Here is a 72,089-nt window from a genome sequence, read left to right as displayed (position 1 = left end):
GAGGTGAAAAGGTGAATAAAAGCATTTCTACCACAATAATCTATGTTCTAATGATGACTCCTATAATGGTGCGTGCTCTTCTACATGGGAGAGACATTCATATTGACCAAAATAACTCGGGGCGCATGGAAAGTCAAAATGTTCCTAAGACACCTCTCTCTCACTGAGAAAAGCGTTCTTCAGGCATGGAAACACAAGAGGTGAAAAGGTGAATAAAAGCATTTCTACCACAATAATCTATGTTCTAATGATGACTCCTATAATGGTGCGTGCTCTTCTACATGGGAGAGACATTCATATTGACCAATATAACTCGGGGAGCATGGAAAGTCAAAATGTTCCTAAGACACCTCTCTCTCACTGAGAAAAGCGTTCTTCAGGCATGGAAACACAAGAGGTGAAAAGGTGAATAAAAGCATTTCTACCACAATAATCTATGTTCTAATGATGACTCCTATAATGGTGCGTGCTCTTCTACATGGGAGAGACATTCATATTGACCAATATAACTCGGGGCGCATGGAAAGTCAAAATGTTCCTAAAACACCTCTCTCTCACTGAGAAAAGCGTTCTTCAGGCATGGAAACACAAGAGGTGAAAAGGTGAATAAAAGCATTTCTACCACAATAATCTATGTTCTAATGATGACTCCTATAATGGTCCGTGCTCTTCTACATGGGAGAGACATTCATATTGACCAATATAACTCGGGGCGCATGGAAAGTCAAAATGTTCCTAAGACACCTCTCTCTCACTGAGAAAAGCGTTCTTCAGGCATGGAAACACAAGAGGTGAAAAGGTGAATAAAAGCATTTCTACCACAATAATCTATGTTCTAATGATGACTCCTATAATGGTGCGTGCTCTTCTACATGGGAGAGACATTCATATTGACCAATATAACTCGGGGAGCATGGAAAGTCAAAATGTTCCTAAGACACCTCTCTCTCACTGAGAAAAGCGTTCTTCAGGCATGGAAACACAAGAGGTGAAAAGGTGAATAAAAGCATTTCTACCACAATAATCTATGTTCTAATGATGACTCCTATAATGGTGCGTGCTCTTCTACATGGGAGAGACATTCATATTGACCAATATAACTCGGGGCGCATGGAAAGTCAAAATGTTCCTAAGACACCTCTCTCTCACTGAGAAAAGCGTTCTTCAGGCATGGAAACACAAGAGGTGAAAAGGTGAATAAAAGCATTTCTACCACAATAATCTATGTTCTAATGATGACTCCTATAATGGTCCGTGCTCTTCTACATGGGAGAGACATTCATATTGACCAATATAACTCGGGGCGCATGGAAAGTCAAAATGTTCCTAAGACACCTCTCTCTCACTGAGAAAAGCGTTTTTCAGGCATGGAACACAAGAGGTGAAAAGGTGAATAAAAGCATTTCTACCACAATAATCTATGTTCTAATGATGAGTCCTATAATGGTGCGTGCTCTTCTACATGGGAGAGACATTCATATTGACCAATATAACTCGGGGCGCATGGAAAGTCAAAATGTTCCTAAGACACCTCTCTCTCACTGAGAAAAGCGTTCTTCAGGCATGGAAACACAAGAGGTGAAAAGGTGAATAAAAGCATTTCTACCACAATAATCTATGTTCTAATGATGACTCCTATAATGGTGCGTGCTCTTCTACATGGGAGAGACATTCATATTGACCAATATAACTCGGGGCGCATGGAAAGTCAAAATGTTCCTAAGACACCTCTCTCTCACTGAGAAAAGCGTTATTCAGGCATGGAAACACAAGAGGTGAAAAGGTGAATAAAAGCATTTCTACCACAATAATCTATGTTCTAATGATGACTCCTATAATGGTGCGTGCTCTTCTACATGGGAGAGACATTCATATTGACCAATATAACTCGGGGCGCATGGAAAGTCAAAATGTTCCTAAGACACCTCTCTCTCACTGAGAAAAGCGTTTTTCAGGCATGGAACACAAGAGGTGAAAAGGTGAATAAAAGCATCTCTACCACAATAATCTATGTTCTAATGATGACTCCTATAATGGTGCGTGCTCTTCTACATGGGAGAGACATTCATATTGACCAATATAACTCGGGGCGCATGGAAAGTCAAAATGTTCCTAAGACACCTCTCTCTCACTGAGAAAAGCGTTCTTCAGGCATGGAAACACAAGAGGTGAAAAGGTGAATAAAAGCATTTCTACCACAATAATCTATGTTCTAATGATGACTCCTATAATGGTGCGTGCTCTTCTACATGGGAGAGACATTCATATTGACCAATATAACTCGGGGCGCATGGAAAGTCAAAATGTTCCTAAGACACCTCTCTCTCACTGAGAAAAGCGTTCTTCAGGCATGGAAACACAAGAGGTGAAAAGGTGAATAAAAGCATTTCTACCACAATAATCTATGTTCTAATGATGACTCCTATAATGGTGCGTGCTCTTCTACATGGGAGAGACATTCATATTGACCAATATAACTCGGGGCGCATGGAAAGTCAAAATGTTCCTAAGACACCTCTCTCTCACTGAGAAAAGCGTTTTTCAGGCATGGAACACAAGAGGTGAAAAGGTGAATAAAAGCAATTCTACCACAATAATCTATGTTCTAATGATGACTCCTATAATGGTGCGTGCTCTTCTACATGGGAGAGACATTCATATTGACCAAAATAACTCGGGGCGCATGGAAAGTCAAAATGTTCCTAAGACACCTCTCTCTCACTGAGAAAAGCGTTTTTCTGGCATGGAACACAAGAGGTGAAAAGGTGAATAAAAGCAATTCTACCACAATAATCTATGTTCTAATGATGACTCCTATAATGGTGCGTGCTCTTCTACATGGGAGAGACATTCATATTGACCAATATAACTCGGGGCGCATGGAAAGTCAAAATGTTCCTAAGACACCTCTCTCTCACTGAGAAAAGCGTTCTTCAGGCATGGAAACACAAGAGGTGAAAAGGTGAATAAAAGCATCTCTACCACAATAATCTATGTTCTAATGATGACTCCTATAATGGTGCGTGCTCTTCTACATGGGAGAGACATTCATATTGACCAATATAACTCGGGGCGCATGGAAAGTCAAAATGTTCCTAAGACACCTCTCTCTCACTGAGAAAAGCGTTCTTCAGGCATGGAAACACAAGAGGTGAAAAGGTGAATAAAAGCATTTCTACCACAATAATCTATGTTCTAATGATGACTCCTATAATGGTGCGTGCTCTTCTACATGGGAGAGACATTCATATTGACCAATATAACTCGGGGCGCATGGAAAGTCAAAATGTTCCTAAGACACCTCTCTCTCACTGAGAAAAGCGTTTTTCAGGCATGGAACACAAGAGGTGAAAAGGTGAATAAAAGCAATTCTACCACAATAATCTATGTTCTAATGATGACTCCTATAATGGTGCGTGCTCTTCTACATGGGAGAGACATTCATATTGACCAAAATAACTCGGGGCGCATGGAAAGTCAAAATGTTCCTAAGACACCTCTCTCTCACTGAGAAAAGCGTTTTTCTGGCATGGAACACAAGAGGTGAAAAGGTGAATAAAAGCAATTCTACCACAATAATCTATGTTCTAATGATGACTCCTATAATGGTGCGTGCTCTTCTACATGGGAGAGACATTCATATTGACCAATATAACTCGGGGCGCATGGAAAGTCAAAATGTTCCTAAGACACCTCTCTCTCACTGAGAAAAGCGTTCTTCAGGCATGGAAACACAAGAGGTGAAAAGGTGAATAAAAGCATTTCTACCACAATAATCTATGTTCTAATGATGACTCCTATAATGGTGCGTGCTCTTCTACATGGGAGAGACATTCATATTGACCAATATAACTCGGGGCGCATGGAAAGTCAAAATGTTCCTAAGACACCTCTCTCTCACTGAGAAAAGCGTTCTTCAGGCATGGAAACACAAGAGGTGAAAAGGTGAATAAAAGCATTTCTACCACAATAATCTATGTTCTAATGATGAGTCCTATAATGGTGCGTGCTCTTCTACATGGGAGAGACATTCATATTGACCAATATAACTCGGGGCGCATGGAAAGTCAAAATGTTCCTAAGACACCTCTCTCTCACTGAGAAAAGCGTTCTTCAGGCATGGAAACACAAGAGGTGAAAAGGTGAATAAAAGCATTTCTACCACAATAATCTATGTTCTAATGATGACTCCTATAATGGTGCGTGCTCTTCTACATGGGAGAGACATTCATATTGACCAATATAACTCGGGGCGCATGGAAAGTCAAAATGTTCCTAAGACACCTCTCTCTCACTGAGAAAAGCGTTCTTCAGGCATGGAAACACAAGAGGTGAAAAGGTGAATAAAAGCATTTCTACCACAATAATCTATGTTCTAATGATGACTCCTATAATGGTGCGTGCTCTTCTACATGGGAGAGACATTCATATTGACCAATATAACTCGGGGCGCATGGAAAGTCAAAATGTTCCTAAGACACCTCTCTCTCACTGAGAAAAGCGTTCTTCAGGCATGGAAACACAAGAGGTGAAAAGGTGAATAAAAGCATTTCTACCACAATAATCTATGTTCTAATGATGACTCCTATAATGGTGCGTGCTCTTCTACATGGGAGAGACATTCATATTGACCAATATAACTCGGGGAGCATGGAAAGTCAAAATGTTCCTAAGACACCTCTCTCTCACTGAGAAAAGCGTTCTTCAGGCATGGAAACACAAGAGGTGAAAAGGTGAATAAAAGCATTTCTACCACAATAATCTATGTTCTAATGATGACTCCTATAATGGTGCGTGCTCTTCTACATGGGAGAGACATTCATATTGACCAATATAACTCGGGGCGCATGGAAAGTCAAAATGTTCCTAAGACACCTCTCTCTCACTGAGAAAAGCGTTCTTCAGGCATGGAAACACAAGAGGTGAAAAGGTGAATAAAAGCATTTCTACCACAATAATCTATGTTCTAATGATGACTCCTATAATGGTGCGTGCTCTTCTACATGGGAGAGACATTCATATTGACCAATATAACTCGGGGCGCATGGAAAGTCAAAATGTTCCTAAGACACCTCTCTCTCACTGAGAAAAGCGTTTTTCAGGCATGGAACACAAGAGGTGAAAAGGTGAATAAAAGCATTTCTACCACAATAATCTATGTTCTAATGATGAGTCCTATAATGGTGCGTGCTCTTCTACATGGGAGAGACATTCATATTGACCAATATAACTCGGGGCGCATGGAAAGTCAAAATGTTCCTAAGACACCTCTCTCTCACTGAGAAAAGCGTTCTTCAGGCATGGAAACACAAGAGGTGAAAAGGTGAATAAAAGCATTTCTACCACAATAATCTATGTTCTAATGATGACTCCTATAATGGTGCGTGCTCTTCTACATGGGAGAGACATTCATATTGACCAATATAACTCGGGGCGCATGGAAAGTCAAAATGTTCCTAAGACACCTCTCTCTCACTGAGAAAAGCGTTCTTCAGGCATGGAAACACAAGAGGTGAAAAGGTGAATAAAAGCATTTCTACCACAATAATCTATGTTCTAATGATGACTCCTATAATGGTGCGTGCTCTTCTACATGGGAGAGACATTCATATTGACCAAAATAACGCGGGGCGCATGGAAAGTCAAAATGTTCCTAAGACACCTCTCTCTCACTGAGAAAAGCGTTCTTCAGGCATGGAAACACAAGAGGTGAAAAGGTGAATAAAAGCAATTCTACCACAATAATCTATGTTCTAATGATGATTCCTATAATGGTGCGTGCTCTTCTACATGGGAGAGACATTCATATTGACCAATATAACTCGGGGCGCATGGAAAGTCAAAATGTTCCTAAGACACCTCTCTCTCACTGAGAAAAGCGTTTTTCTGGCATGGAACACAAGAGGTGAAAAGGTGAATAAAAGCAATTCTACCACAATAATCTATGTTCTAATGATGACTCCTATAATGGTGCGTGCTCTTCTACATGGGAGAGACATTCATATTGACCAAAATAATTCGGGGCGCATGGAAAGTCAAAATGTTCCTAAGACACCTCTCTCTCACTGAGAAAAGCGTTCTTCAGGCATGGAAACACAAGAGGTGAAAAGGTGAATAAAAGCATTTCTACCACAATAATCTATGTTCTAATGATGACTCCTATAATGGTGCGTGCTCTTCTACATGGGAGAGACATTCATATTGACCAATATAACTCGGGGCGCATGGAAAGTCAAAATGTTCCTAAGACACCTCTCTCTCACTGAGAAAAGCGTTCTTCAGGCATGGAAACACAAGAGGTGAAAAGGTGAATAAAAGCATTTCTACCACAATAATCTATGTTCTAATGATGACTCCTATAATGGTGCGTGCTCTTCTACATGGGAGAGACATTCATATTGACCAAAATTTCTCGGGGCGCATGGAAAGTCAAAATGTTCCTAAGACACCTCTCTCTCACTGAGAAAAGCGTTTTTCAGGCATGGAACACAAGAGGTGAAAAGGTGAATAAAAGCATTTCTACCACAATAATCTATGTTCTAATGATGACTCCTATAATGGTGCGTGCTCTTCTACATGGGAGAGACATTCATATTGACCAATATAACTCGGGGCGCATGGAAAGTCAAAATGTTCCTAAGACACCTCTCTCTCACTGAGAAAAGCGTTCTTCAGGCATGGAAACACAAGAGGTGAAAAGGTGAATAAAAGCAATTCTACCACAATAATCTATGTTCTAATGATGATTCCTATAATGGTGCGTGCTCTTCTACATGGGAGAGACATTCATATTGACCAATATAACTCGGGGCGCATGGAAAGTCAAAATGTTCCTAAGACACCTCTCTCTCACTGAGAAAAGCGTTTTTCTGGCATGGAACACAAGAGGTGAAAAGGTGAATAAAAGCAATTCTACCACAATAATCTATGTTCTAATGATGACTCCTATAATGGTGCGTGCTCTTCTACATGGGAGAGACATTCATATTGACCAAAATAATTCGGGGCGCATGGAAAGTCAAAATGTTCCTAAGACACCTCTCTCTCACTGAGAAAAGCGTTCTTCAGGCATGGAAACACAAGAGGTGAAAAGGTGAATAAAAGCATTTCTACCACAATAATCTATGTTCTAATGATGACTCCTATAATGGTGCGTGCTCTTCTACATGGGAGAGACATTCATATTGACCAATATAACTCGGGGCGCATGGAAAGTCAAAATGTTCCTAAGACACCTCTCTCTCACTGAGAAAAGCGTTCTTCAGGCATGGAAACACAAGAGGTGAAAAGGTGAATAAAAGCATTTCTACCACAATAATCTATGTTCTAATGATGACTCCTATAATGGTGCGTGCTCTTCTACATGGGAGAGACATTCATATTGACCAAAATAACTCGGGGCGCATGGAAAGTCAAAATGTTCCTAAGACACCTCTCTCTCACTGAGAAAAGCGTTCTTCAGGCATGGAAACACAAGAGGTGAAAAGGTGAATAAAAGCATTTCTACCACAATAATCTATGTTCTAATGATGACTCCTATAATGGTGCGTGCTCTTCTACATGGGAGAGACATTCATATTGACCAATATAACTCGGGGCGCATGGAAAGTCAAAATGTTCCTAAGACACCTCTCTCTCACTGAGAAAAGCGTTCTTCAGGCATGGAAACACAAGAGGTGAAAAGGTGAATAAAAGCATTTCTACCACAATAATCTATGTTCTAATGATGACTCCTATAATGGTGCGTGCTCTTCTACATGGGAGAGACATTCATATTGACCAAAATAACGCGGGGCGCATGGAAAGTCAAAATGTTCCTAAGACACCTCTCTCTCACTGAGAAAAGCGTTCTTCAGGCATGGAAACACAAGAGGTGAAAAGGTGAATAAAAGCAATTCTACCACAATAATCTATGTTCTAATGATGATTCCTATAATGGTGCGTGCTCTTCTACATGGGAGAGACATTCATATTGACCAATATAACTCGGGGCGCATGGAAAGTCAAAATGTTCCTAAGACACCTCTCTCTCACTGAGAAAAGCGTTTTTCTGGCATGGAACACAAGAGGTGAAAAGGTGAATAAAAGCAATTCTACCACAATAATCTATGTTCTAATGATGACTCCTATAATGGTGCGTGCTCTTCTACATGGGAGAGACATTCATATTGACCAAAATAATTCGGGGCGCATGGAAAGTCAAAATGTTCCTAAGACACCTCTCTCTCACTGAGAAAAGCGTTCTTCAGGCATGGAAACACAAGAGGTGAAAAGGTGAATAAAAGCATTTCTACCACAATAATCTATGTTCTAATGATGACTCCTATAATGGTGCGTGCTCTTCTACATGGGAGAGACATTCATATTGACCAATATAACTCGGGGCGCATGGAAAGTCAAAATGTTCCTAAGACACCTCTCTCTCACTGAGAAAAGCGTTCTTCAGGCATGGAAACACAAGAGGTGAAAAGGTGAATAAAAGCATTTCTACCACAATAATCTATGTTCTAATGATGACTCCTATAATGGTGCGTGCTCTTCTACATGGGAGAGACATTCATATTGACCAAAATAACTCGGGGCGCATGGAAAGTCAAAATGTTCCTAAGACACCTCTCTCTCACTGAGAAAAGCGTTTTTCTGGCATGGAACACAAGAGGTGAAAAGGTGAATAAAAGCAATTCTACCACAATAATCTATGTTCTAATGATGACTCCTATAATGGTGCGTACTCTTCTACATGGGAGAGACATTCATATTGACCAATATAACTCGGGGCGCATGGAAAGTCAAAATGTTCCTAAGACACCTCTCTCTCACTGAGAAAAGCGTTCTTCAGGCATGGAAACACAAGAGGTGAAAAGGTGAATAAAAGCATTTCTACCACAATAATCTATGTTCTAATGATGACTCCTATAATGGTGCGTGCTCTTCTACATGGGAGAGACATTCATATTGACCAAAATTTCTCGGGGCGCATGGAAAGTCAAAATGTTCCTAAGACACCTCTCTCTCACTGAGAAAAGCGTTCTTCAGGCATGGAAACACAAGAGGTGAAAAGGTGAATAAAAGCATTTCTACCACAATAATCTATGTTCTAATGATGACTCCTATAATGGTGCGTGCTCTTCTACATGGGAGAGACATTCATATTGACCAATATAACTCGGGGCGCATGGAAAGTCAAAATGTTCCTAAGACACCTCTCTCTCACTGAGAAAAGCGTTCTTCAGGCATGGAAACACAAGAGGTGAAAAGGTGAATAAAAGCATTTCTACCACAATAATCTATGTTCTAATGATGACTCCTATAATGGTGCGTGCTCTTCTACATGGGAGAGACATTCATATTGACCAATATAACTCGGGGCGCATGGAAAGTCAAAATGTTCCTAAGACACCTCTCTCTCACTGAGAAAAGCGTTTTTCTGGCATGGAACACAAGAGGTGAAAAGGTGAATAAAAGCAATTCTACCACAATAATCTATGTTCTAATGATGACTCCTATAATGGTGCGTGCTCTTCTACATGGGAGAGACATTCATATTGACCAAAATAATTCGGGGCGCATGGAAAGTCAAAATGTTCCTAAGACACCTCTCTCTCACTGAGAAAAGCGTTCTTCAGGCATGGAAACACAAGAGGTGAAAAGGTGAATAAAAGCATTTCTACCACAATAATCTATGTTCTAATGATGACTCCTATAATGGTGCGTGCTCTTCTACATGGGAGAGACATTCATATTGACCAATATAACTCGGGGCGCATGGAAAGTCAAAATGTTCCTAAGACACCTCTCTCTCACTGAGAAAAGCGTTCTTCAGGCATGGAAACACAAGAGGTGAAAAGGTGAATAAAAGCATTTCTACCACAATAATCTATGTTCTAATGATGACTCCTATAATGGTGCGTGCTCTTCTACATGGGAGAGACATTCATATTGACCAAAATAACTCGGGGCGCATGGAAAGTCAAAATGTTCCTAAGACACCTCTCTCTCACTGAGAAAAGCGTTTTTCTGGCATGGAACACAAGAGGTGAAAAGGTGAATAAAAGCAATTCTACCACAATAATCTATGTTCTAATGATGACTCCTATAATGGTGCGTACTCTTCTACATGGGAGAGACATTCATATTGACCAATATAACTCGGGGCGCATGGAAAGTCAAAATGTTCCTAAGACACCTCTCTCTCACTGAGAAAAGCGTTCTTCAGGCATGGAAACACAAGAGGTGAAAAGGTGAATAAAAGCATTTCTACCACAATAATCTATGTTCTAATGATGACTCCTATAATGGTGCGTGCTCTTCTACATGGGAGAGACATTCATATTGACCAAAATTTCTCGGGGCGCATGGAAAGTCAAAATGTTCCTAAGACACCTCTCTCTCACTGAGAAAAGCGTTCTTCAGGCATGGAAACACAAGAGGTGAAAAGGTGAATAAAAGCATTTCTACCACAATAATCTATGTTCTAATGATGACTCCTATAATGGTGCGTGCTCTTCTACATGGGAGAGACATTCATATTGACCAATATAACTCGGGTTGCATGGAAAGTCAAAATGTTCCTAAGACACCTCTCTCTCACTGAGAAAAGCGTTTTTCTGGCATGGAACACAAGAGGTGAAAAGGTGAATAAAAGCAATTCTACCACAATAATCTATGTTCTAATGATGACTCCTATAATGGTGCGTGCTCTTCTACATGGGAGAGACATTCATATTGACCAAAATTTCTCGGGGCGCATGGAAAGTCAAAATGTTCCTAAGACACCTCTCTCTCACTGAGAAAAGCGTTCTTCAGGCATGGAAACACAAGAGGTGAAAAGGTGAATAAAAGCATTTCTACCACAATAATCTATGTTCTAATGATGACTCCTATAATGGTGCGTGCTCTTCTACATGGGAGAGACATTCATATTGACCAATATAACTCGGGGCGCATGGAAAGTCAAAATGTTCCTAAGACACCTCTCTCTCACTGAGAAAAGCGTTCTTCAGGCATGGAAACACAAGAGGTGAAAAGGTGAATAAAAGCATTTCTACCACAATAATCTATGTTCTAATGATGACTCCTATAATGGTGCGTGCTCTTCTACATGGGAGAGACATTCATATTGACCAATATAACTCGGGGCGCATGGAAAGTCAAAATGTTCCTAAGACACCTCTCTCTCACTGAGAAAAGCGTTCTTCAGGCATGGAAACACGAGGTGAAAAGGTGAATAAAAGCATTTCTACCACAATAATCTATGTTCTAATGATGACTCCTATAATGGTGCGTGCTCTTCTACATGGGAGAGACATTCATATTGACCAATATAACTCGGGGCGCATGGAAAGTCAAAATGTTCCTAAGACACCTCTCTCTCACTGAGAAAAGCGTTTTTCAGGCATGGAACACAAGAGGTGAAAAGGTGAATAAAAGCAATTCTACCACAATAATCTATGTTCTAATGATGACTCCTATAATGGTGCGTGCTCTTCTACATGGGAGAGACATTCATATTGACCAAAATAACTCGGGGCGCATGGAAAGTCAAAATGTTCCTAAGACACCTCTCTCTCACTGAGAAAAGCTTTCTTCAGGCATGGAAACACAAGAGGTGAAAAGGTGAATAAAAGCATTTCTACCACAATAATCTATGTTCTAATGATGACTCCTATAATGGTGCGTGCTCTTCTACATGGGAGAGACATTCATATTGACCAATATAACTCGGGGCGCATGGAAAGTCAAAATGTTCCTAAGACACCTCTCTCTCACTGAGAAAAGCGTTCTTCAGGCATGGAAACACAAGAGGTGAAAAGGTGAATAAAAGCATTTCTACCACAATAATCTATGTTCTAATGATGACTCCTATAATGGTGCGTGCTCTTCTACATGGGAGAGACATTCATATTGACCAATATAACTCGGGGCGCATGGAAAGTCAAAATGTTCCTAAGACACCTCTCTCTCACTGAGAAAAGCGTTCTTCAGGCATGGAAACACAAGAGGTGAAAAGGTGAATAAAAGCATTTCTACCACAATAATCTAATCTATGTTCTAATGATGACTCCTATAATGGTGCGTGCTCTTCTACATGGGAGAGACATTCATATTGACCAATATAACTCGGGGCGCATGGAAAGTCAAAATGTTCCTAAGACACCTCTCTCTCACTGAGAAAAGCGTTTTTCAGGCATGGAACACAAGAGGTGAAAAGGTGAATAAAAGCAATTCTACCACAATAATCTATGTTCTAATGATGACTCCTATAATGGTGCGTGCTCTTCTACATGGGAGAGACATTCATATTGACCAAAATAACTCGGGGCGCATGGAAAGTCAAAATGTTCCTAAGACACCTCTCTCTCACTGAGAAAAGCGTTCTTCAGGCATGGAAACACAAGAGGTGAAAAGGTGAATAAAAGCATTTCTACCACAATAATCTATGTTCTAATGATGACTCCTATAATGGTACGTGCTCTTCTACATGGGAGAGACATTCATATTGACCAATATAACTCGGGGCGCATGGAAAGTTAAAATGTTCCTAAGACACCTCTCTCTCACTGAGAAGAGCGTTCTTCAGGCATGGAAACACAAGAGGTGAAAAGGTGAATAAAAGCATTTCTACCACAATAATCTATGTTCTAATGATGACTCCTATAATGGTGCGTGCTCTTCTACATGGGAGAGACATTCATATTGACCAATATAACTCGGGGCGCATGGAAAGTCAAAATGTTCCTAAGACACCTCTCTCTCACTGAGAAAAGCGTTCTTCAGGCATGGAAACACAAGAGGTGAAAAGGTGAATAAAAGCATTTCTACCACAATAATCTATGTTCTAATGATGACTCCTATAATGGTGCGTGCTCTTCTACATGGGAGAGACATTCATATTGACCAAAATAACTCGGGGCGCATGGAAAGTCAAAATGTTCCTAAGACACCTCTCTCTCACTGAGAAAAGCGTTCTTCAGGCATGGAAACACAAGAGGTGAAAAGGTGAATAAAAGCATTTCTACCACAATAATCTATGTTCTAATGATGACTCCTATAATGGTACGTGCTCTTCTACATGGGAGAGACATTCATATTGACCAATATAACTCGGGGCGCATGGAAAGTCAAAATGTTCCTAAGACACCTCTCTCTCACTGAGAAGAGCGTTCTTCAGGCATGGAAACACAAGAGGTGAAAAGGTGAATAAAAGCATTTCTACCACAATAATCTATGTTCTAATGATGACTCCTATAATGGTGCGTGCTCTTCTACATGGGAGAGACATTCATATTGACCAATATAACTCGGGGCGCATGGAAAGTCAAAATGTTCCTAAGACACCTCTCTCTCACTGAGAAAAGCGTTTTTCAGGCATGGAACACAAGAGGTGAAAAGGTGAATAAAAGCAATTCTACCACAATAATCTATGTTCTAATGATGACTCCTATAATGGTGCGTGCTCTTCTACATGGGAGAGACATTCATATTGACCAAAATAACTCGGGGCGCATGGAAAGTCAAAATGTTCCTAAGACACCTCTCTCTCACTGAGAAAAGCTTTCTTCAGGCATGGAAACACAAGAGGTGAAAAGGTGAATAAAAGCATTTCTACCACAATAATCTATGTTCTAATGATGACTCCTATAATGGTGCGTGCTCTTCTACATGGGAGAGACATTCATATTGACCAATATAACTCGGGGCGCATGGAAAGTCAAAATGTTCCTAAGACACCTCTCTCTCACTGAGAAAAGCGTTCTTCAGGCATGGAAACACAAGAGGTGAAAAGGTGAATAAAAGCATTTCTACCACAATAATCTATGTTCTAATGATGACTCCTATAATGGTGCGTGCTCTTCTACATGGGAGAGACATTCATATTGACCAATATAACTCGGGGCGCATGGAAAGTCAAAATGTTCCTAAGACACCTCTCTCTCACTGAGAAAAGCGTTCTTCAGGCATGGAAACACAAGAGGTGAAAAGGTGAATAAAAGCATTTCTACCACAATAATCTAATCTATGTTCTAATGATGACTCCTATAATGGTGCGTGCTCTTCTACATGGGAGAGACATTCATATTGACCAATATAACTCGGGGCGCATGGAAAGTCAAAATGTTCCTAAGACACCTCTCTCTCACTGAGAAAAGCGTTTTTCTGGCATGGAACACAAGAGGTGAAAAGGTGAATAAAAGCAATTCTACCACAATAATCTATGTTCTAATGATGACTCCTATAATGGTGCGTGCTCTTCTACATGGGAGAGACATTCATATTGACCAAAATTTCTCGGGGCGCATGGAAAGTCAAAATGTTCCTAAGACACCTCTCTCTCACTGAGAAAAGCGTTCTTCAGGCATGGAAACACAAGAGGTGAAAAGGTGAATAAAAGCATTTCTACCACAATAATCTATGTTCTAATGATGACTCCTATAATGGTGCGTGCTCTTCTACATGGGAGAGACATTCATATTGACCAATATAACTCGGGGCGCATGGAAAGTCAAAATGTTCCTAAGACACCTCTCTCTCACTGAGAAAAGCGTTCTTCAGGCATGGAAACACAAGAGGTGAAAAGGTGAATAAAAGCATTTCTACCACAATAATCTATGTTCTAATGATGACTCCTATAATGGTGCGTGCTCTTCTACATGGGAGAGACATTCATATTGACCAATATAACTCGGGGCGCATGGAAAGTCAAAATGTTCCTAAGACACCTCTCTCTCACTGAGAAAAGCGTTCTTCAGGCATGGAAACACGAGGTGAAAAGGTGAATAAAAGCATTTCTACCACAATAATCTATGTTCTAATGATGACTCCTATAATGGTGCGTGCTCTTCTACATGGGAGAGACATTCATATTGACCAATATAACTCGGGGCGCATGGAAAGTCAAAATGTTCCTAAGACACCTCTCTCTCACTGAGAAAAGCGTTTTTCAGGCATGGAACACAAGAGGTGAAAAGGTGAATAAAAGCAATTCTACCACAATAATCTATGTTCTAATGATGACTCCTATAATGGTGCGTGCTCTTCTACATGGGAGAGACATTCATATTGACCAAAATAACTCGGGGCGCATGGAAAGTCAAAATGTTCCTAAGACACCTCTCTCTCACTGAGAAAAGCTTTCTTCAGGCATGGAAACACAAGAGGTGAAAAGGTGAATAAAAGCATTTCTACCACAATAATCTATGTTCTAATGATGACTCCTATAATGGTGCGTGCTCTTCTACATGGGAGAGACATTCATATTGACCAATATAACTCGGGGCGCATGGAAAGTCAAAATGTTCCTAAGACACCTCTCTCTCACTGAGAAAAGCGTTCTTCAGGCATGGAAACACAAGAGGTGAAAAGGTGAATAAAAGCATTTCTACCACAATAATCTATGTTCTAATGATGACTCCTATAATGGTGCGTGCTCTTCTACATGGGAGAGACATTCATATTGACCAATATAACTCGGGGCGCATGGAAAGTCAAAATGTTCCTAAGACACCTCTCTCTCACTGAGAAAAGCGTTCTTCAGGCATGGAAACACAAGAGGTGAAAAGGTGAATAAAAGCATTTCTACCACAATAATCTAATCTATGTTCTAATGATGACTCCTATAATGGTGCGTGCTCTTCTACATGGGAGAGACATTCATATTGACCAATATAACTCGGGGCGCATGGAAAGTCAAAATGTTCCTAAGACACCTCTCTCTCACTGAGAAAAGCGTTTTTCAGGCATGGAACACAAGAGGTGAAAAGGTGAATAAAAGCAATTCTACCACAATAATCTATGTTCTAATGATGACTCCTATAATGGTGCGTGCTCTTCTACATGGGAGAGACATTCATATTGACCAAAATAACTCGGGGCGCATGGAAAGTCAAAATGTTCCTAAGACACCTCTCTCTCACTGAGAAAAGCGTTCTTCAGGCATGGAAACACAAGAGGTGAAAAGGTGAATAAAAGCATTTCTACCACAATAATCTATGTTCTAATGATGACTCCTATAATGGTACGTGCTCTTCTACATGGGAGAGACATTCATATTGACCAATATAACTCGGGGCGCATGGAAAGTTAAAATGTTCCTAAGACACCTCTCTCTCACTGAGAAGAGCGTTCTTCAGGCATGGAAACACAAGAGGTGAAAAGGTGAATAAAAGCATTTCTACCACAATAATCTATGTTCTAATGATGACTCCTATAATGGTGCGTGCTCTTCTACATGGGAGAGACATTCATATTGACCAATATAACTCGGGGCGCATGGAAAGTCAAAATGTTCCTAAGACACCTCTCTCTCACTGAGAAAAGCGTTCTTCAGGCATGGAAACACAAGAGGTGAAAAGGTGAATAAAAGCATTTCTACCACAATAATCTATGTTCTAATGATGACTCCTATAATGGTGCGTGCTCTTCTACATGGGAGAGACATTCATATTGACCAAAATAACTCGGGGCGCATGGAAAGTCAAAATGTTCCTAAGACACCTCTCTCTCACTGAGAAAAGCGTTCTTCAGGCATGGAAACACAAGAGGTGAAAAGGTGAATAAAAGCATTTCTACCACAATAATCTATGTTCTAATGATGACTCCTATAATGGTACGTGCTCTTCTACATGGGAGAGACATTCATATTGACCAATATAACTCGGGGCGCATGGAAAGTCAAAATGTTCCTAAGACACCTCTCTCTCACTGAGAAGAGCGTTCTTCAGGCATGGAAACACAAGAGGTGAAAAGGTGAATAAAAGCATTTCTACCACAATAATCTATGTTCTAATGATGACTCCTATAATGGTGCGTGCTCTTCTACATGGGAGAGACATTCATATTGACCAATATAACTCGGGGCGCATGGAAAGTCAAAATGTTCCTAAGACACCTCTCTCTCACTGAGAAAAGCGTTTTTCAGGCATGGAACACAAGAGGTGAAAAGGTGAATAAAAGCAATTCTACCACAATAATCTATGTTCTAATGATGACTCCTATAATGGTGCGTGCTCTTCTACATGGGAGAGACATTCATATTGACCAAAATAACTCGGGGCGCATGGAAAGTCAAAATGTTCCTAAGACACCTCTCTCTCACTGAGAAAAGCTTTCTTCAGGCATGGAAACACAAGAGGTGAAAAGGTGAATAAAAGCATTTCTACCACAATAATCTATGTTCTAATGATGACTCCTATAATGGTGCGTGCTCTTCTACATGGGAGAGACATTCATATTGACCAATATAACTCGGGGCGCATGGAAAGTCAAAATGTTCCTAAGACACCTCTCTCTCACTGAGAAAAGCGTTCTTCAGGCATGGAAACACAAGAGGTGAAAAGGTGAATAAAAGCATTTCTACCACAATAATCTATGTTCTAATGATGACTCCTATAATGGTGCGTGCTCTTCTACATGGGAGAGACATTCATATTGACCAATATAACTCGGGGCGCATGGAAAGTCAAAATGTTCCTAAGACACCTCTCTCTCACTGAGAAAAGCGTTCTTCAGGCATGGAAACACAAGAGGTGAAAAGGTGAATAAAAGCATTTCTACCACAATAATCTAATCTATGTTCTAATGATGACTCCTATAATGGTGCGTGCTCTTCTACATGGGAGAGACATTCATATTGACCAATATAACTCGGGGCGCATGGAAAGTCAAAATGTTCCTAAGACACCTCTCTCTCACTGAGAAAAGCGTTTTTCAGGCATGGAACACAAGAGGTGAAAAGGTGAATAAAAGCAATTCTACCACAATAATCTATGTTCTAATGATGACTCCTATAATGGTGCGTGCTCTTCTACATGGGAGAGACATTCATATTGACCAAAATAACTCGGGGCGCATGGAAAGTCAAAATGTTCCTAAGACACCTCTCTCTCACTGAGAAAAGCGTTCTTCAGGCATGGAAACACAAGAGGTGAAAAGGTGAATAAAAGCATTTCTACCACAATAATCTATGTTCTAATGATGACTCCTATAATGGTACGTGCTCTTCTACATGGGAGAGACATTCATATTGACCAATATAACTCGGGGCGCATGGAAAGTCAAAATGTTCCTAAGACACCTCTCTCTCACTGAGAAGAGCGTTCTTCAGGCATGGAAACACAAGAGGTGAAAAGGTGAATAAAAGCATTTCTACCACAATAATCTATGTTCTAATGATGACTCCTATAATGGTGCGTGCTCTTCTACATGGGAGAGACATTCATATTGACCAATATAACTCGGGGCGCATGGAAAGTCAAAATGTTCCTAAGACACCTCTCTCTCACTGAGAAAAGCGTTTTTCAGGCATGGAACACAAGAGGTGAAAAGGTGAATAAAAGCAATTCTACCACAATAATCTATGTTCTAATGATGACTCCTATAATGGTGCGTGCTCTTCTACATGGGAGAGACATTCATATTGACCAAAATAACTCGGGGCGCATGGAAAGTCAAAATGTTCCTAAGACACCTCTCTCTCACTGAGAAAAGCGTTCTTCAGGCATGGAAACACAAGAGGTGAAAAGGTGAATAAAAGCATTTCTACCACAATAATCTATGTTCTAATGATGACTCCTATAATGGTACGTGCTCTTCTACATGGGAGAGACATTCATATTGACCAATATAACTCGGGGCGCATGGAAAGTCAAAATGTTCCTAAGACACCTCTCTCTCACTGAGAAGAGCGTTCTTCAGGCATGGAAACACAAGAGGTGAAAAGGTGAATAAAAGCATTTCTACCACAATAATCTATGTTCTAATGATGACTCCTATAATGGTGCGTGCTCTTCTACATGGGAGAGACATTCATATTGACCAATATAACTCGGGGCGCATGGAAAGTCAAAATGTTCCTAAGACACCTCTCTCTCACTGAGAAAAGCGTTCTTCAGGCATGGAAACACAAGAGGTGAAAAGGTGAATAAAAGCATTTCTACCACAATAATCTATGTTCTAATGATGACTCCTATAATGGTGCGTGCTCTTCTACATGGGAGAGACATTCATATTGACCAAAATAACTCGGGGCGCATGGAAAGTCAAAATGTTCCTAAGACATCTCTCTCTCACTGAGAAAAGCGTTTTTCTGGCATGGAACACAAGAGGTGAAAAGGTGAATAAAAGCAATTCTACCACAATAATCTATGTTCTAATGATGACTCCTATAATGGTGCGTGCTCTTCTACATGGGAGAGACATTCATATTGACCAATATAACTCGGGGCGCATGGAAAGTCAAAATGTTCCTAAGACACCTCTCTCTCACTGAGAAAAGCGTTCTTCAGGCATGGAAACACAAGAGGTGAAAAGGTGAATAAAAGCATTTCACCACAATAATCTATGTTCTAATGATGACTCCTATAATGGTGCGTGCTCTTCTACATGGGAGAGACATTCATATTGACCAAAATAACTCGGGGCGCATGGAAAGTCAAAATGTTCCTAAGACACCTCTCTCTCACTGAGAAAAGCGTTCTTCAGGCATGGAAACACAAGAGGTGAAAAGGTGAATAAAAGCATTTCTACCACAATAATCTATGTTCTAATGATGACTCCTATAATGGTGCGTGCTCTTCTACATGGGAGAGACATTCATATTGACCAATATAACTCGGGGAGCATGGAAAGTAAAAAATGTTCCTAAAACACCTCTCTCTCACTGAGAAAAGCGTTCTTCAGGCATGGAAACACAAGAGGTGAAAAGGTGAATAAAAGCATTTCTACCACAATAATCTATGTTCTAATGATGACTCCTATAATGGTGCGTGCTCTTCTACATGGGAGAGACATTCATATTGACCAATATAACTCGGGGCGCATGGAAAGTCAAAATGTTCCTAAGACACCTCTCTCTCACTGAGAAAAGCGTTCTTCAGGCATGGAAACACGAGGTGAAAAGGTGAATAAAAGCATTTCTACCACAATAATCTATGTTCTAATGATGACTCCTATAATGGTGCGTGCTCTTCTACATGGGAGAGACATTCATATTGACCAATATAACTCGGGGCGCATGGAAAGTCAAAATGTTCCTAAGACACCTCTCTCTCACTGAGAAAAGCGTTTTTCAGGCATGGAACACAAGAGGTGAAAAGGTGAATAAAAGCAATTCTACCACAATAATCTATGTTCTAATGATGACTCCTATAATGGTGCGTGCTCTTCTACATGGGAGAGACATTCATATTGACCAAAATAACTCGGGGCGCATGGAAAGTCAAAATGTTCCTAAGACACCTCTCTCTCACTGAGAAAAGCTTTCTTCAGGCATGGAAACACAAGAGGTGAAAAGGTGAATAAAAGCATTTCTACCACAATAATCTATGTTCTAATGATGACTCCTATAATGGTGCGTGCTCTTCTACATGGGAGAGACATTCATATTGACCAATATAACTCGGGGCGCATGGAAAGTCAAAATGTTCCTAAGACACCTCTCTCTCACTGAGAAAAGCGTTCTTCAGGCATGGAAACACAAGAGGTGAAAAGGTGAATAAAAGCATTTCTACCACAATAATCTATGTTCTAATGATGACTCCTATAATGGTGCGTGCTCTTCTACATGGGAGAGACATTCATATTGACCAATATAACTCGGGGCGCATGGAAAGTCAAAATGTTCCTAAGACACCTCTCTCTCACTGAGAAAAGCGTTCTTCAGGCATGGAAACACAAGAGGTGAAAAGGTGAATAAAAGCATTTCTACCACAATAATCTAATCTATGTTCTAATGATGACTCCTATAATGGTGCGTGCTCTTCTACATGGGAGAGACATTCATATTGACCAATATAACTCGGGGCGCATGGAAAGTCAAAATGTTCCTAAGACACCTCTCTCTCACTGAGAAAAGCGTTTTTCAGGCATGGAACACAAGAGGTGAAAAGGTGAATAAAAGCAATTCTACCACAATAATCTATGTTCTAATGATGACTCCTATAATGGTGCGTGCTCTTCTACATGGGAGAGACATTCATATTGACCAAAATAACTCGGGGCGCATGGAAAGTCAAAATGTTCCTAAGACACCTCTCTCTCACTGAGAAAAGCGTTCTTCAGGCATGGAAACACAAGAGGTGAAAAGGTGAATAAAAGCATTTCTACCACAATAATCTATGTTCTAATGATGACTCCTATAATGATACGTGCTCTTCTACATGGGAGAGACATTCATATTGACCAATATAACTCGGGTCGCATGGAAAGTCAAAATGTTCCTAAGACACCTCTCTCTCACTGAGAAGAGCGTTCTTCAGGCATGGAAACACAAGAGGTGAAAAGGTGAATAAAAGCATTTCTACCACAATAATCTATGTTCTAATGATGACTCCTATAATGGTGCGTGCTCTTCTACATGGGAGAGACATTCATATTGACCAATATAACTCGGGGCGCATGGAAAGTCAAAATGTTCCTAAGACACCTCTCTCTCACTGAGAAAAGCGTTCTTCAGGCATGGAAACACAAGAGGTGAAAAGGTGAATAAAAGCATTTCTACCACAATAATCTATGTTCTAATGATGACTCCTATAATGGTGCGTGCTCTTCTACATGGGAGAGACATTCATATTGACCAAAATAACTCGGGGCGCATGGAAAGTCAAAATGTTCCTAAGACACCTCTCTCTCACTGAGAAAAGCGTTCTTCAGGCATGGAAACACAAGAGGTGAAAAGGTGAATAAAAGCATTTCTACCACAATAATCTATGTTCTAATGATGACTCCTATAATGGTACGTGCTCTTCTACATGGGAGAGACATTCATATTGACCAATATAACTCGGGGCGCATGGAAAGTCAAAATGTTCCTAAGACACCTCTCTCTCACTGAGAAGAGCGTTCTTCAGGCATGGAAACACAAGAGGTGAAAAGGTGAATAAAAGCATTTCTACCACAATAATCTATGTTCTAATGATGACTCCTATAATGGTGCGTGCTCTTCTACATGGGAGAGACATTCATATTGACCAATATAACTCGGGGCGCATGGAAAGTCAAAATGTTCCTAAGACACCTCTCTCTCACTGAGAAAAGCGTTCTTCAGGCATGGAAACACAAGAGGTGAAAAGGTGAATAAAAGCATTTCTACCACAATAATCTAATCTATGTTCTAATGATGACTCCTATAATGGTGCGTGCTCTTCTACATGGGAGAGACATTCATATTGACCAATATAACTCGGGGCGCATGGAAAGTCAAAATGTTCCTAAGACACCTCTCTCTCACTGAGAAAAGCGTTCTTCAGGCATGGAAACACAAGAGGTGAAAAGGTGAATAAAAGCATTTCTACCACAATAATCTATGTTCTAATGATGACTCCTATAATGGTACGTGCTCTTCTACATGGGAGAGACATTCATATTGACCAATATAACTCGGGGCGCATGGAAAGTCAAAATGTTCCTAAGACACCTCTCTCTCACTGAGAAGAGCGTTCTTCAGGCATGGAAACACAAGAGGTGAAAAGGTGAATAAAAGCATTTCTACCACAATAATCTATGTTCTAATGATGACTCCTATAATGGTGCGTGCTCTTCTACATGGGAGAGACATTCATATTGACCAATATAACTCGGGGCGCATGGAAAGTCAAAATGTTCCTAAGACACCTCTCTCTCACTGAGAAAAGCGTTCTTCAGGCATGGAAACACAAGAGGTGAAAAGGTGAATAAAAGCATTTCTACCACAATAATCTATGTTCTAATGATGACTCCTATAATGGTGCGTGCTCTTCTACATGGGAGAGACATTCATATTGACCAAAATAACTCGGGGCGCATGGAAAGTCAAAATGTTCCTAAGACACCTCTCTCTCACTGAGAAAAGCGTTTTTCTGGCATGGAACACAAGAGGTGAAAAGGTGAATAAAAGCAATTCTACCACAATAATCTATGTTCTAATGATGACTCCTATAATGGTGCGTGCTTTTCTACATGGGAGAGACATTCATATTGACCAATATAACTCGGGGCGCATGGAAAGTCAAAATGTTCCTAAGACACCTCTCTCTCACTGAGAAGAGCGTTCTTCAGGCATGGAAACACAAGAGGTGAAAAGGTGAATAAAAGCATTTCTACCACAATAATCTATGTTCTAATGATGACTCCTATAATGGTGCGTGCTCTTCTACATGGGAGAGACATTCATATTGACCAATATAACTCGGGGCGCATGGAAAGTCAAAATGTTCCTAAGACACCTCTCTCTCACTGAGAAAAGCGTTCTTCAGGCATGGAAACACAAGAGGTGAAAAGGTGAATAAAAGCATTTCTACCACAATAATCTATGTTCTAATGATGACTCCTATAATGGTGCGTGCTCTTCTACATGGGAGAGACATTCATATTGACCAATATAACTCGGGGCGCATGGAAAGTCAAAATGTTCCTAAGACACCTCTCTCTCACTGAGAAAAGCGTTCTTCAGGCATGGAAACACAAGAGGTGAAAAGGTGAATAAAAGCATTTCTACCACAATAATCTATGTTCTAATGATGACTCCTATAATGGTGCGTGCTCTTCTACATGGGAGAGACATTCATATTGACCAATATAACTCGGGGCGCATGGAAAGTCAAAATGTTCCTAAGACACCTCTCTCTCACTGAGAAAAGCGTTCTTCAGGCATGGAAACACAAGAGGTGAAAAGGTGAATAAAAGCATTTCTACCACAATAATCTATGTTCTAATGATGACTCCTATAATGGTGCGTGCTCTTCTACATGGGAGAGACATTCATATTGACCAAAATTTCTCGGGGCGCATGGAAAGTCAAAATGTTCCTAAGACACCTCTCTCTCACTGAGAAAAGCGTTCTTCAGGCATGGAAACACAAGAGGTGAAAAGGTGAATAAAAGCATTTCTACCACAATAATCTATGTTATAATGATGACTCCTATAATGGTGCGTGCTCTTCTACATGGGAGAGACATTCATATTGACCAATATAACTCGGGGCGCATGGAAAGTCAAAATGTTCCTAAGACACCTCTCTCTCTCACTGAGAAAAGCGTTTTTCAGGCATGGAACACAATAGGTGAAAAGGTGAATAAAAGCAATTCTACCACAATAATCTATGTTCTAATGATGACTCCTATAATGGTGCGTGCTCTTCTACATGGGAGAGACATTCATATTGACCAAAATAACTCGGGACGCATGGAAAGTCAAAATGTTCCTAAGACACCTCTCTCTCACTGAGAAAAGCGTTCTTCAGGCATGGAAACACAAGAGGTGAAAAGGTGAATAAAAGCATTTCTACCACAATAATCTATGTTCTAATGATGACTCCTATAATGGTACGTGCTCCTCTACATGGGAGAGACATTCATATTGACCAATATAACTCGGGGCGCATGGAAAGTCAAAATGTTCCTAAGACACCTCTCTCTCACTGAGAAAAGCGTTCTTCAGGCATGGAAACACAAGAGGTGAAAAGGTGAATAAAAGCATTTCTACCACAATAATCTATGTTCTAATGATGACTCCTATAATGGTGCGTGCTCTTCTACATGGGAGAGACATTCATATTGACCAATATAACTCGGGGCGCATGGAAAGTCAAAATGTTCCTAAGACACCTCTCTCTCACTGAGAAAAGCGTTCTTCAGGCATGGAAACACAAGAGGTGAAAAGGTGAATAAAAGCATTTCTACCACAATAATCTATGTTCTAATGATGACTCCTATAATGGTGCGTGCTCTTCTACATGGGAGAGACATTCATATTGACCAATATAACTCGGGGCGCATGGAAAGTCAAAATGTTCCTAAGACACCTCTCTCTCACTGAGAAAAGCGTTCTTCAGGCATGGAAACACAAGAGGTGAAAAGGTGAATAAAAGCATTTCTACCACAATAATCTATGTTCTAATGATGACTCCTATAATGGTGCGTGCTCTTCTACATGGGAGAGACATTCATATTGACCAATATAACTCGGGGCGCATGGAAAGTCAAAATGTTCCTAAGACACCTCTCTCTCACTGTGAAAAGCGTTCTTCAGGCATGGAAACACAAGAGGTGAAAAGGTGAATAAAAGCATTTCTACCACAATAATCTATGTTCTAATGATGACTCCTATAATGGTGCGTGCTCTTCTACATGGGAGAGACATTCATATTGACCAATATAACTCGGGGCGCATGGAAAGTCAAAATGTTCCTAAGACACCTCTCTCTCACTGAGAAAAGCGTTTTTCAGGCATGGAACACAAGAGGTGAAAAGGTGAATAAAAGCAATTCTACCACAATAATCTATGTTCTAATGATGACTCCTATAATGGTGCGTCCTCTTCTACATGGGAGAGACATTCATATTGACCAAAATAACTCGGGGCGCATGGAAAGTCAAAATGTTCCTAAGACACCTCTCTCTCACTGAGAAAAGCGTTCTTCAGGCATGGAAACACAAGAGGTGAAAAGGTGAATAAAAGCATTTCTACCACAATAATCTATGTTCTAATGATGACTCCTATAATGGTGCGTGCTCTTCTACATGGGAGAGACATTCATATTGACCAATATAACTCGGGGCGCATGGAAAGTCAAAATGTTCCTAAGACACCTCTCTCTCACTGAGAAAAGCGTTCTTCAGGCATGGAAACACAAGAGGTGAAAAGGTGAATAAAAGCATTTCTACCACAATAATCTATGTTCTAATGATGACTCCTATAATGGTGCGTGCTCTTCTACATGGGAGAGACATTCATATTGACCAATATAACTCGGGGCGCATGGAAAGTCAAAATGTTCCTAAGACACCTCTCTCTCACTGAGAAGAGCGTTCTTCAGGCATGGAAACACAAGAGGTGAAAAGGTGAATAAAAGCAATTCTACCACAATAATCTATGTTCTAATGATGACTCCTATAATGGTGCGTGCTCTTCTACATGGGAGAGACATTCATATTGACCAATATAACTCGGGGCGCATGGAAAGTCAAAATGTTCCTAAGACACCTCTCTCTCACTGAGAAAAGCGTTCTTCAGGCATGGAAACACAAGAGGTGAAAAGGTGAATAAAAGCATTTCTACCACAATAATCTATGTTCTAATGATGACTCCTATAATGGTGCGTGCTCTTCTACATGGGAGAGACATTCATATTGACCAAAATAACTCGGGGCGCATGGAAAGTCAAAATGTTCCTAAGACACCTCTCTCTCACTGAGAAAAGCGTTTTTCTGGCATGGAACACAAGAGGTGAAAAGGTGAATAAAAGCAATTCTACCACAATAATCTATGTTCTAATGATGACTCCTATAATGGTGCGTGCTCTTCTACATGGGAGAGACATTCATATTGACCAATATAACTCGGGGCGTATGGAAAGTCAAAATGTTCCTAAGACACCTCTCTCTCACTGAGAAAAGCGTTCTTCAGGCATGGAAACACAAGAGGTGAAAAGGTGAATAAAAGCATTTCACCACAATAATCTATGTTCTAATGATGACTCCTATAATGGTGCGTGCTCTTCTACATGGGAGAGACATTCATATTGACCAAAATAACTCGGGGCGCATGGAAAGTCAAAATGTTCCTAAGACACCTCTCTCTCACTGAGAAAAGCGTTCTTCAGGCATGGAAACACAAGAGGTGAAAAGGTGAATAAAAGCATTTCTACCACAATAATCTATGTTCTAATGATGACTCCTATAATGGTGCGTGCTCTTCTACATGGGAGAGACATTCATATTGACCAATATAACTCGGGGAGCATGGAAAGTAAAAAATGTTCCTAAAACACCTCTCTCTCACTGAGAAAAGCGTTCTTCAGGCATGGAAACACAAGAGGTGAAAAGGTGAATAAAAGCATTTCTACCACAATAATCTATGTTCTAATGATGACTCCTATAATGGTGCGTGCTCTTCTACATGGGAGAGACATTCATATTGACCAATATAACTCGGGGCGCATGGAAAGTCAAAATGTTCCTAAGACACCTCTCTCTCACTGAGAAAAGCGTTCTTCAGGCATGGAAACACAAGAGGTGAAAAGGTGAATAAAAGCATTTCTACCACAATAATCTATGTTCTAATGATGACTCCTATAATGGTACGTGCTCTTCTACATGGGAGAGACATTCATATTGACCAATATAACTCGGGGCGCATGGAAAGTCAAAATGTTCCTAAGACACCTCTCTCTCACTGAGAAGAGCGTTCTTCAGGCATGGAAACACAAGAGGTGAAAAGGTGAATAAAAGCATTTCTACCACAATAATCTATGTTCTAATGATGACTCCTATAATGGTGCGTGCTCTTCTACATGGGAGAGACATTCATATTGACCAATATAACTCGGGGCGCATGGAAAGTCAAAATGTTCCTAAGACACCTCTCTCTCACTGAGAAAAGCGTTCTTCAGGCATGGAAACACAAGAGGTGAAAAGGTGAATAAAAGCATTTCTACCACAATAATCTATGTTCTAATGATGACTCCTATAATGGTGCGTGCTCTTCTACATGGGAGAGACATTCATATTGACCAAAATAACTCGGGGCGCATGGAAAGTCAAAATGTTCCTAAGACACCTCTCTCTCACTGAGAAAAGCGTTTTTCTGGCATGGAACACAAGAGGTGAAAAGGTGAATAAAAGCAATTCTACCACAATAATCTATGTTCTAATGATGACTCCTATAATGGTGCGTGCTCTTCTACATGGGAGAGACATTCATATTGACCAATATAACTCGGGGCGCATGGAAAGTCAAAATGTTCCTAAGACACCTCTCTCTCACTGAGAAAAGCGTTCTTCAGGCATGGAAACACAAGAGGTGAAAAGGTGAATAAAAGCATTTCTACCACAATAATCTAATCTATGTTCTAATGATGACTCCTATAATGGTGCGTGCTCTTCTACATGGGAGAGACATTCATATTGACCAATATAACTCGGGGCGCATGGAAAGTCAAAATGTTCCTAAGACACCTCTCTCTCACTGAGAAAAGCGTTTTTCAGGCATGGAACACAAGAGGTGAAAAGGTGAATAAAAGCAATTCTACCACAATAATCTATGTTCTAATGATGACTCCTATAATGGTGCGTGCTCTTCTACATGGGAGAGACATTCATATTGACCAAAATAACTCGGGGCGCATGGAAAGTCAAAATGTTCCTAAGACACCTCTCTCTCACTGAGAAAAGCGTTCTTCAGGCATGGAAACACAAGAGGTGAAAAGGTGAATAAAAGCATTTCTACCACAATAATCTATGTTCTAATGATGACTCCTATAATGGTATGTGCTCTTCTACATGGGAGAGACATTCATATTGACCAATATAACTCGGGTCGCATGGAAAGTCAAAATGTTCCTAAGACACCTCTCTCTCACTGAGAAAAGCGTTCTTCAGGCATGGAAACACAAGAGGTGAAAAGGTGAATAAAAGCATTTCTACCACAATAATCTAATCTATGTTCTAATGATGACTCCTATAATGGTGCGTGCTCTTCTACATGGGAGAGACATTCATATTGACCAATATAACTCGGGGCGCATGGAAAGTCAAAATGTTCCTAAGACACCTCTCTCTCACTGAGAAAAGCGTTCTTCAGGCATGGAAACACAAGAGGTGAAAAGGTGAATAAAAGCATTTCTACCACAATAATCTATGTTCTAATGATGACTCCTATAATGGTGCGTGCTCTTCTACATGGGAGAGACATTCATATTGACCAAAATAACTCGGGGCGCATGGAAAGTCAAAATGTTCCTAAGACACCTCTCTCTCACTGAGAAAAGCGTTTTTCTGGCATGGAACACAAGAGGTGAAAAGGTGAATAAAAGCAATTCTACCACAATAATCTATGTTCTAATGATGACTCCTATAATGGTGCGTGCTCTTCTACATGGGAGAGACATTCATATTGACCAATATAACTCGGGGCGCATGGAAAGTCAAAATGTTCCTAAGACACCTCTCTCTCACTGAGAAAAGCGTTCTTCAGGCATGGAAACACAAGAGGTGAAAAGGTGAATAAAAGCATTTCTACCACAATAATCTATGTTCTAATGATGACTCCTATAATGGTGCGTCCTCTTCTACATGGGAGAGACATTCATATTGACCAAAATAACTCGGGGCGCATGGAAAGTCAAAATGTTCCTAAGACACCTCTCTCTCACTGAGAAAAGCGTTCTTCAGGCATGGAAACACAAGAGGTGAAAAGGTGAATAAAAGCATTTCTACCACAATAATCTATGTTCTAATGATGACTCCTATAATGGTGCGTGCTCTTCTACATGGCATTCATATTGACCAATATAACTCGGGGCGCATGGAAAGTCAAAATGTTCCTAAGACACCTCTCTCTCACTGAGAAAAGCGTTCTTCAGGCATGGAAACACAAGAGGTGAAAAGGTGAATAAAAGCATTTCTACCACAATAATCTATGTTCTAATGATGACTCCTATAATGGTGCGTGCTCTTCTACATGGGAGAGACATTCATATTGACCAATATAACTCGGGGCGCATGGAAAGTCAAAATGTTCCTAAGACACCTCTCTCTCACTGAGAAGAGCGTTCTTCAGGCATGGAAACACAAGAGGTGAAAAGGTGAATAAAAGCAATTCTACCACAATAATCTATGTTCTAATGATGACTCCTATAATGGTGCGTGCTCTTCTACATGGGAGAGACATTCATATTGACCAATATAACTCGGGGCGCATGGAAAGTCAAAATGTTCCTAAGACACCTCTCTCTCACTGAGAAAAGCGTTCTTCAGGCATGGAAACACAAGAGGTGAAAAGGTGAATAAAAGCATTTCTACCACAATAATCTATGTTCTAATGATGACTCCTATAATGGTGCGTGCTCTTCTACATGGGAGAGACATTCATATTGACCAAAATAACTCGGGGCGCATGGAAAGTCAAAATGTTCCTAAGACACCTCTCTCTCACTGAGAAAAGCGTTTTTCTGGCATGGAACACAAGAGGTGAAAAGGTGAATAAAAGCAATTCTACCACAATAATCTATGTTCTAATGATGACTCCTATAATGGTGCGTGCTCTTCTACATGGGAGAGACATTCATATTGACCAATATAACTCGGGGCGTATGGAAAGTCAAAATGTTCCTAAGACACCTCTCTCTCACTGAGAAAAGCGTTCTTCAGGCATGGAAACACAAGAGGTGAAAAGGTGAATAAAAGCATTTCACCACAATAATCTATGTTCTAATGATGACTCCTATAATGGTGCGTGCTCTTCTACATGGGAGAGACATTCATATTGACCAAAATAACTCGGGGCGCATGGAAAGTCAAAATGTTCCTAAGACACCTCTCTCTCACTGAGAAAAGCGTTCTTCAGGCATGGAAACACAAGAGGTGAAAAGGTGAATAAAAGCATTTCTACCACAATAATCTATGTTCTAATGATGACTCCTATAATGGTGCGTGCTCTTCTACATGGGAGAGACATTCATATTGACCAATATAACTCGGGGAGCATGGAAAGTAAAAAATGTTCCTAAAACACCTCTCTCTCACTGAGAGTAGGGCCCTGGCGTACACCCGGCAAAGCTTTGCATTGGGGACGAGGGATGTGCTGGGTGTACGGTGTACGTTCCTCCGCCAATTTCCGCAGGAGGGTTCTAAAAATAAGCGGGTGGGCTCAAAACGTCCGGCCCGGCCTCCTGGACGCGAGGGCGTCTTCCGCCCGCCGGTCAGGCCAAGGGGCGGGGCATGAAAATTCTGAACGCGCTCTCTCGCTTAACATGGGAGTTAGAATACTATGGTTTCTTGAAACTAGGGTTTCGTGCAGTACCTTTTTCTTCCACGGGATGGCACAATGAATGGACGCCATTTGCGGATGTACACAAAGTACACCCGACTGTGAGGCGTACAAGTGTACATCCAACACACTCCACCCAACGCAAACTCAAACATGCCTGGGCATGCCTTTCAATGGGAATCGTTCTCGGCTGTACACCATGTACACCATGCATACTTTTCATTGGGAAAACAGCATTTTTGACCATGTGTCCTCCCAGAACGCCGCTTTGGGGTGTGGCCTCGTCGGCTGTACGCCGTATACAGCGCACATTCTTTTCAATGGGAAAATTGCGTTTTTGACCATGTGACCTTCCAGAACGCCGTTTTGTGGCGTGGCCTTGCCGGGTGTACACCATGTACAGCACACATACTTTTCAATGGGAAAACAGCGTTTTTGACCATGTGACCTTTCAGAACGCCGTTTTGGGGCGTGGCCTTTCCGGCTGTACACCATGTACAGCACACATACTTTTCAATGTAATAACAGCGTTTTTGACCATGTGACCTTCCAGAACACCATTTTTGGGCATGGCCTCGCTGGCTGTACACTGTGTACAGCACGCATACTTTTCAATGGGAAAATGGCGTTTTTGACCACGTGACCTTTCTGAGCGCCGTTTTGGGGCGTGGCCTCGCCAGCTGTACACGGAATACAGCGCGCATACTTTTCAATGGGAAAAGAGCGTTTTTGACCACATGACCTTTTAGAACGCCGTTTTGGGGCGTGGCCTCGCCAGCTGTACACAGTGTACAGCGCGCATAATTTTTAATGGGAAAAATGCGTTTTTGATGACCATGTGACCCTTGAGAACGCCGTTTTTGGGCGTGGGCTCTCATAATCCGCAAATGGCGCCCCCCGCAGGTGCCCGATGCCTCCCGCTGGTCATCCAGAGCACCAAGTGCATTAAAAATTGTACGTCTCCGATCGGGCTCATATCGGGACACGGTGGTGGTTTGCCTGTGGCTGAATGGCGTGCGGGGGTTTCGGACCAATCAGAACGCTTCATTTTGAATATGCTCCGATCGGCTCGAAACTCAGTGGGGATGTAGAGGGGACTACCTCGAACACAGCCATGTGGTCGGTGAAGGCTGTCCTCGTGGTATTTACATGGTACCAGAAGGTTCTCTTAGTCCCCCAAAGAGCAACCTTCTATCTCTTTCCACTTTGGAGAAACAGCAGTGTACACCCGGCATATGTTGGTGTACACCGCGCATGTTAAACTATGCGCGCTGTACACCAATATGTGCGGGGTGTACACCACTGTTTCTCCTCAAGGATTTGAGATAGAAGGCTGTCCTTTTGGTATTAACATGGTACCAGAAGGTTCTCTTAGTCCCCCAAAGGGCAACCTTCTATCTCTTTCCACTTTGGAGAAACAGCAGTGTACACCCGGCATATGTTAGTGTACACCGCACATGTTAAACTATGCGCGCTGTACACCAATATGTGCGGGGTGTACACCACTGTTTCTCCTCAAGGATTTGAGATAGAAGGCTGTCCTTGTGGTATTTACATGGTACCAGAAGGTTCTCTTAGTCCCCCAAAGGGCAACCTTCTATCTCTTTCCACTTTGGAGAAACAGCAGTGTACACCCGGCATATGTTGGTGTACACCGCGCATGTTAAACTATGCGCGCTGTACACCAACATATGTGGGGTGTACACTGCTTTTTCTCCTCAAGGATTTGAGATAGGAGGGTGTCATTTTAGTACTTACAGGGTACTATAGTCTTCTCTTAGTCCCCCAAAGGGCAACATTCTATCTCTTTCCACTTTGGAGAAACAGCAGTGTACACCCGGCATATGTTGGTGTACACCGCGCATGTTAAACTATGCGCGCTGTACACCAATATGTGCGGGGTGTACACCACTGTTTCTCCTCAAGGATTTGAGATAGAAGGCTGTCCTTTTGGTATTTACATGGTACCAGAAGGTTCTCTTAGTCCCCCAAAGGGCAACCTTCTATCTCTTTCCACTTTGGAGAAACAGCAGTGTACACCCGGCATATGTTGGTGTACACCGCGCATGTTAAACTATGCGCGCTGTACACCAACATTTGTGGGGTGTACACTGCTTTTTCTCCTCAAGGATTTGAGATAGGAGGGTGTCATTTTAGTACTTACAGGGTACTATAGTCTTCTCTTAGTCCCCCAAAGGGCAACATTCTATCTCTTTCCACTTTGGAGACACAGCCGTGTACACCCGGCATATATAGATGTACACCGCACATGTTAAACTATGCACGGTGTACACCAACATATGCCGGGTGTACACTGCTGTTTCTCCTCAATGATTTGAGACAGGAGGCTGTTTTTGGTGTATTTACATGGTATCATAGGGTACTCTTAGTCCACCAAAGGGCAACCTTCTGTCTCCTTCCGCTTTGGAGAAACAGCAGTGTCCAATCGTGTACACCTCGCATGTGTGAGTGTAAAAGTGTAAAAGAAAAAAAAAGGAGTTCCGACCTGCCTGAAAATTAACACGCTAAGAGTAGCCCTGGTGAGATGTGCATACTGGTATATCAGCCTTTTTGCCCCTGCTAATCCAGATAAATGACCGTGTGAATGGGAGCAAGGTCCCTATTCAAACATATGCGGGGTGTACACTTGACATTTTTAAACAAAGGTCACGGGGCTTCGCGGACCTTTGAAAGTGCAGTACAGAAACAATAGTTTGGTAAGTTACACGTACTGCTCCCCCATTACAGAATGTGCAGAGTTTTCGTCTCTGCCACTTTCAGTGGGTCAATGGTCAGGGAGTTAGGGAAAAAACGTACAACCGGACACACCTGTACATGGCCGGTGTACACATGTATTTGGGCTTGGTTGAGGGTGTTCCGAAAGGTCAAGTGGCCTGAAAATCGGGTGCCTAACTTGTCAGTCAGTGCCGTTCGAGGCTGTAAAGAGCTATTTCACCAAACCCACCTGCAAACCCCCCATGCACAGACAGGCCTCACTTGGAGCCTAGCTAGAGTAATTAAGGTGGTGTACAGTGCTCTTTCTCCTAATCGCTTTGGGCTAGGATGCCATACTTTAAGTATGTTCAATTCAACATAGGAGAGTCTCAAACTTTTTCATATGAGCCTTCTAGGTCCCTCCACTGTGGCCAAAATGACCTGTTAATGTCCCTATGTTAACCTATGCTGGGTATACACAGAACCTATGCGGGGTGTGCACAGCAGTGTGTCCTCAACAATATAAGCTAGGAGGCTGTCCTTTCAGTATGTTTATGTCAACGTAGGATACTGTTCGTGTCTCGAACGCCAGCATTCTAGCTGCCTCCACTTTGGAACAGTCAACCTCCCATGTTAACGTATGCCGCGTGTACATGAACATATGTGAGGTGTACACACATATTTGTAACGTTTTAAGGGTGTTCCCAAAGTACTGGACGCGTCAAAATCGGATCACTCACTCATGAGTCGATGCCATTCCAGGCTGTGAAAAAAAAGTCAGTTATCTCCCCTAGGAAAAAAAACATTCTCACATCCTTCTGTCAAACAGGACATTGTTAGACTCATAGACTACGAGAGCATCCTGTCCAATGAGTTGATTGTTTTGATCAAAAATAAATAAATACTGTATATTGGAAGCTGAGGCTGAAATATGTTGTTCCTTGGCCCACCAAGAGCAATCTAAGCTTTGATTCATATCTGTGTGATGTTTGTAGGCTGTACAGTAGGCCCTACAGTAAAGGTGTACAGCGTGCATATGTTTATATCACAGCACTATACTCCCTTCTATTGAAATTATTTGAAGAGCTACGAGCCTGATATATTAGTATATTGAAGTCACCTTATGTCCCTCTAAAACCACCGAGTTTCAGCCTTCTAGCTTCCACCGCTTTAGACTGACCAGCCGTGTACACCTCACATTCCAGTGTACATCCCACAAAAGGTTAACCTGCGGGTGTACACTGCTGTTTCTCGCCAACGATTTGGGATAGGAGGCTGTCCTTTTAATATTTACACGGTACTATACTGTACTATTTGTCCCCAAAAGAGCAACCTTCTATCTCTTTCCACTTGGGAGAGACCGCAGTGTACACCCGGCATATGTTGGTGTACACCGCGCATATTAAACTATAAAGAGCAGAGACAAAAACTCTGCACATTCTGCAATGGGGTTACAGCATGAGTATCCAGACAGATAATTGTGTTTGTGCTCTGCTTTCATAGGTCCCCGAGGGCCTGTGACCTGTGTTACAACTCTAGAAAGGCTTAATTTGAGGCCTACTCCCACATATACCAAGGGATACACTGCTGTTTCTCCAAAGTGGAAAGAGATAGAAGGTTGGCCTTTGGGGGACTAAGAGAAACTTCTGGTACCATGTAAATACCACAAGGACAGCCTTCTATCTCAAATCCTTGAGGAGAAACAGTGGTGTACACCCCGCACATATTGGTGTACAGCGCGCATAGTTTAACATGTGCGGTGTACACCAACATATGCCGGGTGTACACTGCTGTTTCTCCAAAGTGGAAAGAGATAGAAGGTTGCCCTTTGGGGGACTAAGAGAAGACTATAGTACCCTGTAAGTACTAAAATGACACCCTCCTATCTCAAATCCTTGAGGAGAAAAAGCAGTGTACACCCCACATATGTTGGTGTACAGCGCGCATAGTTTAACATGCGCGGTGTACACCAACATATGCCGGGTGTACACTGCTGTTTCTCCAAAGTGGAAAGAGATAGAAGGTTGCCCTTTGGGGGACTAAGAGAACCTTCTGGTACCATGTAAATACCAAAAGGACAGCCTTCTATCTCAAATCCTTGAGGAGAAACAGTGGTGTACACCCCGCACATATTGGTGTACAGCGCGCATAGTTTAACATGCGCGGTGTACACCAACATATGCCGGGTGTACACTGCTGTTTCTCCAAAGTGGAAAGAGATAGAAGGTTGCCCTTTGGGGGACTAAGAGAAACTTCTGGTACCATGTAAATACCACAAGGACAGCCTTCTATCTCAAATCCTTGAGGAGAAACAGTGGTGTACACCCCGCACATATTGGTGTACAGCGCGCATAGTTTAACATGTGCGGTGTACACCAACATATGCCGGGTGTACACTGCTGTTTCTCCAAAGTGGAAAGAGATAGAAGGTTGCCCTTTGGGGGACTAAGAGAAGACTATAGTACCCTGTAAGTACTAAAATGACACCCTCCTATCTCAAATCCTTGAGGAGAAAAAGCAGTGTACACCCCACATATGTTCTTGTACAGCGCGCATAGTTTAACATGCGCGGTGTACACCAACATATGCCGGGTGTACACTGCTGTTTCTCCAAAGTGGTGGGGGCTAGGAGGCTGTAAAGCGGGGGTCCTCAAGTACCAAAGGGTGGGATGAACATACTCTGAGATCAGCCTCCTACCCCTAGCCACTTTGGAGATATTGACCTGAGACTGGCGTGTACAGCCGCAATAGGTTGGTGTACAGCCGCAATAGGTTTGCATGGTGAGTGTCCAGGCCAATATCTCCAAAGTGGCTGGGGGTAGGAGGCTCATAATGTAACCTCAGCATCCTCTTACCATAAGGGACAAGCCCTCCGAATACCATAAGGATTGGAGAAAGTTGAATTTTACCCTCTTGGCTGCTGGAAGTCAATTTTGAGATTTTGAGATTTTGGTCAAAAATTCAAATTGCTCGGATTGCCTCGAAACACAGCACACTTAAAGAGTACCATGGAGGTATGAACATACTGCCATATCAGCCTCCTAGCCCCTGTCACTTTGGAGATATTGACCCGTACACTCACCATGCAAACCTATTGCGGCTGTACACCGCCCTATGGCAGCTGTACACGCCTGTCTCAGGTCAATATCTCCAAAGTGGCTGGGGGTAGGAGGCTGATCTCAGAGTATGTTCATGCCACTCCTTGGTACTTGAAGACCCCCGCTGTACAGCCTCCTAGCCCCCACCGTTTTGGAGAAATGTGGCGTGTACAGCCGCCATTGCTTTTGTACACAAACCTATGGCGGCGGTACACGCCACATTTCTCCAAAGTGGTGGGGGCTAGGAGGCTATGAAGCGGGGGTCCTCAAGTACCAAAAGGTGGGATGAACATACTCTGAGATCAGCCTCCTACCTTTAGCCACTTTGGAGATATTGACCTGAGACAGGCGTGTACAGCCGCAATAGGTCGGTGTACAGCCGCAATAGGTTTGCATGGTGAGTGTCCAGGCCAATATCTCCAAAGTGGCTGGGGGTAGGAGGCTCATAATGTAACCTCAGCATCCTCTTACCATAAGGGACAAGGCCTCTGAATACCGTAAGGATTGGAGAAAGTTGAATTTTACCCTCTTGGCTGCTGGAAGTCAATTTTGAGATTTTGAGATTTTGGTCAAAAATTCAAATTGCTCGGATTGCCTCGAAACACAGCACACTTAAAGAGTACCATGGAGGTATGAACATACTGCCATATCAGCCTCCTAGGCCCTGTCACTTTGGAGATATTGACCCGTACACTCACCATGCAAACCTATTGCGGCTGTACACCGCCCTATGGCGGCTGTACACGCCTGTCTCAGGTCAATATCTCCAAAGTGGCTAAAGGGAGGAGGCTGATCTCAGAGTATGTTCATGCCACTCTTTGGTACTTGAGGACCCCTGCTTTATAGCCTCCTAGCCCCCACCGTTTTGGAGAAATGTGGCGTGTACAGCCGCCATTGCTTTTGTACACAAACCTATGGCGGCGGTACACGCCACATTTCTCAAAAGTGGTGGGGGCTAGGAGGCTATAAAGTGGGGGTCCACAAGTACCAAAGAGTGCGATGAACATACTCTGAGATCAGCCTCCTAGCCCTAGCCACTTTGGAGATATTGACCTGAGACAGGCGTGTACAGCCGCAATAGGTCGGTGTACAGCCGCAATAGGTTTGCATGGTGAGTGTCCAGGCCAATATCTCCAAAGTGGCTGGGGGTAGGAGGCTCATAATGTAACCTCAGCATCCTCTTACCATAAGGGACAAGGCCTCCGAATACCGTAAGGATTGGAGAAAGTTGAATTTTACCCTCTTGGCTGCTGGAAGTCAATTTTGAGATTTTGAGATTTTGGTCAAAAATTCAAATTGCTCGGATTGCCTCGAAACACAGCACACTTAAAGAGTACCATGGAGGTATGAACATACTGCCATATCAGCCTCCTAGGCCCTGTCACTTTGGAGATATTGACCCGTACACTCACCATGCAAACCTATTGCGGCTGTACACCGCCCTATGGCGGCTGTACACGCCTGTCTCAGGTCAATATCTCCAAAGTGGCTAAAGGGAGGAGGCTGATCTCAGAGTATGTTCATGCCACTCTTTGGTACTTGAGGACCCCTGCTTTATAGCCTCCTAGCCCCCACCGTTTTGGAGAAATGTGGCGTGTACAGCCGCCATTGCTTTTGTACACAAACCTATGGCGGCGGTACACGCCACATTTCTCAAAAGTGGTGGGGGCTAGGAGGCTATAAAGCGGGGGTCCACAAGTACCAAAGAGTGCGATGAACATACTCTGAGATCAGCCTCCTAGCCCTAGCCACTTTGGAGATATTGACCTGAGACAGGCGTGTACAGCCGCAATAGGTCGGTGTACAGCCGCAATAGGTTTGCATGGTGAGTGTCCAGGCCAATATCTCCAAAGTGGCTGGGGGTAGGAGGCTCATAATGTAACCTCAGCATCCTCTTACCATAAGGGAAAAGGCCTCCGAATACCGTAAGGATTGGAGAAAGTTGAATTTTACCCTCTTGGCTGCTGGAAGTCAATTTTGAGATTTTGAGATTTTGGTCAAAAATTCAAATTGCTCGGATTGCCTCGAAACACAGCACACTTAAAGAGTACCATGGAGGTATGAACATACTGCCATATCAGCCTCCTAGGCCCTGTCACTTTGGAGATATTGACCCGTACACTCACCATGCAAACCTATTGCGGCTGTACACCGCCCTATGGCGGCTGTACACGCCTGTCTCAGGTCAATATCTCCAAAGTGGCTAAAGGGAGGAGGCTGATCTCAGAGTATGTTCATGCCACTCTTTGGTACTTGAGGACCCCCGCTTTATAGCCTCCTAGCCCCCACCGTTTTGGAGAAATGTGGCGTGTACAGCCGCCATTGCTTTTGTACACAAACCTATGGCGGCGGTACACGCCACATTTCTCAAAAGTGGTGGGGGCTAGGAGGCTATAAAGCGGGGGTCCACAAGTACCAAAGAGTGCGATGAACATACTCTGAGATCAGCCTCCTACTCCCAACCGATCGTGAGAAACGGCCGCGTACAGCCCCCACATGTCAGTGTACACGGGTCAATATCTCCAAAGATTCTTGGTCTAGGAGGCTGATATGGCAGTATGTTCATGTCTCCATGGTGTACTGTTACTGTGCATAGGTTTCGAGCCAATCCGAGCAATTTTAATTTTAACATGTAAACCTATGGCGGTTGTACACCGACCTATGGCGGCTGTACACGCCTGTTTCTCCAAACTGGTGCATGATAGGAGGCTATCGCTCGGTGGTGTTAAAGTACCAAGTGTTGACACTAACATACTGGAATATCAGCCTCCTAGCTCTCCGTTAAGTGTGGAAATAAAGGAATGTACAGCCGCCATATAAACCTATTGGCACTGTACGCCTTTCCCGTACGGCCTACAAACATCCCACAGATATGAATCAAAACTTAGATTGCTCTAGAGTGTCCAAGGATCAACATATTTCAGCGTCAGCCCCCAAGATTAAGCGGTTTTCTTAATTGATCAAAATGATCAATTCTTGCACAGAAGGGTGTTGTACTCTAAGAGCCTGACAGTGTCCTGGTTCAAATTTGGAGATATGTGAGGATTTTTTTTTTCTAGAGGGGTTAGCTGAAATTTCTCTGCACAGTCTCGATGGACACTCACTCATGACCCACTGACCCGATTTTGAGGCCTCTAGTGCTTTCGGAACCCCCTCTGTACAGAAAAACAATGTGCGTGTACAGGCGCCATAGGAATTCGGCGGCTGTACACATTCTCCCTAAGTCGCTTCCCGTAACCCGACCGAAGGTAGCAGAGACGAAAGCTCTGCACATTCTGCAATGGCAGGGCATGCTGAGTAACTGACCCGAGTACTGTGTCTGTACTGTGCATGTAAAGGTCCTCCAGGGGCTGTGACCTTTGTTTCAAAAGGTCATGTGTACAACGGCAACAGTTTCAATGGTGAGGACATTCCTATGGCGGTTGTACACATCATCTTTTTGATTTTTAAAGGTGTTGTCAAAGCAGTAGGAGGCTGATCTCAGAGTATGTTCATCCCACCCTTTGGTACTTGAGGACCCCCGCTTTATAGCCTCCTAGCCCCCACCGCTTTGGAGAAATTTGGCGTGTACAGCCGCCATACATTCCTATGGCGGCTGTACACATCATCTCCAAATTGACAGGGGCTAGGAGGCTGATATGGCAGTATGTTTATGTCTCCATGGTGTACTGTTACTGTGCATAGGTTTCGAGCAAATCGGAGCAATTTTAATTTTAACATGTAAACCTATTGCTGTTGTACACGAACTCTGTGGCGCCTGTACACGCCTGTGTACTGTAGCGTATTAAAAGAAATCGAGCAGTCCGATCGGTCCGAAACCCGTACGGCCCTTTGTCCTCGAGGTGCCGATCACGCACGCCGGATTTCGTGCCGAACGGACCGCTCTGAATACCCCGTTCTCCGATTGGCCCATATGGGACGCTCCGATTGGTCCGCCGTACAGAGGGCCCATAGGCCCCGAGGGCCTGATCACGCTCACCGAAGGGCGTGCCGATCGGAAAACTTTGAAAATGGAGCTCTCTGATTGGTCCGAAACTCCGCACGCCGTTAGGCCACGGTCGGGCCTCCACCCTGACCGGACGTCAGCCCGATCGGTGGGGGTCAAACTCAAAACCGGCCCGAGACACTTTTGGCCACCAGGGGGCTCATCGGCGCCCTCCGGAGGGCGCACGGTTCGGATTTGGCAAGGCCACGCCCAAAAACGGCGCTCAGAAAGGTCACGTGGTCAAAAACGCCATTTTCCCATTGAAAAGTATGCGCGCTGTACACAGTGTACAGCCAGCGAGGCCATGCCCAAAAATGGTGTTCTGGAAGGTCACATGGTCAAAAACGCTGTTATTACATTGAAAAGTATGTGTGCTGTACATGGTGTACAGCCGGAAAGGCCACGCCCCAAAACGGCGTTCTGAAAGGTCACATGGTCAAAAACGCTGTTTTCCCATTGAAAAGTATGTGTGCTGTACATGGTGTACAGCCGGAAAGGCCACGCCCCAAAACGGCGTTCTGAAAGGTCACATGGTCAAAAACGCTGTTATTACATTGAAAAGTATGTGTGCTGTACATGGTGTACAGCCGGAAAGGCCACGCCCCAAAACGGCGTTCTGAAAGGTCACATGGTCAAAAACGCTGTTTTCCCATTGAAAAGTATGTGTGCTGTACACGGCGTACACCCGCCATATTTTGCATATATTGCCTCAGAGGTATGGAGGTGGCGCCCCCTATGGTCGAAATGGCCACTGTGCACTTTGTGTACAGCCGGGGTCCAGGTGTACATTTGGAGCGTACACCCCACATTATAAAGACATTGGGGGTGTACACAGATTTTGGAGCGCATGTACAACGGCTCAACTTTAAGTACAGCCGGCATAGGTTCCATTCAAAAAAATGTACACCCGCCATACATTTTTCGAGAGTTGTCTAACTGAGAAAAGCGTTCTTCAGGCATGGAAACACAAGAGGTGAAAAGGTGAATAAAAGCATTTCTACCACAATAATCTATGTTCTAATGATGACTCCTATAATGGTGCGTGCTCTTCTACATGGGAGAGACATTCATATTGACCAATATAACTCGGGGCGTATGGAAAGTCAAAATGTTCCTAAGACACCTCTCTCTCACTGAGAAAAGCGTTCTTCAGGCATGGAAACACAAGAGGTGAAAAGGTGAATAAAAGCATTTCACCACAATAATCTATGTTCTAATGATGACTCCTATAATGGTGCGTGCTCTTCTACATGGGAGAGACATTCATATTGACCAAAATAACTCGGGGCGCATGGAAAGTCAAAATGTTCCTAAGACACCTCTCTCTCACTGAGAAAAGCGTTCTTCAGGCATGGAAACACAAGAGGTGAAAAGGTGAATAAAAGCATTTCTACCACAATAATCTATGTTCTAATGATGACTCCTATAATGGTGCGTGCTCTTCTACATGGGAGAGACATTCATATTGACCAATATAACTCGGGGAGCATGGAAAGTAAAAAATGTTCCTAAAACACCTCTCTCTCACTGAGAAAAGCGTTCTTCAGGCATGGAAACACAAGAGGTGAAAAGGTGAATAAAAGCATTTCTACCACAATAATCTATGTTCTAATGATGACTCCTATAATGGTGCGTGCTCTTCTACATGGGAGAGACATTCATATTGACCAATATAACTCGGGGCGCATGGAAAGTCAAAATGTTCCTAAGACACCTCTCTCTCACTGTGAAAAGCGTTCTTCAGGCATGGAAACACAAGAGGTGAAAAGGTGAATAAAAGCATTTCTACCACAATAATCTATGTTCTAATGATGACTCCTATAATGGTGCGTGCTCTTCTACATGGGAGAGACATTCATATTGACCAATATAACTCGGGGCGCATGGAAAGTCAAAATGTTCCTAAGACACCTCTCTCTCACTGAGAAAAGCGTTTTTCAGGCATGGAACACAAGAGGTGAAAAGGTGAATAAAAGCAATTCTACCACAATAATCTATGTTCTAATGATGACTCCTATAATGGTGCGTCCTCTTCTACATGGGAGAGACATTCATATTGACCAAAATAACTCGGGGCGCATGGAAAGTCAAAATGTTCCTAAGACACCTCTCTCTCACTGAGAAAAGCGTTCTTCAGGCATGGAAACACAAGAGGTGAAAAGGTGAATAAAAGCATTTCTACCACAATAATCTATGTTCTAATGATGACTCCTATAATGGTGCGTGCTCTTCTACATGGGAGAGACATTCATATTGACCAATATAACTCGGGGCGCATGGAAAGTCAAAATGTTCCTAAGACACCTCTCTCTCACTGAGAAAAGCGTTCTTCAGGCATGGAAACACAAGAGGTGAAAAGGTGAATAAAAGCATTTCTACCACAATAATCTATGTTCTAATGATGACTCCTATAATGGTGCGTGCTCTTCTACATGGGAGAGACATTCATATTGACCAATATAACTCGGGGCGCATGGAAAGTCAAAATGTTCCTAAGACACCTCTCTCTCACTGAGAAGAGCGTTCTTCAGGCATGGAAACACAAGAGGTGAAAAGGTGAATAAAAGCAATTCTACCACAATAATCTATGTTCTAATGATGACTCCTATAATGGTGCGTGCTCTTCTACATGGGAGAGACATTCATATTGACCAATATAACTCGGGGCGCATGGAAAGTCAAAATGTTCCTAAGACACCTCTCTCTCACTGAGAAAAGCGTTCTTCAGGCATGGAAACACAAGAGGTGAAAAGGTGAATAAAAGCATTTCTACCACAATAATCTATGTTCTAATGATGACTCCTATAATGGTGCGTGCTCTTCTACATGGGAGAGACATTCATATTGACCAAAATAACTCGGGGCGCATGGAAAGTCAAAATGTTCCTAAGACACCTCTCTCTCACTGAGAAAAGCGTTTTTCTGGCATGGAACACAAGAGGTGAAAAGGTGAATAAAAGCAATTCTACCACAATAATCTATGTTCTAATGATGACTCCTATAATGGTGCGTGCTCTTCTACATGGGAGAGACATTCATATTGACCAATATAACTCGGGGCGTATGGAAAGTCAAAATGTTCCTAAGACACCTCTCTCTCACTGAGAAAAGCGTTCTTCAGGCATGGAAACACAAGAGGTGAAAAGGTGAATAAAAGCATTTCACCACAATAATCTATGTTCTAATGATGACTCCTATAATGGTGCGTGCTCTTCTACATGGGAGAGACATTCATATTGACCAAAATAACTCGGGGCGCATGGAAAGTCAAAATGTTCCTAAGACACCTCTCTCTCACTGAGAAAAGCGTTCTTCAGGCATGGAAACACAAGAGGTGAAAAGGTGAATAAAAGCATTTCTACCACAATAATCTATGTTCTAATGATGACTCCTATAATGGTGCGTGCTCTTCTACATGGGAGAGACATTCATATTGACCAATATAACTCGGGGAGCATGGAAAGTAAAAAATGTTCCTAAAACACCTCTCTCTCACTGAGAAAAGCGTTCTTCAGGCATGGAAACACAAGAGGTGAAAAGGTGAATAAAAGCATTTCTACCACAATAATCTATGTTCTAATGATGACTCCTATAATGGTGCGTGCTCTTCTACATGGGAGAGACATTCATATTGACCAATATAACTCGGGGCGCATGGAAAGTCAAAATGTTCCTAAGACACCTCTCTCTCACTGAGAAAAGCGTTCTTCAGGCATGGAAACACAAGAGGTGAAAAGGTGAATAAAAGCATTTCTACCACAATAATCTATGTTCTAATGATGACTCCTATAATGGTACGTGCTCTTCTACATGGGAGAGACATTCATATTGACCAATATAACTCGGGGCGCATGGAAAGTCAAAATGTTCCTAAGACACCTCTCTCTCACTGAGAAGAGCGTTCTTCAGGCATGGAAACACAAGAGGTGAAAAGGTGAATAAAAGCATTTCTACCACAATAATCTATGTTCTAATGATGACTCCTATAATGGTGCGTGCTCTTCTACATGGGAGAGACATTCATATTGACCAATATAACTCGGGGCGCATGGAAAGTCAAAATGTTCCTAAGACACCTCTCTCTCACTGAGAAAAGCGTTCTTCAGGCATGGAAACACAAGAGGTGAAAAGGTGAATAAAAGCATTTCTACCACAATAATCTATGTTCTAATGATGACTCCTATAATGGTGCGTGCTCTTCTACATGGGAGAGACATTCATATTGACCAAAATAACTCGGGGCGCATGGAAAGTCAAAATGTTCCTAAGACACCTCTCTCTCACTGAGAAAAGCGTTTTTCTGGCATGGAACACAAGAGGTGAAAAGGTGAATAAAAGCAATTCTACCACAATAATCTATGTTCTAATGATGACTCCTATAATGGTGCGTGCTCTTCTACATGGGAGAGACATTCATATTGACCAATATAACTCGGGGCGCATGGAAAGTCAAAATGTTCCTAAGACACCTCTCTCTCACTGAGAAAAGCGTTCTTCAGGCATGGAAACACAAGAGGTGAAAAGGTGAATAAAAGCATTTCTACCACAATAATCTAATCTATGTTCTAATGATGACTCCTATAATGGTGCGTGCTCTTCTACATGGGAGAGACATTCATATTGACCAATATAACTCGGGGCGCATGGAAAGTCAAAATGTTCCTAAGACACCTCTCTCTCACTGAGAAAAGCGTTTTTCAGGCATGGAACACAAGAGGTGAAAAGGTGAATAAAAGCAATTCTACCACAATAATCTATGTTCTAATGATGACTCCTATAATGGTGCGTGCTCTTCTACATGGGAGAGACATTCATATTGACCAAAATAACTCGGGGCGCATGGAAAGTCAAAATGTTCCTAAGACACCTCTCTCTCACTGAGAAAAGCGTTCTTCAGGCATGGAAACACAAGAGGTGAAAAGGTGAATAAAAGCATTTCTACCACAATAATCTATGTTCTAATGATGACTCCTATAATGGTATGTGCTCTTCTACATGGGAGAGACATTCATATTGACCAATATAACTCGGGTCGCATGGAAAGTCAAAATGTTCCTAAGACACCTCTCTCTCACTGAGAAAAGCGTTCTTCAGGCATGGAAACACAAGAGGTGAAAAGGTGAATAAAAGCATTTCTACCACAATAATCTAATCTATGTTCTAATGATGACTCCTATAATGGTGCGTGCTCTTCTACATGGGAGAGACATTCATATTGACCAATATAACTCGGGGCGCATGGAAAGTCAAAATGTTCCTAAGACACCTCTCTCTCACTGAGAAAAGCGTTCTTCAGGCATGGAAACACAAGAGGTGAAAAGGTGAATAAAAGCATTTCTACCACAATAATCTATGTTCTAATGATGACTCCTATAATGGTGCGTGCTCTTCTACATGGGAGAGACATTCATATTGACCAAAATAACTCGGGGCGCATGGAAAGTCAAAATGTTCCTAAGACACCTCTCTCTCACTGAGAAAAGCGTTTTTCTGGCATGGAACACAAGAGGTGAAAAGGTGAATAAAAGCAATTCTACCACAATAATCTATGTTCTAATGATGACTCCTATAATGGTGCGTGCTCTTCTACATGGGAGAGACATTCATATTGACCAATATAACTCGGGGCGCATGGAAAGTCAAAATGTTCCTAAGACACCTCTCTCTCACTGAGAAAAGCGTTCTTCAGGCATGGAAACACAAGAGGTGAAAAGGTGAATAAAAGCATTTCTACCACAATAATCTATGTTCTAATGATGACTCCTATAATGGTGCGTCCTCTTCTACATGGGAGAGACATTCATATTGACCAAAATAACTCGGGGCGCATGGAAAGTCAAAATGTTCCTAAGACACCTCTCTCTCACTGAGAAAAGCGTTCTTCAGGCATGGAAACACAAGAGGTGAAAAGGTGAATAAAAGCATTTCTACCACAATAATCTATGTTCTAATGATGACTCCTATAATGGTGCGTGCTCTTCTACATGGGAGAGACATTCATATTGACCAATATAACTCGGGGCGCATGGAAAGTCAAAATGTTCCTAAGACACCTCTCTCTCACTGAGAAAAGCGTTCTTCAGGCATGGAAACACAAGAGGTGAAAAGGTGAATAAAAGCATTTCTACCACAATAATCTATGTTCTAATGATGACTCCTATAATGGTGCGTGCTCTTCTACATGGGAGAGACATTCATATTGACCAATATAACTCGGGGCGCATGGAAAGTCAAAATGTTCCTAAGACACCTCTCTCTCACTGAGAAGAGCGTTCTTCAGGCATGGAAACACAAGAGGTGAAAAGGTGAATAAAAGCAATTCTACCACAATAATCTATGTTCTAATGATGACTCCTATAATGGTGCGTGCTCTTCTACATGGGAGAGACATTCATATTGACCAATATAACTCGGGGCGCATGGAAAGTCAAAATGTTCCTAAGACACCTCTCTCTCACTGAGAAAAGCGTTCTTCAGGCATGGAAACACAAGAGGTGAAAAGGTGAATAAAAGCATTTCTACCACAATAATCTATGTTCTAATGATGACTCCTATAATGGTGCGTGCTCTTCTACATGGGAGAGACATTCATATTGACCAAAATAACTCGGGGCGCATGGAAAGTCAAAATGTTCCTAAGACACCTCTCTCTCACTGAGAAAAGCGTTTTTCTGGCATGGAACACAAGAGGTGAAAAGGTGAATAAAAGCAATTCTACCACAATAATCTATGTTCTAATGATGACTCCTATAATGGTGCGTGCTCTTCTACATGGGAGAGACATTCATATTGACCAATATAACTCGGGGCGTATGGAAAGTCAAAATGTTCCTAAGACACCTCTCTCTCACTGAGAAAAGCGTTCTTCAGGCATGGAAACACAAGAGGTGAAAAGGTGAATAAAAGCATTTCACCACAATAATCTATGTTCTAATGATGACTCCTATAATGGTGCGTGCTCTTCTACATGGGAGAGACATTCATATTGACCAAAATAACTCGGGGCGCATGGAAAGTCAAAATGTTCCTAAGACACCTCTCTCTCACTGAGAAAAGCGTTCTTCAGGCATGGAAACACAAGAGGTGAAAAGGTGAATAAAAGCATTTCTACCACAATAATCTATGTTCTAATGATGACTCCTATAATGGTGCGTGCTCTTCTACATGGGAGAGACATTCATATTGACCAATATAACTCGGGGAGCATGGAAAGTAAAAAATGTTCCTAAAACACCTCTCTCTCACTGAGAAAAGCGTTCTTCAGGCATGGAAACACAAGAGGTGAAAAGGTGAATAAAAGCATTTCTACCACAATAATCTATGTTCTAATGATGACTCCTATAATGGTGCGTGCTCTTCTACATGGGAGAGACATTCATATTGACCAATATAACTCGGGGCGTATGGAAAGTCAAAATGTTCCTAAGACACCTCTCTCTCACTGAGAAAAGCGTTCTTCAGGCATGGAAACACAAGAGGTGAAAAGGTGAATAAAAGCATTTCACCACAATAATCTATGTTCTAATGATGACTCCTATAATGGTGCGTGCTCTTCTACATGGGAGAGACATTCATATTGACCAAAATAACTCGGGGCGCATGGAAAGTCAAAATGTTCCTAAGACACCTCTCTCTCACTGAGAAAAGCGTTCTTCAGGCATGGAAACACAAGAGGTGAAAAGGTGAATAAAAGCATTTCTACCACAATAATCTATGTTCTAATGATGACTCCTATAATGGTGCGTGCTCTTCTACATGGGAGAGACATTCATATTGACCAATATAACTCGGGGAGCATGGAAAGTAAAAAATGTTCCTAAAACACCTCTCTCTCACTGAGAAAAGCGTTCTTCAGGCATGGAAACACAAGAGGTGAAAAGGTGAATAAAAGCATTTCTACCACAATAATCTATGTTCTAATGATGACTCCTATAATGGTGCGTGCTCTTCTACATGGGAGAGACATTCATATTGACCAATATAACTCGGGGCGCATGGAAAGTCAAAATGTTCCTAAGACACCTCTCTCTCACTGTGAAAAGCGTTCTTCAGGCATGGAAACACAAGAGGTGAAAAGGTGAATAAAAGCATTTCTACCACAATAATCTATGTTCTAATGATGACTCCTATAATGGTGCGTGCTCTTCTACATGGGAGAGACATTCATATTGACCAATATAACTCGGGGCGCATGGAAAGTCAAAATGTTCCTAAGACACCTCTCTCTCACTGAGAAAAGCGTTTTTCAGGCATGGAACACAAGAGGTGAAAAGGTGAATAAAAGCAATTCTACCACAATAATCTATGTTCTAATGATGACTCCTATAATGGTGCGTCCTCTTCTACATGGGAGAGACATTCATATTGACCAAAATAACTCGGGGCGCATGGAAAGTCAAAATGTTCCTAAGACACCTCTCTCTCACTGAGAAAAGCGTTCTTCAGGCATGGAAACACAAGAGGTGAAAAGGTGAATAAAAGCATTTCTACCACAATAATCTATGTTCTAATGATGACTCCTATAATGGTGCGTGCTCTTCTACATGGGAGAGACATTCATATTGACCAATATAACTCGGGGCGCATGGAAAGTCAAAATGTTCCTAAGACACCTCTCTCTCACTGAGAAAAGCGTTCTTCAGGCATGGAAACACAAGAGGTGAAAAGGTGAATAAAAGCATTTCTACCACAATAATCTATGTTCTAATGATGACTCCTATAATGGTGCGTGCTCTTCTACATGGGAGAGACATTCATATTGACCAATATAACTCGGGGCGCATGGAAAGTCAAAATGTTCCTAAGACACCTCTCTCTCACTGAGAAGAGCGTTCTTCAGGCATGGAAACACAAGAGGTGAAAAGGTGAATAAAAGCAATTCTACCACAATAATCTATGTTCTAATGATGACTCCTATAATGGTGCGTGCTCTTCTACATGGGAGAGACATTCATATTGACCAATATAACTCGGGGCGCATGGAAAGTCAAAATGTTCCTAAGACACCTCTCTCTCACTGAGAAAAGCGTTCTTCAGGCATGGAAACACAAGAGGTGAAAAGGTGAATAAAAGCATTTCTACCACAATAATCTATGTTCTAATGATGACTCCTATAATGGTGCGTGCTCTTCTACATGGGAGAGACATTCATATTGACCAAAATAACTCGGGGCGCATGGAAAGTCAAAATGTTCCTAAGACACCTCTCTCTCACTGAGAAAAGCGTTTTTCTGGCATGGAACACAAGAGGTGAAAAGGTGAATAAAAGCAATTCTACCACAATAATCTATGTTCTAATGATGACTCCTATAATGGTGCGTGCTCTTCTACATGGGAGAGACATTCATATTGACCAATATAACTCGGGGCGTATGGAAAGTCAAAATGTTCCTAAGACACCTCTCTCTCACTGAGAAAAGCGTTCTTCAGGCATGGAAACACAAGAGGTGAAAAGGTGAATAAAAGCATTTCACCACAATAATCTATGTTCTAATGATGACTCCTATAATGGTGCGTGCTCTTCTACATGGGAGAGACATTCATATTGACCAAAATAACTCGGGGCGCATGGAAAGTCAAAATGTTCCTAAGACACCTCTCTCTCACTGAGAAAAGCGTTCTTCAGGCATGGAAACACAAGAGGTGAAAAGGTGAATAAAAGCATTTCTACCACAATAATCTATGTTCTAATGATGACTCCTATAATGGTACGTGCTCTTCTACATGGGAGAGACATTCATATTGACCAATATAACTCGGGGCGCATGGAAAGTCAAAATGTTCCTAAGACACCTCTCTCTCACTGAGAAGAGCGTTCTTCAGGCATGGAAACACAAGAGGTGAAAAGGTGAATAAAAGCATTTCTACCACAATAATCTATGTTCTAATGATGACTCCTATAATGGTGCGTGCTCTTCTACATGGGAGAGACATTCATATTGACCAATATAACTCGGGGCGCATGGAAAGTCAAAATGTTCCTAAGACACCTCTCTCTCACTGAGAAAAGCGTTCTTCAGGCATGGAAACACAAGAGGTGAAAAGGTGAATAAAAGCATTTCTACCACAATAATCTATGTTCTAATGATGACTCCTATAATGGTGCGTGCTCTTCTACATGGGAGAGACATTCATATTGACCAAAATAACTCGGGGCGCATGGAAAGTCAAAATGTTCCTAAGACACCTCTCTCTCACTGAGAAAAGCGTTTTTCTGGCATGGAACACAAGAGGTGAAAAGGTGAATAAAAGCAATTCTACCACAATAATCTATGTTCTAATGATGACTCCTATAATGGTGCGTGCTCTTCTACATGGGAGAGACATTCATATTGACCAATATAACTCGGGGCGCATGGAAAGTCAAAATGTTCCTAAGACACCTCTCTCTCACTGAGAAAAGCGTTCTTCAGGCATGGAAACACAAGAGGTGAAAAGGTGAATAAAAGCATTTCTACCACAATAATCTAATCTATGTTCTAATGATGACTCCTATAATGGTGCGTGCTCTTCTACATGGGAGAGACATTCATATTGACAAATATAACTCGGGGCGCATGGAAAGTCAAAATGTTCCTAAGACACCTCTCTCTCACTGAGAAAAGCGTTTTTCAGGCATGGAACACAAGAGGTGAAAAGGTGAATAAAAGCAATTCTACCACAATAATCTATGTTCTAATGATGACTCCTATAATGGTGCGTGCTCTTCTACATGGGAGAGACATTCATATTGACCAAAATAACTCGGGGCGCATGGAAAGTCAAAATGTTCCTAAGACACCTCTCTCTCACTGAGAAAAGCGTTCTTCAGGCATGGAAACACAAGAGGTGAAAAGGTGAATAAAAGCATTTCTACCACAATAATCTATGTTCTAATGATGACTCCTATAATGGTATGTGCTCTTCTACATGGGAGAGACATTCATATTGACCAATATAACTCGGGGCGCATGGAAAGTCAAAATGTTCCTAAGACACCTCTCTCTCACTGAGAAGAGCGTTCTTCAGGCATGGAAACACAAGAGGTGAAAAGGTGAATAAAAGCATTTCTACCACAATAATCTATGTTCTAATGATGACTCCTATAATGGTGCGTGCTCTTCTACATGGGAGAGACATTCATATTGACCAATATAACTCGGGGCGCATGGAAAGTCAAAATGTTCCTAAGACACCTCTCTCTCACTGAGAAAAGCGTTCTTCAGGCATGGAAACACAAGAGGTGAAAAGGTGAATAAAAGCATTTCTACCACAATAATCTATGTTCTAATGATGACTCCTATAATGGTGCGTGCTCTTCTACATGGGAGAGACATTCATATTGACCAAAATAACTCGGGGCGCATGGAAAGTCAAAATGTTCCTAAGACACCTCTCTCTCACTGAGAAAAGCGTTTTTCTGGCATGGAACACAAGAGGTGAAAAGGTGAATAAAAGCAATTCTACCACAATAATCTATGTTCTAATGATGACTCCTATAATGGTGCGTGCTCTTCTACATGGGAGAGACATTCATATTGACCAATATAACTCGGGGCGCATGGAAAGTCAAAATGTTCCTAAGACACCTCTCTCTCACTGAGAAAAGCGTTCTTCAGGCATGGAAACACAAGAGGTGAAAAGGTGAATAAAAGCATTTCTACCACAATAATCTATGTTCTAATGATGACTCCTATAATGGTGCGTCCTCTTCTACATGGGAGAGACATTCATATTGACCAAAATAACTCGGGGCGCATGGAAAGTCAAAATGTTCCTAAGACACCTCTCTCTCACTGAGAAAAGCGTTCTTCAGGCATGGAAACACAAGAGGTGAAAAGGTGAATAAAAGCATTTCTACCACAATAATCTATGTTCTAATGATGACTCCTATAATGGTGCGTGCTCTTCTACATGGGAGAGACATTCATATTGACCAATATAACTCGGGGCGCATGGAAAGTCAAAATGTTCCTAAGACACCTCTCTCTCACTGAGAAAAGCGTTCTTCAGGCATGGAAACACAAGAGGTGAAAAGGTGAATAAAAGCATTTCTACCACAATAATCTATGTTCTAATGATGACTCCTATAATGGTGCGTGCTCTTCTACATGGGAGAGACATTCATATTGACCAATATAACTCGGGGCGCATGGAAAGTCAAAATGTTCCTAAGACACCTCTCTCTCACTGAGAAGAGCGTTCTTCAGGCATGGAAACACAAGAGGTGAAAAGGTGAATAAAAGCAATTCTACCACAATAATCTATGTTCTAATGATGACTCCTATAATGGTGCGTGCTCTTCTACATGGGAGAGACATTCATATTGACCAATATAACTCGGGGCGCATGGAAAGTCAAAATGTTCCTAAGACACCTCTCTCTCACTGAGAAAAGCGTTCTTCAGGCATGGAAACACAAGAGGTGAAAAGGTGAATAAAAGCATTTCTACCACAATAATCTATGTTCTAATGATGACTCCTATAATGGTGCGTGCTCTTCTACATGGGAGAGACATTCATATTGACCAAAATAACTCGGGGCGCATGGAAAGTCAAAATGTTCCTAAGACACCTCTCTCTCACTGAGAAAAGCGTTTTTCTGGCATGGAACACAAGAGGTGAAAAGGTGAATAAAAGCAATTCTACCACAATAATCTATGTTCTAATGATGACTCCTATAATGGTGCGTGCTCTTCTACATGGGAGAGACATTCATATTGACCAATATAACTCGGGGCGTATGGAAAGTCAAAATGTTCCTAAGACACCTCTCTCTCACTGAGAAAAGCGTTCTTCAGGCATGGAAACACAAGAGGTGAAAAGGTGAATAAAAGCATTTCACCACAATAATCTATGTTCTAATGATGACTCCTATAATGGTGCGTGCTCTTCTACATGGGAGAGACATTCATATTGACCAAAATAACTCGGGGCGCATGGAAAGTCAAAATGTTCCTAAGACACCTCTCTCTCACTGAGAAAAGCGTTCTTCAGGCATGGAAACACAAGAGGTGAAAAGGTGAATAAAAGCATTTCTACCACAATAATCTATGTTCTAATGATGACTCCTATAATGGTGCGTGCTCTTCTACATGGGAGAGACATTCATATTGACCAATATAACTCGGGGAGCATGGAAAGTAAAAAATGTTCCTAAAACACCTCTCTCTCACTGAGAAAAGCGTTCTTCAGGCATGGAAACACAAGAGGTGAAAAGGTGAATAAAAGCATTTCTACCACAATAATCTATGTTCTAATGATGACTCCTATAATGGTGCGTGCTCTTCTACATGGGAGAGACATTCATATTGACCAATATAACTCGGGGCGTATGGAAAGTCAAAATGTTCCTAAGACACCTCTCTCTCACTGAGAAAAGCGTTCTTCAGGCATGGAAACACAAGAGGTGAAAAGGTGAATAAAAGCATTTCACCACAATAATCTATGTTCTAATGATGACTCCTATAATGGTGCGTGCTCTTCTACATGGGAGAGACATTCATATTGACCAAAATAACTCGGGGCGCATGGAAAGTCAAAATGTTCCTAAGACACCTCTCTCTCACTGAGAAAAGCGTTCTTCAGGCATGGAAACACAAGAGGTGAAAAGGTGAATAAAAGCATTTCTACCACAATAATCTATGTTCTAATGATGACTCCTATAATGGTGCGTGCTCTTCTACATGGGAGAGACATTCATATTGACCAATATAACTCGGGGAGCATGGAAAGTAAAAAATGTTCCTAAAACACCTCTCTCTCACTGAGAAAAGCGTTCTTCAGGCATGGAAACACAAGAGGTGAAAAGGTGAATAAAAGCATTTCTACCACAATAATCTATGTTCTAATGATGACTCCTATAATGGTGCGTGCTCTTCTACATGGGAGAGACATTCATATTGACCAATATAACTCGGGGCGCATGGAAAGTCAAAATGTTCCTAAGACACCTCTCTCTCACTGAGAAAAGCGTTCTTCAGGCATGGAAACACGAGGTGAAAAGGTGAATAAAAGCATTTCTACCACAATAATCTATGTTCTAATGATGACTCCTATAATGGTGCGTGCTCTTCTACATGGGAGAGACATTCATATTGACCAATATAACTCGGGGCGCATGGAAAGTCAAAATGTTCCTAAGACACCTCTCTCTCACTGAGAAAAGCGTTTTTCAGGCATGGAACACAAGAGGTGAAAAGGTGAATAAAAGCAATTCTACCACAATAATCTATGTTCTAATGATGACTCCTATAATGGTGCGTGCTCTTCTACATGGGAGAGACATTCATATTGACCAAAATAACTCGGGGCGCATGGAAAGTCAAAATGTTCCTAAGACACCTCTCTCTCACTGAGAAAAGCTTTCTTCAGGCATGGAAACACAAGAGGTGAAAAGGTGAATAAAAGCATTTCTACCACAATAATCTATGTTCTAATGATGACTCCTATAATGGTGCGTGCTCTTCTACATGGGAGAGACATTCATATTGACCAATATAACTCGGGGCGCATGGAAAGTCAAAATGTTCCTAAGACACCTCTCTCTCACTGAGAAAAGCGTTCTTCAGGCATGGAAACACAAGAGGTGAAAAGGTGAATAAAAGCATTTCTACCACAATAATCTATGTTCTAATGATGACTCCTATAATGGTGCGTGCTCTTCTACATGGGAGAGACATTCATATTGACCAATATAACTCGGGGCGCATGGAAAGTCAAAATGTTCCTAAGACACCTCTCTCTCACTGAGAAAAGCGTTCTTCAGGCATGGAAACACAAGAGGTGAAAAGGTGAATAAAAGCATTTCTACCACAATAATCTAATCTATGTTCTAATGATGACTCCTATAATGGTGCGTGCTCTTCTACATGGGAGAGACATTCATATTGACCAATATAACTCGGGGCGCATGGAAAGTCAAAATGTTCCTAAGACACCTCTCTCTCACTGAGAAAAGCGTTTTTCAGGCATGGAACACAAGAGGTGAAAAGGTGAATAAAAGCAATTCTACCACAATAATCTATGTTCTAATGATGACTCCTATAATGGTGCGTGCTCTTCTACATGGGAGAGACATTCATATTGACCAAAATAACTCGGGGCGCATGGAAAGTCAAAATGTTCCTAAGACACCTCTCTCTCACTGAGAAAAGCGTTCTTCAGGCATGGAAACACAAGAGGTGAAAAGGTGAATAAAAGCATTTCTACCACAATAATCTATGTTCTAATGATGACTCCTATAATGGTACGTGCTCTTCTACATGGGAGAGACATTCATATTGACCAATATAACTCGGGGCGCATGGAAAGTCAAAATGTTCCTAAGACACCTCTCTCTCACTGAGAAGAGCGTTCTTCAGGCATGGAAACACAAGAGGTGAAAAGGTGAATAAAAGCATTTCTACCACAATAATCTATGTTCTAATGATGACTCCTATAATGGTGCGTGCTCTTCTACATGGGAGAGACATTCATATTGACCAATATAACTCGGGGCGCATGGAAAGTCAAAATGTTCCTAAGACACCTCTCTCTCACTGAGAAGAGCGTTCTTCAGGCATGGAAACACAAGAGGTGAAAAGGTGAATAAAAGCATTTCTACCACAATAATCTATGTTCTAATGATGACTCCTATAATGGTGCGTGCTCTTCTACATGGGAGAGACATTCATATTGACCAATATAACTCGGGGCGCATGGAAAGTCAAAATGTTCCTAAGACACCTCTCTCTCACTGAGAAAAGCGTTCTTCAGGCATGGAAACACAAGAGGTGAAAAGGTGAATAAAAGCATTTCTACCACAATAATCTATGTTCTAATGATGACTCCTATAATGGTACGTGCTCTTCTACATGGGAGAGACATTCATATTGACCAATATAACTCGGGGCGCATGGAAAGTCAAAATGTTCCTAAGACACCTCTCTCTCACTGAGAAGAGCGTTCTTCAGGCATGGAAACACAAGAGGTGAAAAGGTGAATAAAAGCATTTCTACCACAATAATCTATGTTCTAATGATGACTCCTATAATGGTGCGTGCTCTTCTACATGGGAGAGACATTCATATTGACCAATATAACTCGGGGCGCATGGAAAGTCAAAATGTTCCTAAGACACCTCTCTCTCACTGAGAAAAGCGTTCTTCAGGCATGGAAACACAAGAGGTGAAAAGGTGAATAAAAGCATTTCTACCACAATAATCTATGTTCTAATGATGACTCCTATAATGGTGCGTGCTCTTCTACATGGGAGAGACATTCATATTGACCAAAATAACTCGGGGCGCATGGAAAGTCAAAATGTTCCTAAGACACCTCTCTCTCACTGAGAAAAGCGTTTTTCTGGCATGGAACACAAGAGGTGAAAAGGTGAATAAAAGCAATTCTACCACAATAATCTATGTTCTAATGATGACTCCTATAATGGTGCGTGCTCTTCTACATGGGAGAGACATTCATATTGACCAATATAACTCGGGGCGCATGGAAAGTCAAAATGTTCGTAAGACACCTCTCTCTCACTGAGAAAAGCGTTCTTCAGGCATGGAAACACAAGAGGTGAAAAGGTGAATAAAAGCATTTCTACCACAATAATCTATGTTCTAATGATGACTCCTATAATGGTGCGTGCTCTTCTACATGGGAGAGACATTCATATTGACCAATATAACTCGGGGCGCATGGAAAGTCAAAATGTTCCTAAGACACCTCTCTCTCACTGAGAAGAGCGTTCTTCAGGCATGGAAACACAAGAGGTGAAAAGGTGAATAAAAGCAATTCTACCACAATAATCTATGTTCTAATGATGACTCCTATAATGGTGCGTGCTCTTCTACATGGGAGAGACATTCATATTGACCAATATAACTCGGGGCGCATGGAAAGTCAAAATGTTCCTAAGACACCTCTCTCTCACTGAGAAAAGCGTTCTTCAGGCATGGAAACACAAGAGGTGAAAAGGTGAATAAAAGCATTTCTACCACAATAATCTATGTTCTAATGATGACTCCTATAATGGTGCGTGCTCTTCTACATGGGAGAGACATTCATATTGACCAAAATAACTCGGGGCGCATGGAAAGTCAAAATGTTCCTAAGACACCTCTCTCTCACTGAGAAAAGCGTTTTTCTGGCATGGAACACAAGAGGTGAAAAGGTGAATAAAAGCAATTCTACCACAATAATCTATGTTCTAATGATGACTCCTATAATGGTGCGTGCTCTTCTACATGGGAGAGACATTCATATTGACCAATATAACTCGGGGCGTATGGAAAGTCAAAATGTTCCTAAGACACCTCTCTCTCACTGAGAAAAGCGTTCTTCAGGCATGGAAACACAAGAGGTGAAAAGGTGAATAAAAGCATTTCACCACAATAATCTATGTTCTAATGATGACTCCTATAATGGTGCGTGCTCTTCTACATGGGAGAGACATTCATATTGACCAAAATAACTCGGGGCGCATGGAAAGTCAAAATGTTCCTAAGACACCTCTCTCTCACTGAGAAAAGCGTTCTTCAGGCATGGAAACACAAGAGGTGAAAAGGTGAATAAAAGCATTTCTACCACAATAATCTATGTTCTAATGATGACTCCTATAATGGTGCGTGCTCTTCTACATGGGAGAGACATTCATATTGACCAATATAACTCGGGGAGCATGGAAAGTAAAAAATGTTCCTAAAACACCTCTCTCTCACTGAGAAAAGCGTTCTTCAGGCATGGAAACACAAGAGGTGAAAAGGTGAATAAAAGCATTTCTACCACAATAATCTATGTTCTAATGATGACTCCTATAATGGTGCGTGCTCTTCTACATGGGAGAGACATTCATATTGACCAATATAACTCGGGGCGTATGGAAAGTCAAAATGTTCCTAAGACACCTCTCTCTCACTGAGAAAAGCGTTCTTCAGGCATGGAAACACAAGAGGTGAAAAGGTGAATAAAAGCATTTCACCACAATAATCTATGTTCTAATGATGACTCCTATAATGGTGCGTGCTCTTCTACATGGGAGAGACATTCATATTGACCAAAATAACTCGGGGCGCATGGAAAGTCAAAATGTTCCTAAGACACCTCTCTCTCACTGAGAAAAGCGTTCTTCAGGCATAGAAACACAAGAGGTGAAAAGGTGAATAAAAGCATTTCTACCACAATAATCTATGTTCTAATGATGACTCCTATAATGGTGCGTGCTCTTCTACATGGGAGAGACATTCATATTGACCAATATAACTCGGGGAGCATGGAAAGTAAAAAATGTTCCTAAAACACCTCTCTCTCACTGAGAAAAGCGTTCTTCAGGCATGGAAACACAAGAGGTGAAAAGGTGAATAAAAGCATTTCTACCACAATAATCTATGTTCTAATGATGACTCCTATAATGGTGCGTGCTCTTCTACATGGGAGAGACATTCATATTGACCAATATAACTCGGGGCGCATGGAAAGTCAAAATGTTCCTAAGACACCTCTCTCTCACTGAGAAAAGCGTTCTTCAGGCATGGAAACACGAGGTGAAAAGGTGAATAAAAGCATTTCTACCACAATAATCTATGTTCTAATGATGACTCCTATAATGGTGCGTGCTCTTCTACATGGGAGAGACATTCATATTGACCAATATAACTCGGGGCGCATGGAAAGTCAAAATGTTCCTAAGACACCTCTCTCTCACTGAGAAAAGCGTTTTTCAGGCATGGAACACAAGAGGTGAAAAGGTGAATAAAAGCAATTCTACCACAATAATCTATGTTCTAATGATGACTCCTATAATGGTGCGTGCTCTTCTACATGGGAGAGACATTCATATTGACCAAAATAACTCGGGGCGCATGGAAAGTCAAAATGTTCCTAAGACACCTCTCTCTCACTGAGAAAAGCTTTCTTCAGGCATGGAAACACAAGAGGTGAAAAGGTGAATAAAAGCATTTCTACCACAATAATCTATGTTCTAATGATGACTCCTATAATGGTGCGTGCTCTTCTACATGGGAGAGACATTCATATTGACCAATATAACTCGGGGCGCATGGAAAGTCAAAATGTTCCTAAGACACCTCTCTCTCACTGAGAAGAGCGTTCTTCAGGCATGGAAACACAAGAGGTGAAAAGGTGAATAAAAGCATTTCTACCACAATAATCTATGTTCTAATGATGACTCCTATAATGGTGCGTGCTCTTCTACATGGGAGAGACATTCATATTGACCAATATAACTCGGGGCGCATGGAAAGTCAAAATGTTCCTAAGACACCTCTCTCTCACTGAGAAAAGCGTTTTTCAGGCATGGAACACAAGAGGTGAAAAGGTGAATAAAAGCAATTCTACCACAATAATCTATGTTCTAATGATGACTCCTATAATGGTGCGTGCTCTTCTACATGGGAGAGACATTCATATTGACCAAAATAACTCGGGGCGCATGGAAAGTCAAAATGTTCCTAAGACACCTCTCTCTCACTGAGAAAAGCGTTCTTCAGGCATGGAAACACAAGAGGTGAAAAGGTGAATAAAAGCATTTCTACCACAATAATCTATGTTCTAATGATGACTCCTATAATGGTACGTGCTCTTCTACATGGGAGAGACATTCATATTGACCAATATAACTCGGGGCGCATGGAAAGTCAAAATGTTCCTAAGACACCTCTCTCTCACTGAGAAGAGCGTTCTTCAGGCATGGAAACACAAGAGGTGAAAAGGTGAATAAAAGCATTTCTACCACAATAATCTATGTTCTAATGATGACTCCTATAATGGTGCGTGCTCTTCTACATGGGAGAGACATTCATATTGACCAATATAACTCGGGGCGCATGGAAAGTCAAAATGTTCCTAAGACACCTCTCTCTCACTGAGAAAAGCGTTCTTCAGGCATGGAAACACAAGAGGTGAAAAGGTGAATAAAAGCATTTCTACCACAATAATCTATGTTCTAATGATGACTCCTATAATGGTGCGTGCTCTTCTACATGGGAGAGACATTCATATTGACCAAAATAACTCGGGGCGCATGGAAAGTCAAAATGTTCCTAAGACACCTCTCTCTCACTGAGAAAAGCGTTCTTCAGGCATGGAAACACAAGAGGTGAAAAGGTGAATAAAAGCATTTCTACCACAATAATCTATGTTCTAATGATGACTCCTATAATGGTACGTGCTCTTCTACATGGGAGAGACATTCATATTGACCAATATAACTCGGGGCGCATGGAAAGTCAAAATGTTCCTAAGACACCTCTCTCTCACTGAGAAGAGCGTTCTTCAGGCATGGAAACACAAGAGGTGAAAAGGTGAATAAAAGCATTTCTACCAAAATAATCTATGTTCTAATGATGACTCCTATAATGGTGCGTGCTCTTCTACATGGGAGAGACATTCATATTGACCAATATAACTCGGGGCGCATGGAAAGTCAAAATGTTCCTAAGACACCTCTCTCTCACTGAGAAAAGCGTTCTTCAGGCATGGAAACACAAGAGGTGAAAAGGTGAATAAAAGCATTTCTACCACAATAATCTATGTTCTAATGATGACTCCTATAATGGTGCGTGCTCTTCTACATGGGAGAGACATTCATATTGACCAATATAACTCGGGGCGCATGGAAAGTCAAAATGTTCCTAAGACACCTCTCTCTCACTGAGAAAAGCGTTCTTCAGGCATGGAAACACAAGAGGTGAAAAGGTGAATAAAAGCATTTCTACCACAATAATCTAATCTATGTTCTAATGATGACTCCTATAATGGTGCGTGCTCTTCTACATGGGAGAGACATTCATATTGACCAATATAACTCGGGGCGCATGGAAAGTCAAAATGTTCCTAAGACACCTCTCTCTCACTGAGAAAAGCGTTTTTCAGGCATGGAACACAAGAGGTGAAAAGGTGAATAAAAGCAATTCTACCACAATAATCTATGTTCTAATGATGACTCCTATAATGGTGCGTGCTCTTCTACATGGGAGAGACATTCATATTGACCAAAATAACTCGGGGCGCATGGAAAGTCAAAATGTTCCTAAGACACCTCTCTCTCACTGAGAAAAGCGTTCTTCAGGCATGGAAACACAAGAGGTGAAAAGGTGAATAAAAGCATTTCTACCACAATAATCTATGTTCTAATGATGACTCCTATAATGGTACGTGCTCTTCTACATGGGAGAGACATTCATATTGACCAATATAACTCGGGGCGCATGGAAAGTCAAAATGTTCCTAAGACACCTCTCTCTCACTGAGAAGAGCGTTCTTCAGGCATGGAAACACAAGAGGTGAAAAGGTGAATAAAAGCATTTCTACCACAATAATCTATGTTCTAATGATGACTCCTATAATGGTGCGTGCTCTTCTACATGGGAGAGACATTCATATTGACCAATATAACTCGGGGCGCATGGAAAGTCAAAATGTTCCTAAGACACCTCTCTCTCACTGAGAAAAGCGTTCTTCAGGCATGGAAACACAAGAGGTGAAAAGGTGAATAAAAGCATTTCTACCACAATAATCTATGTTCTAATGATGACTCCTATAATGGTGCGTGCTCTTCTACATGGGAGAGACATTCATATTGACCAAAATAACTCGGGGCGCATGGAAAGTCAAAATGTTCCTAAGACACCTCTCTCTCACTGAGAAAAGCGTTCTTCAGGCATGGAAACACAAGAGGTGAAAAGGTGAATAAAAGCATTTCTACCACAATAATCTATGTTCTAATGATGACTCCTATAATGGTGCGTGCTCTTCTACATGGGAGAGACATTCATATTGACCAAAATAACTCGGGGCGCATGGAAAGTCAAAATGTTCCTAAGACACCTCTCTCTCACTGAGAAAAGCGTTCTTCAGGCATGGAAACACAAGAGGTGAAAAGGTGAATAAAAGCATTTCTACCACAATAATCTATGTTCTAATGATGACTCCTATAATGGTACGTGCTCTTCTACATGGGAGAGACATTCATATTGACCAATATAACTCGGGGCGCATGGAAAGTCAAAATGTTCCTAAGACACCTCTCTCTCACTGAGAAGAGCGTTCTTCAGGCATGGAAACACAAGAGGTGAAAAGGTGAATAAAAGCATTTCTACCACAATAATCTATGTTCTAATGATGACTCCTATAATGGTGCGTGCTCTTCTACATGGGAGAGACATTCATATTGACCAATATAACTCGGGGCGCATGGAAAGTCAAAATGTTCCTAAGACACCTCTCTCTCACTGAGAAGAGCGTTCTTCAGGCATGGAAACACAAGAGGTGAAAAGGTGAATAAAAGCATTTCTACCACAATAATCTATGTTCTAATGATGACTCCTATAATGGTGCGTGCTCTTCTACATGGGAGAGACATTCATATTGACCAATATAACTCGGGGCGCATGGAAAGTCAAAATGTTCCTAAGACACCTCTCTCTCACTGAGAAAAGCGTTCTTCAGGCATGGAAACACAAGAGGTGAAAAGGTGAATAAAAGCATTTCTACCACAATAATCTATGTTCTAATGATGACTCCTATAATGGTGCGTGCTCTTCTACATGGGAGAGACATTCATATTGACCAATATAACTCGGGGCGCATGGAAAGTCAAAATGTTCCTAAGACACCTCTCTCTCACTGAGAAAAGCGTTCTTCAGGCATGGAAACACAAGAGGTGAAAAGGTGAATAAAAGCATTTCTACCACAATAATCTAATCTATGTTCTAATGATGACTCCTATAATGGTGCGTGCTCTTCTACATGGGAGAGACATTCATATTGACCAATATAACTCGGGGCGCATGGAAAGTCAAAATGTTCCTAAGACACCTCTCTCTCACTGAGAAAAGCGTTTTTCAGGCATGGAACACAAGAGGTGAAAAGGTGAATAAAAGCAATTCTACCACAATAATCTATGTTCTAATGATGACTCCTATAATGGTGCGTGCTCTTCTACATGGGAGAGACATTCATATTGACCAAAATAACTCGGGGCGCATGGAAAGTCAAAATGTTCCTAAGACACCTCTCTCTCACTGAGAAAAGCGTTCTTCAGGCATGGAAACACAAGAGGTGAAAAGGTGAATAAAAGCATTTCTACCACAATAATCTATGTTCTAATGATGACTCCTATAATGGTACGTGCTCTTCTACATGGGAGAGACATTCATATTGACCAATATAACTCGGGGCGCATGGAAAGTCAAAATGTTCCTAAGACACCTCTCTCTCACTGAGAAGAGCGTTCTTCAGGCATGGAAACACAAGAGGTGAAAAGGTGAATAAAAGCATTTCTACCACAATAATCTATGTTCTAATGATGACTCCTATAATGGTGCGTGCTCTTCTACATGGGAGAGACATTCATATTGACCAATATAACTCGGGGCGCATGGAAAGTCAAAATGTTCCTAAGACACCTCTCTCTCACTGAGAAAAGCGTTCTTCAGGCATGGAAACACAAGAGGTGAAAAGGTGAATAAAAGCATTTCTACCACAATAATCTATGTTCTAATGATGACTCCTATAATGGTGCGTGCTCTTCTACATGGGAGAGACATTCATATTGACCAAAATAACTCGGGGCGCATGGAAAGTCAAAATGTTCCTAAGACACCTCTCTCTCACTGAGAAAAGCGTTCTTCAGGCATGGAAACACAAGAGGTGAAAAGGTGAATAAAAGCATTTCTACCACAATAATCTATGTTCTAATGATGACTCCTATAATGGTGCGTGCTCTTCTACATGGGAGAGACATTCATATTGACCAAAATAACTCGGGGCGCATGGAAAGTCAAAATGTTCCTAAGACACCTCTCTCTCACTGAGAAAAGCGTTCTTCAGGCATGGAAACACAAGAGGTGAAAAGGTGAATAAAAGCATTTCTACCACAATAATCTATGTTCTAATGATGACTCCTATAATGGTACGTGCTCTTCTACATGGGAGAGACATTCATATTGACCAATATAACTCGGGGCGCATGGAAAGTCAAAATGTTCCTAAGACACCTCTCTCTCACTGAGAAGAGCGTTCTTCAGGCATGGAAACACAAGAGGTGAAAAGGTGAATAAAAGCATTTCTACCACAATAATCTATGTTCTAATGATGACTCCTATAATGGTGCGTGCTCTTCTACATGGGAGAGACATTCATATTGACCAATATAACTCGGGGCGCATGGAAAGTCAAAATGTTCCTAAGACACCTCTCTCTCACTGAGAAGAGCGTTCTTCAGGCATGGAAACACAAGAGGTGAAAAGGTGAATAAAAGCATTTCTACCACAATAATCTATGTTCTAATGATGACTCCTATAATGGTGCGTGCTCTTCTACATGGGAGAGACATTCATATTGACCAATATAACTCGGGGCGCATGGAAAGTCAAAATGTTCCTAAGACACCTCTCTCTCACTGAGAAGAGCGTTCTTCAGGCATGGAAACACAAGAGGTGAAAAGGTGAATAAAAGCATTTCTACCACAATAATCTATGTTCTAATGATGACTCCTATAATGGTGCGTGCTCTTCTACATGGGAGAGACATTCATATTGACCAATATAACTCGGGGCGCATGGAAAGTCAAAATGTTCCTAACACCTCTCTCTCACTGAGAAAAGCGTTCTTCAGGCATGGAAACACAAGAGGTGAAAAGGTGAATAAAAGCATTTCTACCACAATAATCTATGTTCTAATGATGACTCCTATAATGGTGCGTGCTCTTCTACATGGGAGAGACATTCATATTGACCAAAATAACTCGGGGCGCATGGAAAGTCAAAATGTTCCTAAGACACCTCTCTCTCACTGAGAAAAGCGTTCTTCAGGCATGGAAACACAAGAGGTGAAAAGGTGAATAAAAGCATTTCTACCACAATAATCTATGTTCTAATGATGACTCCTATAATGGTACGTGCTCTTCTACATGGGAGAGACATTCATATTGACCAATATAACTCGGGGCGCATGGAAAGTCAAAATGTTCCTAAGACACCTCTCTCTCACTGAGAAGAGCGTTCTTCAGGCATGGAAACACAAGAGGTGAAAAGGTGAATAAAAGCATTTCTACCACAATAATCTATGTTCTAATGATGACTCCTATAATGGTGCGTGCTCTTCTACATGGGAGAGACATTCATATTGACCAATATAACTCGGGGCGCATGGAAAGTCAAAATGTTCCTAAGACACCTCTCTCTCACTGAGAAAAGCGTTCTTCAGGCATGGAAACACAAGAGGTGAAAAGGTGAATAAAAGCATTTCTACCACAATAATCTATGTTCTAATGATGACTCCTATAATGGTGCGTGCTCTTCTACATGGGAGAGACATTCATATTGACCAAAATAACTCGGGGCGCATGGAAAGTCAAAATGTTCCTAAGACACCTCTCTCTCACTGAGAAAAGCGTTTTTCTGGCATGGAACACAAGAGGTGAAAAGGTGAATAAAAGCAATTCTACCACAATAATCTATGTTCTAATGATGACTCCTATAATGGTGCGTGCTCTTCTACATGGGAGAGACATTCATATTGACCAATATAACTCGGGGCGCATGGAAAGTCAAAATGTTCCTAAGACACCTCTCTCTCACTGAGAAAAGCGTTCTTCAGGCATGGAAACACAAGAGGTGAAAAGGTGAATAAAAGCATTTCTACCACAATAATCTATGTTCTAATGATGACTCCTATAATGGTGCGTGCTCTTCTACATGGGAGAGACATTCATATTGACCAAAATAACTCGGGGCGCATGGAAAGTCAAAATGTTCCTAAGACACCTCTCTCTCACTGAGAAGAGCGTTCTTCAGGCATGGAAACACAAGAGGTGAAAAGGTGAATAAAAGCATTTCTACCACAATAATCTATGTTCTAATGATGACTCCTATAATGGTGCGTGCTCTTCTACATGGGAGAGACATTCATATTGACCAATATAACTCGGGGCGCATGGAAAGTCAAAATGTTCCTAAGACACCTCTCTCTCACTGAGAAAAGCGTTCTTCAGGCATGGAAACACAAGAGGTGAAAAGGTGAATAAAAGCATTTCTACCACAATAATCTATGTTCTAATGATGACTCCTATAATGGTGCGTGCTCTTCTACATGGGAGAGACATTCATATTGACCAATATAACTCGGGGCGCATGGAAAGTCAAAATGTTCCTAAGACACCTCTCTCTCACTGAGAAAAGCGTTCTTCAGGCATGGAAACACAAGAGGTGAAAAGGTGAATAAAAGCATTTCTACCACAATAATCTATGTTCTAATGATGACTCCTATAATGGTGCGTGCTCTTCTACATGGGAGAGACATTCATATTGACCAATATAACTCGGGGCGCATGGAAAGTCAAAATGTTCCTAAGACACCTCTCTCTCACTGAGAAAAGCGTTCTTCAGGCATGGAAACACAAGAGGTGAAAAGGTGAATAAAAGCATTTCTACCACAATAATCTAATCTATGTTCTAATGATGACTCCTATAATGGTGCGTGCTCTTCTACATGGGAGAGACATTCATATTGACCAATATAACTCGGGGCGCATGGAAAGTCAAAATGTTCCTAAGACACCTCTCTCTCACTGAGAAAAGCGTTTTTCAGGCATGGAACACAAGAGGTGAAAAGGTGAATAAAAGCAATTCTACCACAATAATCTATGTTCTAATGATGACTCCTATAATGGTGCGTGCTCTTCTACATGGGAGAGACATTCATATTGACCAAAATAACTCGGGGCGCATGGAAAGTCAAAATGTTCCTAAGACACCTCTCTCTCACTGAGAAAAGCGTTCTTCAGGCATGGAAACACAAGAGGTGAAAAGGTGAATAAAAGCATTTCTACCACAATAATCTAATCTATGTTCTAATGATGACTCCTATAATGGTGCGTGCTCTTCTACATGGGAGAGACATTCATATTGACCAATATAACTCGGGGCGCATGGAAAGTCAAAATGTTCCTAAGACACCTCTCTCTCACTGAGAAAAGCGTTTTTCAGGCATGGAACACAAGAGGTGAAAAGGTGAATAAAAGCAATTCTACCACAATAATCTATGTTCTAATGATGACTCCTATAATGGTGCGTGCTCTTCTACATGGGAGAGACATTCATATTGACCAAAATAACTCGGGGCGCATGGAAAGTCAAAATGTTCCTAAGACACCTCTCTCTCACTGAGAAAAGCGTTCTTCAGGCATGGAAACACAAGAGGTGAAAAGGTGAATAAAAGCATTTCTACCACAATAATCTATGTTCTAATGATGACTCCTATAATGGTACGTGCTCTTCTACATGGGAGAGACATTCATATTGACCAATATAACTCGGGGCGCATGGAAAGTCAAAATGTTCCTAAGACACCTCTCTCTCACTGAGAAGAGCGTTCTTCAGGCATGGAAACACAAGAGGTGAAAAGGTGAATAAAAGCATTTCTACCACAATAATCTATGTTCTAATGATGACTCCTATAATGGTGCGTGCTCTTCTACATGGGAGAGACATTCATATTGACCAATATAACTCGGGGCGCATGGAAAGTCAAAATGTTCCTAAGACACCTCTCTCTCACTGAGAAAAGCGTTCTTCAGGCATGGAAACACAAGAGGTGAAAAGGTGAATAAAAGCATTTCTACCACAATAATCTATGTTCTAATGATGACTCCTATAATGGTGCGTGCTCTTCTACATGGGAGAGACATTCATATTGACCAAAATAACTCGGGGCGCATGGAAAGTCAAAATGTTCCTAAGACACCTCTCTCTCACTGAGAAAAGCGTTCTTCAGGCATGGAAACACAAGAGGTGAAAAGGTGAATAAAAGCATTTCTACCACAATAATCTATGTTCTAATGATGACTCCTATAATGGTACGTGCTCTTCTACATGGGAGAGACATTCATATTGACCAATATAACTCGGGGCGCATGGAAAGTCAAAATGTTCCTAAGACACCTCTCTCTCACTGAGAAGAGCGTTCTTCAAGCATGGAAACAGAAGAGGTGAAAAGGTGAATAAAAGCATTTCTACCACAATAATCTATGTTCTAATGATGACTCCTATAATGGTGCGTGCTCTTCTACATGGGAGAGACATTCATATTGACCAATATAACTCGGGGCGCATGGAAAGTCAAAATGTTCCTAAGACACCTCTCTCTCACTGAGAAAAGCGTTCTTCAGGCATGGAAACACAAGAGGTGAAAAGGTGAATAAAAGCATTTCTACCACAATAATCTATGTTCTAATGATGACTCCTATAATGGTGCGTGCTCTTCTACATGGGAGAGACATTCATATTGACCAAAATAACTCGGGGCGCATGGAAAGTCAAAATGTTCCTAAGACACCTCTCTCTCACTGAGAAAAGCGTTTTTCTGGCATGGAACACAAGAGGTGAAAAGGTGAATAAAAGCAATTCTACCACAATAATCTATGTTCTAATGATGACTCCTATAATGGTGCGTGCTCTTCTACATGGGAGAGACATTCATATTGACCAATATAACTCGGGGCGCATGGAAAGTCAAAATGTTCCTAAGACACCTCTCTCTCACTGAGAAAAGCGTTCTTCAGGCATGGAAACACAAGAGGTGAAAAGGTGAATAAAAGCATTTCTACCACAATAATCTATGTTCTAATGATGACTCCTATAATGGTGCGTGCTCTTCTACATGGGAGAGACATTCATATTGACCAAAATAACTCGGGGCGCATGGAAAGTCAAAATGTTCCTAAGACACCTCTCTCTCACTGAGAAAAGCGTTTTTCTGGCATGGAACACAAGAGGTGAAAAGGTGAATAAAAGCAATTCTACCACAATAATCTATGTTCTAATGATGACTCCTATAATGGTGCGTGCTTTTCTACATGGGAGAGACATTCATATTGACCAATATAACTCGGGGCGCATGGAAAGTCAAAATGTTCCTAAGACACCTCTCTCTCACTGAGAAGAGCGTTCTTCAGGCATGGAAACACAAGAGGTGAAAAGGTGAATAAAAGCATTTCTACCACAATAATCTATGTTCTAATGATGACTCCTATAATGGTGCGTGCTCTTCTACATGGGAGAGACATTCATATTGACCAATATAACTCGGGGCGCATGGAAAGTCAAAATGTTCCTAAGACACCTCTCTCTCACTGAGAAAAGCGTTCTTCAGGCATGGAAACACAAGAGGTGAAAAGGTGAATAAAAGCATTTCTACCACAATAATCTATGTTCTAATGATGACTCCTATAATGGTGCGTGCTCTTCTACATGGGAGAGACATTCATATTGACCAATATAACTCGGGGCGCATGGAAAGTCAAAATGTTCCTAAGACACCTCTCTCTCACTGAGAAAAGCGTTCTTCAGGCATGGAAACACAAGAGGTGAAAAGGTGAATAAAAGCATTTCTACCACAATAATCTATGTTCTAATGATGACTCCTATAATGGTGCGTGCTCTTCTACATGGGAGAGACATTCATATTGACCAATATAACTCGGGGCGCATGGAAAGTCAAAATGTTCCTAAGACACCTCTCTCTCACTGAGAAAAGCGTTCTTCAGGCATGGAAACACAAGAGGTGAAAAGGTGAATAAAAGCATTTCTACCACAATAATCTAATCTATGTTCTAATGATGACTCCTATAATGGTGCGTGCTCTTCTACATGGGAGAGACATTCATATTGACCAATATAACTCGGGGCGCATGGAAAGTCAAAATGTTCCTAAGACACCTCTCTCTCACTGAGAAAAGCGTTTTTCAGGCATGGAACACAAGAGGTGAAAAGGTGAATAAAAGCAATTCTACCACAATAATCTATGTTCTAATGATGACTCCTATAATGGTGCGTGCTCTTCTACATGGGAGAGACATTCATATTGACCAAAATAACTCGGGGCGCATGGAAAGTCAAAATGTTCCTAAGACACCTCTCTCTCACTGAGAAAAGCGTTCTTCAGGCATGGAAACACAAGAGGTGAAAAGGTGAATAAAAGCATTTCTACCACAATAATCTATGTTCTAATGATGACTCCTATAATGGTGCGTGCTCTTCTACATGGGAGAGACATTCATATTGACCAATATAACTCGGGGCGCATGGAAAGTCAAAATGTTCCTAAGACACCTCTCTCTCACTGAGAAAAGCGTTCTTCAGGCATGGAAACACAAGAGGTGAAAAGGTGAATAAAAGCATTTCTACCACAATAATCTAATCTATGTTCTAATGATGACTCCTATAATGGTGCGTGCTCTTCTACATGGGAGAGACATTCATATTGACCAATATAACTCGGGGCGCATGGAAAGTCAAAATGTTCCTAAGACACCTCTCTCTCACTGAGAAAAGCGTTTTTCAGGCATGGAACACAAGAGGTGAAAAGGTGAATAAAAGCAATTCTACCACAATAATCTATGTTCTAATGATGACTCCTATAATGGTGCGTGCTCTTCTACATGGGAGAGACATTCATATTGACCAAAATAACTCGGGGCGCATGGAAAGTCAAAATGTTCCTAAGACACCTCTCTCTCACTGAGAAAAGCGTTCTTCAGGCATGGAAACACAAGAGGTGAAAAGGTGAATAAAAGCATTTCTACCACAATAATCTATGTTCTAATGATGACTCCTATAATGGTACGTGCTCTTCTACATGGGAGAGACATTCATATTGACCAATATAACTCGGGGCGCATGGAAAGTCAAAATGTTCCTAAGACACCTCTCTCTCACTGAGAAGAGCGTTCTTCAGGCATGGAAACACAAGAGGTGAAAAGGTGAATAAAAGCATTTCTACCACAATAATCTATGTTCTAATGATGACTCCTATAATGGTGCGTGCTCTTCTACATGGGAGAGACATTCATATTGACCAATATAACTCGGGGCGCATGGAAAGTCAAAATGTTCCTAAGACACCTCTCTCTCACTGAGAAAAGCGTTCTTCAGGCATGGAAACACAAGAGGTGAAAAGGTGAATAAAAGCATTTCTACCACAATAATCTATGTTCTAATGATGACTCCTATAATGGTGCGTGCTCTTCTACATGGGAGAGACATTCATATTGACCAAAATAACTCGGGGCGCATGGAAAGTCAAAATGTTCCTAAGACACCTCTCTCTCACTGAGAAAAGCGTTCTTCAGGCATGGAAACACAAGAGGTGAAAAGGTGAATAAAAGCATTTCTACCACAATAATCTATGTTCTAATGATGACTCCTATAATGGTACGTGCTCTTCTACATGGGAGAGACATTCATATTGACCAATATAACTCGGGGCGCATGGAAAGTCAAAATGTTCCTAAGACACCTCTCTCTCACTGAGAAGAGCGTTCTTCAGGCATGGAAACACAAGAGGTGAAAAGGTGAATAAAAGCATTTCTACCACAATAATCTATGTTCTAATGATGACTCCTATAATGGTGCGTGCTCTTCTACATGGGAGAGACATTCATATTGACCAATATAACTCGGGGCGCATGGAAAGTCAAAATGTTCCTAAGACACCTCTCTCTCACTGAGAAAAGCGTTCTTCAGGCATGGAAACACAAGAGGTGAAAAGGTGAATAAAAGCATTTCT

The sequence above is a fragment of the Borostomias antarcticus genome, assembly GCF_949987555.1.
Source record: "Borostomias antarcticus genome assembly, chromosome: 15".
Taxonomy (NCBI): Eukaryota; Metazoa; Chordata; class Actinopteri; order Stomiiformes; family Stomiidae; genus Borostomias; species Borostomias antarcticus.
Note: the sequence above shows the minus strand (reverse complement) of the source record.